Source organism: Anopheles darlingi, chromosome 2, assembly GCF_943734745.1.
Source record: "Anopheles darlingi chromosome 2, idAnoDarlMG_H_01, whole genome shotgun sequence".
In the NCBI taxonomy this organism is placed as follows: domain Eukaryota; kingdom Metazoa; phylum Arthropoda; class Insecta; order Diptera; family Culicidae; genus Anopheles; species Anopheles darlingi.
Window position 1 is genome coordinate 51,095,539 of NC_064874.1, and position 72,089 is coordinate 51,167,627.

At 42.0% G+C, this 72,089-nt stretch overlaps 3 protein-coding genes across 8 annotated transcripts in view; 2 read left to right on the forward strand and 1 right to left on the reverse strand.

Moving 5' to 3' along the window:
- Positions 1–1,191, forward strand: part of LOC125948336 (uncharacterized) — a 23,193-nt gene extending 22,002 nt beyond the window's left edge. Inside the window, exons 7-8 of the mRNA XM_049674279.1 lie at positions 1–371; positions 441–1,191. The exon at positions 1–371 is cut by the window's left edge and continues 352 nt beyond it. Coding sequence (XP_049530236.1) covers positions 1–371; positions 441–1,071 — 1,002 coding nt within the window. The 3' untranslated portion in view covers positions 1,072–1,191. The remainder of the gene's footprint in view (positions 372–440) is intronic.
- A 7,288-nt stretch (positions 1,192–8,479) lies between these two features.
- Positions 8,480–11,019, reverse strand: LOC125948344 (peroxisomal membrane protein 11C-like). The gene is made up of 4 exons (XM_049674302.1): positions 10,390–11,019; positions 9,759–10,123; positions 9,414–9,482; positions 8,480–9,339 (listed from the first exon to the last, which is right to left on the reverse strand). The coding sequence occupies exons 1-4, from the start codon at positions 10,438–10,440 to the stop codon at positions 9,120–9,122; spliced, it is 705 nt and encodes a 234-aa protein (XP_049530259.1). The 5' UTR covers positions 10,441–11,019; the 3' UTR covers positions 8,480–9,119.
- Positions 11,020–31,884: 20,865 nt separating this feature from the next.
- On the forward strand, positions 31,885–54,098 carry LOC125949686 (uncharacterized). 6 transcript variants are annotated; one of them, XR_007468673.1, is made up of 2 exons: positions 31,885–31,940; positions 34,517–35,177. XR_007468673.1 is itself a non-coding variant. In XM_049676958.1 (2 exons), the coding sequence occupies exon 1, from the start codon at positions 32,279–32,281 to the stop codon at positions 33,533–33,535; it is 1,257 nt and encodes a 418-aa protein (XP_049532915.1). In that variant the 3' UTR covers positions 33,536–33,546; positions 53,439–54,098. The 6 variants fall into 6 exon arrangements, 3 of the variants coding, with proteins under 3 accessions (XP_049532915.1, XP_049532914.1, XP_049532913.1); XM_049676958.1 differs by lacking the exons at positions 31,885–31,940; positions 34,517–35,177 and adding exons at positions 32,279–33,546; positions 53,439–54,098; XM_049676957.1 differs by lacking the exons at positions 31,885–31,940; positions 34,517–35,177 and adding exons at positions 32,279–33,546; positions 43,979–44,638.
- Positions 54,099–72,089: the final 17,991 nt, after the last annotated feature.

A 72,089-nucleotide genomic window follows, 5' to 3' on the forward strand; every position in this document is an offset into this window, starting at 1 on the left:
TGGAACATTGCGGACTCGAACTATGTTAAGTCGGCCTCACAAAAACTCGATCCTGCCAAGACGGTGTTCGTTGGGGCACTGCATGGTCAGCTTACGGCGGAAGGATTGGCGAAGATTATGAACGATCTGTTTGATGGTGTTGTGTACGTGGGAATCGATACGGATAAGTACAAGTATCCGCTAGGGTCGGCTCGCGTCACGTTCAACAATTCTCGCTCCTATATGAAGGCGGTTGTGGCAGCCTTTATAGAAATTCGGACCGCCAAGTTCACCAAGAAGCTGCAAGTGGATCCCTACCTCGAAGACTCCCTGTGCTCAGTGTGCTCGGTACAACACGGACCATACTTTTGTCGTGAAATCATGTGCTTCAGGTTAGAGTTTTGTAGAGTTCGATTTGATCGCAATAAGCATAACACACGAAACCGTTTCCCCTTGTACAGATATTTCTGCCGTTCGTGTTGGCAGTTTCAACATAATCGAGAAGCGCAGCTACAGAACCATAAGCCACTGACGAGAAATTCCAAATCGACTACGATCATCGGTGTTGGACCACAGTCATCACAGACAGCAAACAACCATTCGCATCACCAGCAGAGCAACTCTTTCGATCATGCCACCTACCATAACGGTGGCCATCAGCATCATCATTTCAATAACAGCGGCGGAGGCACGGTAGGTCATCATCAGCCAAATTCGACACTCGCATCCCACAACCAATATCATCACGCGAACAACCATCATCCTCATCACGGTTCTGGTTTCTGTGGAAATACGGGAAATGGTAGTAGTGGGGGGTACTTTGGTCATCATCAACCGTATCAATCGCAACAGCAACAGCAACAACAAGCTAGCCGTTTGAGTTTGCTGCAGCAGCGATACCGTGATTCATTGAAATCACCTTCCCCTTCATGCAATGGACTCGGCAACAGTACAGGAAACAACAATGGCAACAGCAGCAGCCCGGTTACCATCAACAGCCTAAGCTCGGCCAGCATTCACAACAACGGTAATGCTACTAATCTAAAGACATGTGCCAGTAGTGCCGGGGGTGATGCCAATGATGTATGCTAAATCTGCTGCATCCGTTTGTTGGCGAGAATAGAATCATCGTGCCTAGTTCGGGATGTTGACGGTAGTGATGATGTTGGAGATAGCAGTTGATCGATTGCGGAAGGACATCTTTAACTGGTTGGATACGTTTTTTTTTGTCGTATAGTCTACTGATTATGTATGCAGTCCATACATATTGTGGGGTAGTATTGGAAGATATCCATTTTCTCTTGTTTTCAATTATCTTTTCAAATATTTATTTTGTTTGTTTTCGATTGGTATTTTTGTGACATTGGAGATTGTCTTTAATTGTTGAAAAACATATTTTAGTCGTAATTTGGAATGGTTCTTCACAACGCTACGTTCACTTGTCAACTTTGATGGCTAGCGGTGCCCTTCTCTTGGTTGCTCCCTAGTCCAAATCCAAAATTACCAGGCTCTCCACCCCAGTGGAATAATGGATGTTGGAAACAAATTTCCTCGATCGAAATTCATAGTTTGCCAAACGTCACTATATTCCAAATGTGTCCCGGTGGATAGCTACGTAGAAGGTACTGAACTATCAATGACTAGGTTGAGGGGTGTTTTTTCATCCTCTTTTATGATTACTTCGGCATAATTAGTATCGAAGATTGTTGTAATAATGTAAAAAGCGCATATTTTACCCAATAGCATAATGATTTTTTCAAGTTTTGCATAACATTTCGCTCTATTGAAGCGTTAAAATTGCGTTAAACAATGATGTACTATATTGCAGCCTAATTAGTGCCCAAGGGACATAGCACTACGCACGCCACGACACAATGATCTTTGAACTATTTTAGGACCTGTCGATAAGTGGGATGCATCCGAGAGAAGGGATAGAGCAGCGAACCGCACCAAGCGGGCATAATTGGTTTTTGTTTATCCTAAATATTTGGATATTTTTGTTTTTTCATGAACAAAATGCGATTTAAATTCAACTCCACCGCAAGAATTGCAAGCAGTAATGCTTGAAGAACGAAGCAGACAAAAATAGGACAAATATTAGGCACAAGCTCACAGAAGAGACGAATATCCTATGCGCTAGAAGTCTCTTCCACGATCCTTAAATCCTCTACCACCTTACTAAAGCAGGCAGTACTCTCAATCAACATGGGTCTCAACAAGGCCTTTTACAAGAATATTTTTAATGCCCACAAGTGGACTGCTGCTGATCACACGCCGCTTGTTTATGGGATATTTTTTTATGAGAGAATTGCTCAAAAGGGGTCACTTTAGTTTTATAATAATCAATACCATAATATTTCGTCGCCCGAGTTGCAACAGTACATCATCGATAGAAAGCATTCGTAACATGATAAGCAGCATCAAGAAGCGACACTAGACACAGGATACGTTAGTTAAGCAACGAGTTCGCAAGGTAACAGAAGCTATGTACTTGTTTGGTAAAGTTTAGCTTTGGTGGTGGTACTTAATACCACACAATTGGATCGATCAGTGGAAGGCAAAATTACGATCTTCGTTCTAAAATGAGCCAGGATATTTTTTGGGGTTTCTTTCGATTATTTATTTATTTATTCGTCATTCATCTCAACTATCAATGTTTATTTATTAGTATTTATTAGCCAATCAAAATTATGTTCTGTCGCGTTCCGTAGTTCGATATTATGTGAAGGTATAGCATAATGAACTTTTTCTTGCCGATTACTAATGGAAAGCACACGATAAATTGCATTGATGTTTAATGTAACATTCTTTTTATTTCTTCATCGACATAATTTTTCCCATGACAGCAGAAAAAACGCAGAACGAGGAGGGTATAGATGCGAAGTACACGATATGCTTACAAAAAGCAATATTTTGGGATAATGAAGTTCATTTGGATTTGAAAAGATTAAATGCCTTTTTGAGGATTTTGTATTTTTAACGACGAAGCATTTGAAAAAGCTTTATTCTAGCTTCAGATGCACAATTTTATAAGCCATAATTATCTAGATAATTGCATATTTCAATAAAAAAAAATGAAAAAAAACTGATGAATTATGCAGGGGCACCATCTCGTCATCGACAACTATCTCTAGCTGCAGGCTATGCGCGTCGCTGTGCCGACAATTTCATATCCATAGCTATGAGTTAAAATTTTGAACGTGACTGAGAGCCAGCCAAAAGCCAAATAAGAAATTAGTAGGAATTGTTTTAAAATTATTTATGTTTTAAAACATTGCGACAGTCGTCTTCCAGAACACGAATGATTTATATTTTATGTTTTATGCTAATTCACTTGTGTCGTTACGAGTTCTTTCCAGGATTACCACTCACGGAAGCTATACTAAAGTTACAGCTAATTTTCGAACAGTTATCTTGTTCGATCGAAATTGTTGTAATAATTTTCGAGGGATTCGAAGATGATAGAATATTAATAGCAGTAGATGTAGGATTTTGTTGACAATATTTTTTTTAGTTTTATACATAACGCTACACTTTGCAGGCTTTTTGAGTCAAACTTCTTGAGACTGCTAGAAGAAAAAAACCGTTTACGTCATGTGCTATCATATTAAATGATTCATAACAAACATTAAAGGGACCGAGTAAACACAATTAAAGAAAAAATGACTTACATATATCTGAAAAAGCGATTGGAAGTTATTTGCCAAATTAAATTAGCAAACGTAATTTTGAATTAACCATTTATAAAATACAATTTCATCTGATGCATAAACAAGAACAAACGTCTATATATTTTTTATAAAACAGCTAAGAGCAAAAACAATAATTTGATTCAAATATAGCAATGAACAATGGTCTCACACAACAGAACAGGGTTAACACAAAGCCAGTGTTAAAAAAAATCTGCAGAAGAAAAAACACGATTGACGAACGGTTCTGCAAATGGCAGTAGGACAAAGGTTCATGAGACAATAACATAAATTTGCAGATCTTTTGATCTTGAGAAAACACATTTTTATACTGGAATTTGTCGTTGTGTCTAGTTTAGAAATTCTTCCTGTGAACTTTTGCTTCGCCAAACTGATGTAGAACATTTTCTTTTATTTTTTTGTGCAGTTTTTATTGACTACTATACTCTATACATTTGTTTTTTCTTTATTCTCGCACACATCAGTTGGGGGTCTATGAGAAGTTACTTTTCCAGGTTTAGAAATAAGAGTAATTGTAATTGCACGATTTCTAAAAATAATTCAAAAAAATATCGAGCTTCACTAATTTATTATCTAAAGCGTATTGCAGGGATTGCATGCATTCCTAGCAAACGGGCAATGGAAAATAGAACAGACAAAGTAAGAATGACTATTACCGTATGGGTGAATTAGAACTGTGTAACACTTGTTAAGATGCATCAAAATCAACTTGAATGCGAAATACATTTAAGCAGAACACACCACACAGCAATTGTAAAAAAACGATTACAACAAAACATTTGATACGGCTGGCGAATGTGGATCAAAATATTAATGAAACCTGTGCCTAGCAATATTTGCAAGCTATTTCTTCAACATCAATCCCAAGACATGTTTAAATCTTTGTGCGTTGAATAATTTGATGAGAATATAAAATTGAAATGCCGAACGAACGTATATTGAAGAATGTAATTATCTTTAGGTACATCCAACGTAATGTAGCCCAGTTTTACGCTTCTTTTTTTTTTTTTGTAAAAAAAGGGCATTGTTCTGATCTGTTGTTCGACTAATTGTTATGGAAAATGTTCAGTGGATGCAGAACAAACAACCGTTGACATGAAAAGAGCTAATCGGTGAAGAGTAATTGATATAATATTATAATATGTTTGTGCTGATAAAAATGAACGATCAATGGTGGATTAATTTCTTATTCATTTAGTATCATCGCGTAAGATAATGCATTAATTAAAATATTATTTTTATAGTTGGACATTTTCAAAAACAGTATCCGACTGGAATGATGCTTTGATATCGAAAACAGTTATTGAACTTCAACGAAACTCGAAACATAGTTTGGAAAAAAATTGAAGAGGGTCTGATTTTTTGAAAGTTGGTTTTAGTAACGAGGCAATATGATACAAGAGCGCATCGATATAAATCTGAATTTTGTGAATCTTGCATCGAAAATCAAGATTAGTAAAGTTTTAACTTCACATTGAGAATTTATTTGCTTTATATGATCAAGAAGAGTGTCCAGCGATTTCTTGTGAAAAAAGAATAATTTTCGTACTGTTAGTTAATGTTTCAGTAGAATAAAAAAAGAATTGAAATTGTTGCATACATTTATAGCTAATCCAAATTAAGAGCCTTAAGAAAATGTGCTGTCTCCAAATCGATCGGAGTATAAAATAATGAAAAACCCCAATCGAATTAGCTTTTTCGAGAATCATGTTTTACTAGACATTTGTACGGAGTATTACTTTTGTTCTAAATGAGCAAGTTGCAAAACGGTGAGATATATGGAAAAAAAAATTAAAAAAACTAAAAACTTTCGTACATCAAATGAACACCATGAATGTCGATAGTAATGCGTTATTAGTGATAAGAAGAAAACAAAAAAAAAACGCAGATCCTTAGCCTTTGTGGAAAGAACTATTGTGAGGGAGACGAATTAAGGAGCAGCACGGAAAGTATAAGCATTTTATTGGACATATATTACGAGCCGATGAACTGAACCTGATGCATTGCTCGAATCGAACGATGTGCAAGAATTTACGGCCAAGCATTTGTGCGCAGTTTTTGAACTGAATTTTAAACGTGCACCATCACCCTTGTGCATAAGTGCATTTTAAATGGTTTGGTTCGACCTATTGTTACAGCTTCACGAGTTTAATTTTAACTTCAGTAAAAGGCTATGTTTAATTTAAAAACATTTGTTCATTTTATACTTTTCAATCAATTTCGCAACGTTTTTGAAGAAATATTTTGGTTAGTAAACTTACTTATTACATGAAATATATAATCATTTTGAGTGATTTAAAGATAGGAAAATACATCCTGGGAGTTTTTTTTATCAACCTGCTGCCTTATACCTGTTCACACCCGGAATAATACGTTACGGTTTGCATGAAACGTTTTTACCTGTTACAATACACAAGCAGGAGCAACCCGACGAAGATCACAGCTGGTTACGAGAATTATTAATTACGAGTATACTGTTTCTTCTTTTTATGAATGCTGAGTTTTTCGGGAAAGTAGTTTTAAAAACTGAGACCAAGCACTTAATCCTCCCATTTATTATCATTAATCAATTGTAATAAAACTTTTTGTGATTGTTTTTTATTTCTACCCATCCTCAATATTTTGTTTTTTTCCGTGTGATCGGTGATCGAGAACATCATCAATAAGCATCAATCGTTTGACTTGAGCGAAAGGGTGTTGATTTTATGAAATATGAACTCTTACTGAATTTTAATTACTCGACCTTTTCCATTTGCTGCAGTTAAACCAGCACAAATGAATACTATCTAGAAAATTCAAGAAGAACAGAGTCTGACGTCGTCGCCTCAGTAATGTGGGGTAGAATGTGGATAGCAAAGCAATAAGCAAAGGCAATGATAAAAGGAGGCTAACCAATGCAGCAGCAAAAAAGCATCTAATAAAGCATGGCATCGTAATATGCTCTCTTCAATCATTGTCCACAATCATAGATTCACAATCAAAAGAGTAGGGAAAAGATGCTGAACATATTGTTTTACATGCACCAAGATGAAATTAACTCAATCATACTCATCCTTTTGTGGGGAAAAAGTTGTTAGGACCAAACTATAATAGCAAAAAAAAAACGCAATTCTATTTGAAACAGCTCAGATAGCTGCTGCTTAATGAACCATTAAAACAACAATCATTAAATATTATGGAGGCTCCTGCAAAATGGAGCTGGAAGTAAAAAGAAAGACAAAAACATGAAACAGTGTTGCGCTACATATACAATCCGCCACTCAGAACGCGCTGCATGATACTATTTATGGTGTCACGAGTTGACGACGCTTGGATAACCAGTTGTAGGATGCAGGCATACGAGTAGAACGAAGTGTCAAATCATACGCGGGGAAGTCAGGCAAAAACTATTTAAAATGAACTTAATGATCAAGAAGCGAAAGTTGATATATAATGCTTATCCAAACCCCCTGGATCAGTCTATATATTTACATATGCTCTGGCGTTTCATTCTTATTGCTATTCTGATTCAAATAATGGAAAATTACTATAGTCAGCATCACAAGAGGCAAGCCAACGTATAAAGACAATGGCGATGCGAAACAGAACGAATTGAAACTACATTTTATCAGCCAGTTAGTTATAGTAAAGCATTCTACACACAGTACGGAAAATACATCAATCAATAAGCAGATCGATCAACACAGGTGCTGATCGTTCTCCACTCATCAGGCATCAAACGACACTCCAAATCAGCGAACGGCTTTTCTTCCAAATTGTTGTTCACATTTGTTATTCACCGCACTTGAGTAAGGGAAGGGGTGGAGGACAGGGGGATGAAAGGAATTTTCAAACAGGTACTTCAGTAACATTAACTACAAGGAATCGAACAAAAACAGAAACTACTTACCACTTGCATACTCTATAGATTCGTCAGACAATACAGCCGAAAGGGGGAGGTGGGAAGGAGTAGATACAAATTATTAGCAAGGGAAAGTAAAAGTGGGAAAGTCATATATACATTTTTGTATACTTTTAACAACTGAAACATTTTCTTTTCCATATATTGCCCAATCAAACATTTCATGCGTTTCATTGATTGATAAACGTATGAGTGACGGAGAAGCTCATGGCACCAACGGAACACAGGATAGAAGACATACGAAAACCCAACCTCTTGCAATAAACAATCCGGCAACCTAACTTCCTTGATGAATCGAAATGGGCCCGAAAAAGTAGCGTTCTCTTTGGATTCTCCGCGTTCCATTATTGTGTCAAGCTTGCTCCGCGATCATAACCCGTAGAAACAGAACTGGGCGCAGTAGAATGGGAAGCAGAGTTACGTAACGATGGACTTTCTATTAACGCGAAACAATAACTTAAACAATAATGAAGGAGAAAGCAGAAATCTATTTATTCCTCGATCAGCAAAAAACTCTTAAATGTTTCCGTACTGATCCAAACACGCAAAGAGAAGCAGCAAACAGTATAATAAAAACAGTTTAATCAAAAGCCGCTATTACCTAGTCAAACTATTGATATGTTGCATCCGAAATGGGACATGTTGTGCTAAGTAACAGCCATTAGCACGAATAATATGAATATTACAAATATGTTATTTATTCGTGTGAGGAAACCTCTACCTACCTTCTCCATGTTTGTTGTGTGTCCTTCGATCCTGCCTGTAATCCTACTTAAATCCGGAGGTCATTGAGGGGTAGAAGAAAGATGGCTTATCACGGGGATAGCTAGTGAGCCATTGAACAACATGGAACAGTAAAGAAATGGTCACATTAACAATGTAATTGTGTGTTCAACCGTTTTATTAATACGATTTGCAACAATCACCGCCGCGCTAAGCTGTTTAGCGAGTTCCCTAGCTCACTCATAAAGTTTATTGAGTTTCTACTAAAATATAAAAAAATGATAAAAATTAAAAAAAAAATTACTAAGCCCTTACACACTGACTAGACTTCGGTATTGGTATATACTATACAAAGTCTTAGCAGCATCTCCCGTATTCCTTATCTAGTTGGTTTCTGAGTTTAACACTATTGGAAAACAACAATACATGCAAATAACAATAGCTTAGCTAAAATGAACTTCAAGAGGGTAAGTTATCAATTTCAGTTGTTCCTGGGTTTTTCTGTTTGCTGGTCAATGAGCATATGAGCTGTTCATGCGATATTGCGAAGAGCCAAGTATTCGGAATTACAAACTGTTTCTCAACTTATCACACGCGATCCGCTGTCCGAATGCTTCGTTCACATTTATTCGGCACTTTCGGCTGATGATCTGCCAGTTACTACTCTGTTCTGCTGACTCTGTTCCCTACACTTGGATAGGATAACGGTTCCCCAACACCGGTTGTTGGACATTGGGTTTGTATGTCTTCGTCGTAATTGCATTGCGGCAAATAAATGTTATATTTCACGAACCATACGTCGAGTGCTAGGCACTTTCTCTAACGATTCGTTTCTTAGCCACATACTGGTAGAGTCCCATCAATGATGATATACTTCCGATCAGTCCAACGTGCCACGTTTGAAAACAGCCACCCCATAGCATTCCCTTCGGTAGTGTACTGCCGGCATGGATCAGGTCCAATGTTAACCGCAGAATAGAAAGGGCTTCCATCCGTTGCTTTACCAGTAACATCCGAAATGCTTGGCTGTGAACGGTGTGGAGAGAGAATCATAAATAAGAGTGGCTCTTTTTCACAGTTAGCAGCGTACCTGAACATACCTTGCTTTATTTTCCGCCCTATCGATACAAGATTTGTGCTGCTCCATGACGGCAAAGCTGCGGACAGTTCTGTAAAGTTTGTCATAAACAGGTAATAAAATTTAATTAGTACACGCCCAAACTAAGTCCATTTCATGGCTTCAATAAGAGGCTAGATAAAATGTGGGAAGCGTTGTGTCTCTAGGAACCAAGGATCGTGGTGCAATGGACAAGATAAATTCCCTTGGGTGAGGCAGGTAGAGGAATGTTTTGGGTTGAAAAGCCAGTTAATCCGACGCTTAGCTACAGTTTGATAAACCTTCGGTGTGTACGATAACGGCTTCAAAGCGACTCCGATAAACTTACTTCATCAGGTTGAGGTATATCGAAGCCACCCAAAGTACCGAATTGATCGTGTCCCATTTGGTGGGGTTTTGCACGTTCAGTAGATTGTGCTCTAGCAGCCAACAGATCTTATCCACCGGGTAGTATGCGTGATCGATGAGGTTCGTTACGAATCCAATCAGTCCCATCCATCGATCCGGTTCCTTGCTGCCGGTGCCATAACTTAAACTGTAGGCCAACATCGGTAGATCGTCGAAGAGTCGAAGCGTGGCGCGGGTTTGGGACATTTTCGAACTGAAGATGGCAAGCTTTTTCGCCCATTCTGGGTCCTTCTGTGCGTAAAGGCCGGACGCGAGTTTCGTGGTGTAACAGAGAGTTCGAATTATCTGTAAGTTGAACAAATTATCGTTAGAAAGAACCCGATACAAATGTGAAATTGATACAAAGGTTTGCAAACGGGAACCGGTCTACGAAGGCCAGCTGAACAAATAATGCCACGAAAACGCCCAAAGCATGCCACATATTTGTGGAGCACGCGGGGCGCAAAAGTGAAAGTTGTCTTTAAAAGACCCTTTGTCGAATCTAGCCTTCCTTGATCACCAGCCACACCACACGGTGCATTCCGCAGATCCCTTTTCCTATTATTACGTACCTTGTCCCGCCCCGTGTAGCCATCCAGCATATCACAGACTTCGTTTAACATTTTGCACAGGTACGAGGCAGGTTCGTCTCACAATCACACCGATTCAGCTGGTCGATCTCCAGTGACTGCAACGCTCGCTCTTTCGCGAGTTACGCCGAGCCGATAATGGGATAGTAGCGCGTATCATCCGAAATGACTGTAATCTTATCAACGCAGCGTCTTGATACCGCACGATACTCAATCAGCTGTTAACGTAAACTGGTTGATAACTGAATTTTTCAGCAAATTACTGGCACTGTGCCCAACACGATCAACATTTAAGAGCGACTTTCCGAGGGTTTCCGTTCGAGACACGCCGGTTCTAGGGCGCAGATTTCTGTACTCTCTGAGGTTGATTGTGCCTTGGTCCCGGTGGTGTTGCAAAAGAATCCTTTTCCGTAAATTGAGCCCGGTCTTTTTGGGGATCTTTCGCGCTGCGGTTTTTTCTGCTTCTAACACTTTTCCAGCTCACTTTTCCAACGGGAACGACGGCGGTAGTTGCAAATGATATTAATTTGCTGTTCTCATATTTAACTTTATCACAAAATTATCAACATGCACGAAAAAAGGTCAAAAAGTTAAAATTTATCCCTTTTTGTTCAACAGCTGTTCGAAGAAAAAGAACATCAATAACAGAGAGGAGGAAGAAGACAGAGAACAGTGCCACGCAGGCCATTTTTAGCTCTGTATTTTGATTTTTTATAAAATGTTTGCCTTTTTTGAAAAAAAATGTGCATAGTTTATCGACCCTCACTGTAAGCCGAAGCGTTGAAACTGAATTCAATGTGAAGCGCGCTTTATCATTTTTGAAATGTTTATTCAGCGTTTCAGCAGATTTTTGGATTGGTTCTGCCGCTTACTTTTTTGGTTCCTTCCTTCCTAGAGAGAGCGTTTTCTTTCTCTTGGTTTCTTATCCTTTCTCTAACCGCATGGTGGTCCGCATGGGGAGCACCGCAACTACCCCAACTCGTTTCCTGAACGGGATATGGATTAATTTGTGGTCTCATGGGGTATCTGGAGAAAGGGTTTTTGCGCTTGTTGCTGCTCTCGAACCGACTAGCACCGAACAGATCGACCACAACCCAGCGGGGACCTTTCGTTGGGACGAAAATCGGGGAGTTGTATCCCTCTTAGTCGCAGTAGCTTAAAGATAAGCACATTCAGGAGCTGAAAAGAAATAACATACGTGCCGTCGAGTGTTGATTTGAATATTGACGCGCATCTGGAGCCTCATCCTCAGTCGGTGTACCATAAGGTTGCTTGGACTATTATACCATACCATAGTATACAGTAGCTCTGTCGGTTGCCCAATATTTTCTACGTTTTATCCTTTCTTCGTATTGCTAATCGTGCTGCTAACACGATCAGGGTTCTATAGCTGATTTTTGTTGGTTCTTACACGTTTTCGTCGACCTCTAGCAGGTAACTTTGATTGGGGAGGAAGGAATCATAAGTGCGCTGCAGTGATCCAAATACTAGCGCTCGCCCGGAATGACGCTGGACTTATTTTAGATAAAAAATACAGAATAAAACAAGATTGTTAATCGCTTTGGTCACAGCTATTTTAATTTGTCTACCTGATATGCACTTACGCCGTACCCGGTTTCAATGGCATCACACTGATTTCCGCGCCAACATCAACTACCGATATTGCGGGTTGCACAAAATCCTTCCAAGTAACTGGAATTGTACTAAATCCCTTGCATCTCCCCTCGGATAAGCGTGCTGCGGCGACTCCGAATGGTCTATAGCGGTCGAGCGGTGGCGATAATCGGGTCGATTTCTTTCAAGAGAGCCCACGTGGTCCCAACCGCGCGGAATAACAGGTGAGACTAAGCAGCGTCGTTCCGTGTAGTCTTATTACCCGACTAGTTTATTAATCTAGAAACTCTCTCCCACCTTCCTATTTACAACCCCTAAACCTAAGCTACTAACACGAGAGGATGAATCTTCCCCGTCACCTTTCGTTACCTCTCCGTTCATCGTAAGGTCGCCCCGTAGTTCTTAGCGTGTCCACCGAGTCAACAGGCGGTGTTAATGTTCCGTTGCGGCTCCAACAAGCCGTCCATGCTGGCCATGCGGGTTTGCTGCTGCGCTTGGCCATTCTATGCGGTTCCGGGTCGATGATGCGTTCGTTATTCGATGGCTGCGTTCGTTCGATATTCGCGTTGTTGCGCCCATCCTTGTTGCTAAGTTCGACGGTGCCTCGGCGTGTTTTGTTTTACCGAGATGCGACCGGGCTGCTCCATGCTATACTCTCATGGCCGAGTATGTCGTATGTTCGGAGTTCGGGGTTCGGTTCGGAACCTTCTCTTCAGGCGGCTTCATGGCTTCCTAGGTCCATATTCCAACTGCTTTGGTCTGTGTCTTGTTTCTCTTTCTTCTTGCTCTCATATTTCAAGTTCTTGGGCTGTGGACAGGGCTTTCCGATTGCTTAGCCCGTCTTCCAGCATGGTCTCTATTATGTGCTACCCCGCTACCGCGGTCCTCCAATTCCAAAGTATCGGTCTTCTGCGTGCAGTTTGTAAAATTTGTTGACGCACTCGGCGGACTGACTAAACCCACTGGAGCGACACGAACGAAAACGGGTCGGTGGTGAAAGGTAGATGGGGTCGTTACATACCCCCCGCATTTGAAGTGATTGGTTACTCCCCAATTATCAGATAGTAACCCGTTGGATTAAGACTGGTTTGTAGATCCATTCAAATCAATTAATAACCCTACAGATTTTTTCCTAACATGCTGAATCGTTACGCTTGAATGTCTTTTCGGTGCGGACCTTAACCGTCTGTTCTGCTCTCAGTATCCCCCCTGCTGGCTTGCCACCACGGTTCCCTATTTCGTCCCTCCTGCTTCCCCACCTAGGCGGTATCCTTCGCGTCGCATTATTTTTACTACACTCCTGGCAGCAGAAGCTCTTCTCGGTGTTTGGAGTTTTTCTAATCTTTCCCCTCATGCGTTTCGTTCCGGTCCACTGTCCCTTGCAAGCTCTCTATCTATGCTAGCTACCCTGTGGTCCTTGGCTGGTTCATCTTTGATCCCTGTCCCCTCGGCCGCGCGACCGTTACATTTACTTTGGTCCATCCGACCCTTCAGCTCTTTCGGCTGGAATGCAGCGGCCACTGTGGCTCACCTGTGGCGATAAGCGCCCATCCTGCCCAGCGGTGTTGGGAATCGAACCCGACCCGAATCCCAAAGGTGTACTGTAGCTAGCACTCACAGCCAGCAGCTAGGCCACTCCGCTCCTAATGTCCCTATTCTGGCACTATACTATCAACGTCGTCACAGCAACCGCTCCGGCCACATCTGCTTTTTACTTTACCTGTGCTATTCTATGACTTTCAATAAAGCAGCGACCGACCGTATTATCGTGACTACTCCATCACCAATCGCTATTGTCTCTTATAGCCGCGCCAATCTTTGCCACCACCAATATCTGCCATCAGTCTGTCAGGGATATAATACTCGACTCGTCCACCGATTCATTCTGCTTTGTACCATTCCACAGGATACTGTGGACACAGGATACTCACGCATACACTTCATGTGCGACTCACTATGCGAGCTTGTGAGATGCGTCGATCTAGTTGTGTATACTCTTCTTAATTGTTCGCTGCAAAACGTACATCAAACATCTGCATCTGTTTGTTGGGGCTTTAGCAAAACATTTGACAAAAATATTTCGGCAGTTTTGGCATCGCCTCAAAGCGCTGCCGTGCAGGCGCCAATGCAACCTGCACAAGCACTGCTCCCAATTGCGAGATCGGTTTCATGCAACGCAAAACTGCGTAGTTATCGTATCGTCTGTACATTACCACAAAATTCACAACGGAGAACAGAAAATGGATGAAAAGGTAATTGTCTCGATCGAGATTTAGTGTAATGAGTTTCTATCTAATTGAAATGGATATAGATGGGTTTTAACGATTTTGCTCTCCTTTCACAGAATCACAAGGCCACTGAATGCAGCTCGTGTTCTGAAATGCGCGAGATAACTCTTTCCCTAAATGCGATTGTATTGTATTATGAGGCAATAGCCACCAAAGCTGTAAACTATGCGAAACAAGATCGCAAAACTCGGATTTATCCTAATCCAAAGGAAGAACTTGATACCTCGATCGCTTTTCCAATACCGCCAGAGACGCCTTCGTCGTATAATCTGGATAAAGAGGATCCGACACGGCCGGAAGATCCCCAATCGTTGGATGATCTCGTCGCCCCCCACCAACATAGGAGCAGGGTTGAAAATTCCAATTGGAACAAAAGAATAATTGGAGCAATTCGAGGATAACATTTCAGCAGCAGACTTTAGGAAACAAGTCAAGGATCAGTTGTAAGAAGATTCTTGGTTTCAGCTAAAAGGAATAATTGCTCCAGAGCTAGCGATTCACTGTACTTTGGCTGGCAGAGGAGATCAGAAAATTTCGTTGCGGAAACATGACAATATGATGCATTTGATACATGAAATTATGCTAAAATATTTCCCTGGTATAACACGTCCTGCGGCGGAAACTAAAATACACCAGGCTTTGCACGCTATGAAAAGACAGGCTAAATAAAGTTATAAAAAGATTTGAATTTTTTAAATCGTTTCATTAATGAACTGGATCTAGATCAGTACTAGATACAAGTATTAGTGCGGGTAACAATTATGGTGGTCATTTTTAGTTTGGGAAAAGATAGTGGGAATGAAAGGGAAAGAGTACTTTTCTTTGACGACACACGAGTAAGTGAGATGTAGAGATTTTTTTTAGTGTGCCATAAACGATGGTATCGTAGTAGTAGATTATTTCTTTGCAAAATCTCTACTGAGTGCAACGTGCTTGAGCAGATTATCGAAAATCGAACAAAAAGGAATTCCCATTACAATGAGTTCGATAATAGAGAATGGAATTGTGGTGAGTATTACACATATTTCGTGGGTATTAAACATATTTCGTATTAATTCAAAGAGGTGCTTATTACTCTTTTTGATAATACGTATGACGATGATGACGCCAAAAAAAAATGATGGAAGCTAGTATCGATCGAATAGCGATCGAGCGCTTGTGATCTTGTGCTTGCTTGTGATTAATGAAAGTGCACCGATTCAATCGTTATCATTTTAGTTTGCGTACAATAATGATAGATAATTCCTAGATATATTGTTTCGTAAGTTGTGAATTTGTTCGCGGCCAAAATGATAAAGTGATGGAAGCCAATTTATCTATATATATATAAAATAAACTTGCCATTCCGTTGTGCTCAGTTCAAGAACGGCTGAAGCAATTGAAATGGAATGCGTTTACATTATTGGCAAAAATTTTTTCGGAACATTGTGATGCAAATGTGGTGTAAAATATCAAATTTACAATAATAAATTTAAATATCAAAAAATACTCGCTCGAAATAAGGATAGAAAGAGTGCTGTAAACAAAGTGAGTTGGCTGCAAATCAGCATGAAAAGTGTTGATCTAGTTGAAGTCGCTTCACTCATTGCCTAATACTAATTTGGTTTTTCCATTCTGATAGATCAGCGGTATGGTCCTTAACTGGATTGAAGGGCGTGTACCTTGCATCTGCGAACCCATAAAGCTTCTGGGGGGCCCAGCGGGATTTCTGTCACTCCTTTCGCTCGTGCGCCGTCGAATGTTGCAACGGACGAAGCAAAGTGGATGGAGTCGGATGTAATAGTGGCCGTTCCAATGCTACCAGTCCCAGGGGCAGTGTCTGTAGTGATACCGATTTTCCCGTCATTATACAGTCCCATGTGCTGGGAGATTACTGGCACTTTGGTTTAATAATAGCAATAGGTAATAGCATTTTCTCGTGGCTTTGCGTGAATTACTCCATTTTTTTACGTTTCATGTTTGCTTTTCTGATTACCAGAAAAGGCATTGAAAAGGATGGCGGCGGGATTGGTTGGGATGACGCACATCGAGCTGTGGCCTTTTCGTTTGAAGTGGTCGGCCTCGAGGAAGTTGGAGTGCAAACCGTGTCCCCTTTTGGCACGCTGGGCGATCAGAAGCCTCCCGTTAGTTATATTGAAGACTTTGCCATGGATGCGAACGAGATCGAACGAACTGGTGTGATGTTGCACGGGATTCATGTGCAGGTGAAAATAAAATTTTTCGCGGTTGACTTGGAAGCTCGAGCAATGATAACAGGTATTTCTCCCCATTCTCTCCACCTTGAGGGCGATCTAACCGATAAAATGTATTGTATCTTTCTATTTCCAGGGACAATACATGCTAAAGGGCACTATGCATGTCCTAGATGCCAGTGCCGTGGCGTACCCGACCCAATCCACAATTGCATACAAATTCCCGATAGTATCCAAGATCCACCCCGTAATAATGCGAGGACCGCAGTGCAGTATGCAAGCGCTGCAGTACAGCAGGCCATTCGACGGCAGCATGCACCGCTAAGCCAAGCTGCTTCATGTGCCCCTCTGGCAGAAACAGCCACGCGCCCGGAAGTTATCGGTGCGGCGTCCGGCAGGCGGCATGCAGGTAGTGCAGCTCAACCTGAACCACTGCGAGGCGGCGCAGGTCCGGCTGCGGCAGTCGATGGGAGATGCGGCAACGGCGGCGGATGTCGCGATCCTGTCGGAACCGTACCGGGTTCCTGAGCTTGACGAGTGTTGGCGGGCCGACAAGGCGAAGATGGCTGGATGAAGGTGCTGGAGGACAGGCACGAAGGCTTCGTCGTCGTGCAGGTGGCCGGTGTCGTCGTGTGTTCCTGCTACGCTCCGCCCCGTTGGTCTCTCGAGCAGTTCGACGGCATGCTGAACGCGATGATCGATGTGCTGGACGGTCGACGACCGCTACTGGTGGCCGGCGACTTCAACGCGTGGTCTACCGCGTGGGGAAGCCGAAAGACGTGCGCCAGAGGACATCGACTGGAGGAAGCGATTGCTCGCCTCAGGCTGGTGACGGCTAACACCGGCAACACCAGAACGTTCAGCAAGAACGGGGGCGAGTCAATAATCGATGTCACCTTCTGCAGTCCGGAGCTGGCGGACGGAATGCAGTGGCAGGTAAGTGGGGAGCAGACGTTCAGCGATCACTTCGCTGTGCGCTACAGCCTGGGAAGGGCTGACCGGGTAGGTTCGCCTCTAAAACTCCCAAGATCGTGCCAGCCGAAGACTTGGCAAACCAAGTTCTTCAACGAGAATTTGTTCGCGTTAGCGCTTCGCCGCGAGGGCAGTGGGGAGTGCCTTAGTGCCGACACACTCACTGCCGCCATGGTGAAAGCGTGCGACGTAACAATGCCTCAGAAGGGCAAGTCTCCACCACGTAGGGAAGCGAAACCGTGGTGGAACGAACGGATTTTGGAGGCGTGGATCGCCAAAAGGCGTATGAGGCGTCGGCACCAGCGCGGCAGGACAGAGGAGGAGAGAGATGAGAGACTCCCTCCATCCCAAGCTGCGAAGAAGGCCTTGCAGCTGATGATTGAGGCTAGCAAGGACGGGTACTACCACCGACTCGTTAGGGAGGCTGAGGCAAACCCCTAGGGGGTTACAGGCTTGCGATGGGGAAGCTTCGGGGTCCAAACGTACCGTGTGAGACTTGTCCGCAACGGTTGCGATCAACCGTGGCGGAACTGTTCCCGCTCCATGAGCGGACGGTGTGGCTGGCCACACCATATGGTGCGGCTGAGGACGTGGAGGTAGCGGCGGTAACGGACGAGGAGCTGCAGCTTGTGGCTCAACGTCTGGACCCAGCCAAAGCGCCGGGTCCGGATGGACTTCCGAACGTCGCTTTGAGGGCCGCCTTGCCCTCTTGTCCCGGAATGTTCCGGAGTGCACTGCAAAGGTGCCTGGATGACGGCGTGTTCCCTGACCGCTGGAAACGGCAGAAGCTTATGCTATTGCCGAAACCTGGCAGGAACCCTGGGGACGCCCCATCCTACCGACCGATCTGTCTGCTGGATGCCATGGGCAAGCTTCTGGAGCGTCTGATTCTTAATAGGTTGACGGTGTTCACGGAGGGAGCCCGGGGCCTCTCTGGGAGGCAGTTTGGTTTTAGAAGGGGGAAGTCTACCGTCGATGCGATAAGGATGGTGGTCTAAACTGCTAGTGGTGTTCGCCAAAGGCGGAGCGCTGACTGTCTCTGCGCTATTGTCACGATTGACGTGAAGAACGTCTTCAACAACGCCAGCTGGATAGCGATCGCCCGGGCGCTGCATGGTATGAGGGTACCCGATTACCTTTGCCGTATCCTGGGAAGCTACTTCGATCAACGCGTTCTGCTGTACGACACCGACTCAGGACCACAGGAAATGCCGCTTATGGCTGGCGTTCCCCAAGGATCCGTTCTAGGGCCAACACTCTGGAACGTGATGTTTGATGGGGTTCTGCGGCTGAGACTTCCGGCCGGGACTTTGGTCGTTGGCTTTGCCGATGATATGGTCCTAGCGGTCCGTGGACAGAGCCTGAAAGAGGTGGAAGTTAACGCGGAGCGCTCGGTCGAAACCGTGCAAACGTGGATGTCTGAGGTGGGGCTTGAGGTAGCTCGTCACAAAACCGAGGTGGTGCTTGTTAGCGGCCTGCAGGCCGTCCAAGAGATATCGATTGACCTCGATGGTCTAGTGGTTCGGTCTCAGGAAGCGATCAGGTACCTCGGGGTGATGGTAGATCGCAGGCTTACCTTCGGCAGCCACGTCGATCATGCTACCACTAAGGCGCGTGGGGCCCTTAACGCTCTTTCTGCCATTATGCGTGGAGCGGGAGGCATCAGTTACTCGAGGAGGAGGTTACTAGCCAGCGTAGTCCCTTCGGTATTGCGTTACGCGGGTCCTGTTTGGGCAGAGGCTTTGTCGGCCCGCCGTCGGGTCGAGCTAAACCGTGTCCACCGGCTCACTTGGATTAGGGTTGCGGGTGCCTTCCGAACCGTATCCTCGGCGGCCATTAGTGTGATTACCGGCATGATCCCGGTTGGGATCCCTGGCGTGGCGTGGCTCTCACTCGAACGGAGGCTCGACGCAGGTCGCTGCAGCGCTGGCAGCGAGAGTGGGAAAACAACCGGTACGGCCGATGGACGTAACGGCTCATTCCCAATGTCGAGAGATGGCTGTCTCGTAGGTATGGTGAGATCAACCCCTGTCTTGTCCAGTTTCTATCGGGACATGGATATTTCAGGAAGTATCTCCACCGTATACAGCGTGCGCCGTCACCGGACTGCTCAACCTGCGTGGGCGTTGTTGAGTCCCCAGAGCATGTCTTGTTCGTCTGCCCTAGGTTTGAAGAGGCCAGGACAAAGATAGAGCTGCGTCCATCTTTGTCGCATCAGGAGGAGGGGTAAGGGTTGAAAACGTAGTACAGCGGATGTGGGAGAGCAAGGAGGCTTTCGACACCGCTAGCAGCTGCGTTGGCCGCATAATGGAGAGGCTACGCGTGGAATGGCGGGAATTCCAGCGCTCTCAGGCCGCTGGCGAGGACCAGCAACAAATGCAGAGGTAAAAGGGAAAACAAGCGGATGTTCCTCGGACATCCGCCTGGGCTTTTCGGCGACCCGCGCCGACCTTGAGACCCACTGTGGCTGGGGGAAAGCCTGTGCCTTGGCGCAACCTTTAGGTGCTTAGGCACGGTCCGTCTTAGATTTGGGAGGAACATTTTTGGGAGTGACGAGTATGTAAGGTGGTTTGAACAACGTCACTCCAAAAAATATAGTCGTTTCAGACCTGTGTTTTCGCGGTGCAAGTGCCTCGGCACTGCCACCCTCGCTGCGAGTCATCTCGAAAGAGGCACACAGCAGCAGGGTGGTAACGGGAAACCAAGCTAGTGGTTTAGTGGGTGAGAGTCCCACACTGTGGACTGTGGATGGAATACTAATGTACGAACCCGAGGACTTTCCTCAGGTTCGTACATTAGTATTCCATCTAGTTTGTCAAACGGAGAAAAAAAATGCATTAGGGAAGAGGGAAGGGGTGGAAAAGCTACATTTTACCAGTAAAACAGCGATTTTTTCGGTTGCGTTACCCGATCACCCGTTTCTTTAACGTTAGCTAATGATTCAACCCTGCCACCAAATGGATGAATTTTTGAGTGCTCCGTGAGAGGGGGTGCTAATAGTGGGTTCTTACCGGATTATTCTAAAATAACTAAACCTTTCACTCAATACCTAAAAAAGATGAAAAGGTCAATCTAAATGACCATGAATTGAAAGAAGCATTTAAAAAATTAAAGGAAATAATAGTATCGGATCAAATTCTAACATACCCCAACTTCGAATTGCCTTTCATTCTAACAACCGACGCAAGCAATTATGCTTTGGGAGCAGTCCTTTCACAAATTGCCGGAAAAATTGAAAAACCTATCGCGTTCGCTAGTCGCACTCTGAATAAAGCAGAAGTTAACTATTCTACAACAGAAAAAGAGGCTTTAGCCATAATATGGGCAGTGACGAAATTTAAACCATACCTTTATGGCAACAAATTTTCTCTCGTAACAGATCATAAGCCACTCATCTTTATAAAAAAATCAAACAAAAACGCAAAACTAATAAGATGGCGCTTAGAGTTAGAAAATTACGATTATGATGTCATCTACAAAACAGGAAAAACGAATGTCGTTGCTGATGCACTCAGCAGGAAAATAGACGATAATCAAAAAGAATTAGAAATCAATGAGAATTCTGATGAATCATCAGTGCAAAATAATGCTCCTTTATCATCAATCGACACTGTACATTCAAGTAACACATCTGATGACCATTACATGCACTTTACAGAAAGAGCTATAGATAGCTACAGAAACCAAATTATTTTCAAACAAATGGACGTTAATTCAACCACTAAGGAAATTATCTTTCCAAATTATAAAAGGACTACTATTTGTGCCACCGCGTTTGACAAAACGAATATTACGAACTTCTTAAAAGAACATTCCAATGGGAAGCAAAACGCTTTGTTAGCTCCAGAACCTATTATGAACTTAATTCAAGAAGCGTATAGATAAAACTTTTGTAATTCAAGTTGTCATTTTGTAATGACTCAAAATTTAGTCAAAGACATAGTTTCTGAATCCGAACAAGATGAAATCGTACGAAGAGAACACGAAAGAGCTCATCGAGGGATCACAGAAGTAGAAAATCAAATTAAAAGAGCTTATTTTTTCCCAAAAATGATCCCCAAAATCCGAAAACTAATTAATTCATGCACCATCTGTGCACAACATAAATACGCGAGAAAACCCTACAATATCAAAATATCCGCAAGACCTATTGAAACAGCACCATTCAATAGAGTACATATGGGCATTTTTGGAATAGACAAACATTACTACTATTACACTACATTGTCGTTGGTTTGTGCATTTTCAAAACATCTCTAGTTGATTGAAATCCCAACACGAAACACTACAGACATTCAAAAAGCCCTAACAGAATATTTCAAATGTTTTAGATCCCCGAAGACAATCATTTGCGATCACGAGGCAGCTTTTACAAGCATTCAATTACAAACGTTCTTGGCAAATGTTGGAACGAATATACAATTTTCATCTTCTTCAGAATCAAATGGACAAGTTGAAAAGACACACAGCACAGTAATTGAATTATTCAACACTAATAAGCATAAATTCAAAGACCTCTCTTCATCGGAAATAATTAAAGTAGTAACATGTCTGTACAATGAATCAATTCACTCAGCAACATCATTTACACCAAATGAAATAATCTTCGATCAACAAAATCTGACAAACCCCAACGATATTTTTACAAACCTCGGATAAAATTGTCTCGGAGGTGAAAAAGAATTTATGCAAGTCTAAATCTAGGATGGAAAAAAATAATAACGCAAAGGAAGAGCCACCTGCTATTAACGTAGGAAACGATATCTATATTAAGAAGGATGTTAGAAAAAAATTAGACCCACGGTTTACAAAAACAAAATGTAATAGTAACCGAAGAACTGTAACAATAGGTCTAAGAAATGTTAAGAGAAATAAGAATAAGCTGAAGCGATTAGGTAATTGTAATTAGGTTACTTAACTATTGTAATTTTTCCATTCCATTATATTAAGAACGAAAATAATGTTCATGAAATAATGCGATAATAATAAACATCATAGGGTCTGCTTGAAATGTGCGGTTCAATTGTACGTCGCTGACGCTCTCGCCATAGAATCAGCTTATAAGAAACAAATGTGTCGATCAAAGAAAAGAAGGGCAACATGCAGCAAAATATCAAAAAAAAAGGCAAAAGCAACGCAAAGAAACTCTTCTCTACTCCATCTCCTTCAAATGTACACTGCACAATGATAACTAGGAGACGGTACACGGTATGAGACGAACGGTACGGTGTTGTGAAATAATCAGCGAAAAAATGCATGCAAATACCGATCCTCTAGGCTGGAAGAAACATTTCCCGGCTGGAAAGTATTATTCTAATTCTAATATCATTCTAAAGCCTAAACGCTTGAGGATAAGCTTTTCTACCCCACGGAGAAGTTAGGGATCGCTGAGTTGATGATCATTACTATCATCAACTGATCGATCGCTGCTCGAAAGGCAGAGCGGCCCAGCGGGGTACAACTCGTTTATTCGAGCAGTTTAGAGATAAGTTTATAGCAGAACTGGATAGTATAAGTAGGAAGTAAGTAGAATAGTTAGTTGTAATCTAGACGTTAAGGTTAATAAACGTAATTAAATATCTATCCCCCTGGATGACGACATGGCCGAGGAACACCCCACGCTAAATGTTATGAAGGGTTTTATGATAAGAGACGACGACATAGTGTTTTAGGAAAAAAAGGCTCTGCAGGAAGAGATAAGACGGCTTAAAGAGTCGTTGTCCTGCCCAAAGGACTATTCCTCACAAGGAAGCAGCGACGAATTGGGAGGTTAAATACAAAGCCGCTATTCTGGACAAAGAAAAGGTAAAATACGAATACCGGCGGGAATTCGCGACATGCGTGAAAAGCTTACGCATTCCGAACCGCAACCATGTGCATTCGGACACGCTACCGGATTTCCCAATCAAATCGGTTATTGCACTAAAACAATTGGATAAAGCGGCGGCGGCGGTTGACTGCAAAGTTACGGTGCTTTAGGTGCTTGCACCTCAAATACCAGGAGCACCCAACAACCCGAAGACCGTACATAGAGTGGTGTTTAGGAACTTGTTCGCCCCAGATGTTGTAAAAAATGTAGTCTGGGAGCGAAGCATTAGAGGGAAGCTACAATTAGTTAAGCACCCTAATATTATAAGTTTGTATATATACATTAGTTTAGAGTTAAGTAGTAGTTTAAGTAAAAATGAACTACGTTGTTTTTTTATTGTTAAATTGTGTGTTGTTGTCGCATAGCAGTTCAATTAGTCAAAAATTAGCTGTTGGAAAATGATCAAATTAAACTTAAATATGGCTTTTTACCTGAATTCAGTGCATAAATGCATTTGGAAAATAATGAAAATCATATAAAACACCAGTTAACGATGCAATATGCAATGTGCGCATCGGCTAAATATGTTGCGAATATTTGGGGTTTTTGGGGTTTTGGGATAATTTAAAAAAAAAAAAACAAGTCCCCCGGTGGGGACGTCAAACTAATTAAAAAACCTTTTTTTTCGCGCCTTTGAATTTTCGTGCTTACGTTGGAAAACATTTGGAAATTTTTGGAAAAAATCGATTCAAAATGCTGTCTTCGGATAGAATTCGTACAAAAAAAGATAAGGTAAGTAACAAATACCTCAAAAAAGGCAAAATCCCTAATAAGTCCCGCTTTTCCACGCAGATGAAGGACCTCCAAATGAGGTTGGAGCATACTGTGCAAAAACTCAAGGATTCAAATAACGAGAAAAAGGCCTTACAGGAGGAGGTGAGGCGATTAAAGGAGGAGTTGACCTGCCCAAATTGTTGCGTCAACAAGCAGGCAGCAGATAATTGGGAGGCGAAACACAAAGAAGCGGTTGTAGCAAAAGAGAAGCTAAAGGACGAATACCGGCGGGAGTTCGCCGAATATGTGAAAAGCAGCATTCCGAACCGCACAATGCCCCTACCGGATTTCCCGATAAACGATTTACTAAAACTAAAACAGTTGGAGGAAGCGGCCGCGACAGTTGGCTTTAAAGTCAAGGTACTTCAGCTGCTCGCACCTAAACTATCAGGAACGCCTAACCATAAAACTGTACATAGAGCGGTGTTCCGGAGCTTGTTCGCTCCAGATGTTGTAAATAGTGTTGTCTGGGAGCGAAACATTAGAGGCAAGCTCCTGTTAGTTAAGAACCCTAATATTATAAGTTTGTATATATACATTAGTTTAGAGTTAAGTAGTAGTTTAAGTAAAAATGAAATACGTTGTTTTTTAATTGTTAAATTGTGTGTGTTGTGTAAGGAGCTCAAGGATTCCGTTAAGGAAAAAAAGGCCTTGCCGGAGGAGGTGAGGCGACTCAAAGAGTTGTCCTGCCCAAATTGTGCCACCCACAAGGAGGCAGCAGCTTATTGGGAGGCGAAATATAAAGAAGCTGTTCTCGCAAAAGAAAAGGTGAAAGACGACTACCGGCGGGAATTCGCCGACCCTAATATTGTATGTTTGTATATATACATTAATTTAGAATTAAGTAGTAGTTTAAGTAAAAATGAACTACGTTATTTTTTAATTGTTAAATTGTGTGTGTTGTGTTAAATTGACGTGTTGTTGTCGCATAGTAGTTCAATTAGTCAAAAATTAGATGTTGGAAAATGATAAAATTAAACTTAAATATGGCTTTTTACCTGAATTCAGTGCATAAATGCATTTGGAAAATAATGAATATCATATAAAACACCAGTTAACGATGCAATATGCAATGTGCGCATCGGCTAAAAATGTTGCGAATATTTGGGGTTTTTGGGGTTTTTTGGGGTTTTTTGTGGTTTTGGGGTAATTTCGAAAAAGACAAGTCCCCCCGGCGTGGACGTAATTAAAAAAACCGTTTTTTTTTGGCGCCATTTGATTTTCACGGATCTGCGTGTTTGTGTTTTCCCTTTTTTGCGTGCGGAAATTTTTGTGCCGAATTCTAAAATGCTGTCTTCCAGTCGTACGAAAAAGGATAAAGTAAGTAACAAATAACTCAAAAAAGGCAAAATTCCTAATTAGTCCCGCTTTTCCACGCAGATTAAGGACCTCCAAATAAGGCTGGAGCACACGGTTGCTAAACTGAAGGAAGAAAATGCTGAAAAAAAGGCCTTGCAGGAGGAAGTGAGGCGATTGAAGGCCCAAAGGACCTGCCCAAACTGTTGCGCCAATAAGGAGGCAGCGGAATATTGGAAGGCAGAACAAGCGGAAGCGGTTTTAGCAGCTTCAAAGCTAAAGGACGAATACCGGCGGGATTTTGCCGCTTACGTGAAGCGCTTCCGCCGCCAGCAGCAACAGATGACAGAGGAAAAAGAGCTACCTGATTTACCACTTATTGATGTAAGTTCACTAATTAAATTGGAGGAAACGGCGGCGGAGGCTCCAGGGGAATGTAGGATTGAGGTGTTAGAGGTGCTCCAACCAAGATTGAAAAAGGCAACCAACCCCAAGACCGTCCACAGAGCGGTGTTCCGGAGCTTGTTCGCTCCAGACATTATAAAAAATGTAGTCTGGGAGCAAAACATTAGTGGCAAGCTCCGGTTAGTTAAGAACCCCTATATTATAAGTTTGTACATAGATATTTGTCTAGATTTAAGTAGTAGTTTAAGTAGAATTGAACTCCGCTCCTTTTTAAAAAATAAGTTTAAGTATGAAAATACACAGTTAGGTTAGTTTAGTAGTTATTAAGTAAGTATAAGGTTAGGCTTAGGTTTTGTTTTAAGTAAGTGTTAAGCGTTTAGGTTAAGCTTTAAGTGTGTGACGAAATAAGGCTTCACGGCAGTGCGGATAGAACTCTACGCATAGGTTTGAGGATAGTTTCGATGTGTTGAAAGAATTAGCACTCACCAGTACAGGGAATACGACCCGTGTAATAGCGGAGTACACCGTAAATAGAACTTTTCATGCCCCTTCCCCATATCGTTGTTTTATAAACCAAGGGGAAGGCTTGCTTTGTATATGAAGAAGTATGTTATATCAAACAAGCCCAACGACAGTTGTATCTTAACTACTGATTTCGAGCTGGTGGGTATCGTTTCATTAAACCAACGAAAATTAGAATTATACGAAAAGTTAAACGTTTTAGGAGAAACTTTTTTAACAGAGAATAGGATTGATAGACAAAATGTCCTAAATTTTCATATTAATACGTCCCCTAATATTTTGCCAACTTCGTTACGGGTATATTCTATTACAGACATTTATTGTAAAATGGCACATCTAACATTTGAAAAGGTACATTATTTCATACCTGTTTTGGAGTCGCTACCGACCGAAGAAGAAGTGTAAATGAAGATTGAAAAATAAAAAAAGAGGGAAAAATAAAAAGGAATTTCTATAGCAAAGGCTTCTATAGCATAATGGAGTATGATTTTCATCATTTAGCAAGAGTGTGGGGCTTTCATTCAAATCATCGAACGCAACACCCACGTTTACCCTTTCAGGGAATATAAGTAAGTGGATTGAGTTGTTCAAGGACCACCGGGGAAGCAGGATGTTTCCCAGACCCTCGCTACTTCATCCAAAGAGGAATCATTGCTGCATCATATATGCATTTTGTTCATATCGTCTTCGATTACGAAAGGACTTTTGGCTTTGCTTGCTCGAGTCGAAGGAAGAAACTTACTAAACGAGCGCGGATGTGAGATGGACCTATGATCTGTTCGTTCCCGTTGTTGGTACTAGCCAAAAAGGCTATCCTTAATCTTTATTGCAGGAGAGCTTTCCTTGATGATGTCTGGAAGGAGTAATCTATCATTAAAAAATGCAACAACTTATCCTTGCTGTATCACGAACTCAGTTGACAGCTGACACCTACAGCACGCGGACGTGATTAAAGTGTTTTCTGAAGACGATAACGGAAGTAAAGGCGGTTCAGAAGGAGATGCGGATCGTAGACCACGGGGGAGGAATCCCCTTGAGGAACGAGTATGCGGTGCTGGCAGAAGCGCCAAAAAAAAAAAAACGCAAAAGACGGAATGCCCAAAACTCTATCCCCCTGGATGACGACATGGCCGAGGAGAAGAGCAGATCATGTTAATGGAAAGCACAACGGTAGGCAAAAGCCTGGGAAACGTCAACCCGTTTTAGTTATGCAAAGTAATAGAGAATGCTATCGACGACAAACCCCTAGAGGCCCGCAGGCTTAGGGACGGGAAAATATTAGTGCGAACTAAATCCCTGCTTTAGAAAAAGAGGCTTTAGCCATAATATGGGCAGTGACGAAATTTAAACCATACCTTTATGGCAACAAATTTTCTCTCGTAACAGATCATAAGCCCCTCATCTTTATAAAAAAATCAAACAAAAACGCAAAATTAATAAGATGGCGCGAGAGTTAGAAAATTACGATTATGATGTGAAGCGCCCCGCCTCGCGTTCTCGAGTCTTGACGCTTCTTCGTATGCCTAGAAGTATGCAATAGCATAGCCCTTGGAGAATTGGCCAGTTCACCATCGCAGCACAACACGACACCGGAGCTACCTGCGCAGCCGATGACCGATGCGACGCGACGACGATGTGACATGACAGGAAGACAACATGTGCAACACGTCGCCACCCAATGCGCCCTGACGACGATGTCACAACGATAATGAGGTCGCAGCAATGACCTCATTCTGGAAGTGCGGAACTTGCGGTCCAGCTGTTTGTATGAAAGTCATACAAACAGAGCCAAACCAAAGCATCAGCGAAGCGGCTCGGTCGGTCCCGGAAGCAGCGACTAAACATCGGTGTCTGTTTGGTTTGCGGAGTCAGCAGTTGAGACTCGGGAGCGAAGGGGGTGAGAGGGGTGGCTTCTCCACTTAGAACTTTAGAGTATAAATAGGCTAAGATAGACCGTAATAAAGGGGAGTTGGAAGTTTGTACTCAACACGAAACCATCCGCGTTTGTCTTGAGACCGCTACAGCTCATCCGAAAGCCTCAGCTACTCGATCTTGCTCTGGGCCCCACCCGTGGTAACCCTTGTGAGACACCGAGTCAGCATTTGACAGGCCTTTTCGTCCGGACCAGCGATCAGCGACCAGCGGAATCAGCGACAAGAGTCTCTTCCAGCTCCTCTGCAGCATCGCACGCTTTGCTTCGGCAACGTTTCGGACTGGCGCGGCGTAATCGGTCGCGACTAAACGCCAGTAGCGTTACAGATGTCATCAACAAAACAGGAAAAACGAATGTCGTTGCTGATGCACTCAGCAGGAAAATAGACGATAATCAAAAAGAATTAGAAATCAATGAGAATTCTGATGAATCATCAGTGCAAAATAATGCTCCTTTATCATCAACCGACACTGTACATTCAAGTAACGCATCTGATGACCATTACATGCACTTTACAGAAAGAGCTATAGATAGCTACAGAAACCAAATTATTTTCAAACAAATGGACGTTAATTCAACCACTAAGGAAATTATCTTTCCAAATTATAAAAGGACTACTATTTGTGCCACCGCGTTTGACAAAACGAATATTACGAACTTCTTAAAAGAACATTCCAATGGGAAGCAAAACGCTTTGTTAGCTCCAGAACCTATTATGAACTTAATTCAAGAAGCGTATAGATAAAACTTTTGTAATTCAAGTTGTCATTTTGTAATGACTCAAAATTTAGTCAAAGACATAGTTTCTGAATCCGAACAAGATGAAATCGTACGAAGAGAACACGAAAGAGCTCATCGAGGGATCACAGAAGTAGAAAATCAAATTAAAAGAGCTTATTTTTTCCCAAAAATGATCCCCAAAATCCGAAAACTAATTAATTCATGCACCATCTGTGCACAACATAAATACGCGAGAAAACCCTACAATATCAAAATATCCGCAAGACCTATTGAAACAGCACCATTCAATAGAGTACATATGGGCATTTTTGGAATAGACAAACATTACTACTATTACACTACATTGTCGTTGGTTTGTGCATTTTCAAAACATCTCCAGTTGATTGAAATCCCAACACGAAACACTACAGACATTCAAAAAGCCCTAACAGAATATTTCAAATGTTTTAGATTCCCGAAGACAATCATTTGCGATCACGAGGCAGCTTTTACAAGCATTCAATTACAAACGTTCTTGGCAAATGTTGGAACGAATATACAATTTTCATCTTCTTCAGAATCAAATGGACAAGTTGAAAAGACACACAGCACAGTAATTGAATTATTCAACACTAATAAGCATAAATTCAAAGACCTCTCTTCATCGGAAATAATTAAAGTAGTAACATGTCTGTACAATGAATCAATTCACTCAGCAACATCATTTACACCAAATGAAATAATCTTCGATCAACAAAATCTGACAAACCCCAACGATATTTTTACAAACCTCGGATAAAATTGTCTCGGAGGTGAAAAAGAATTTATGCAAGTCTAAATCTAGGATGGAAAAAAATAATAATGCAAAGGAAGAGCCACCTGCTATTAACGTAGGAAACGATATCTATATTAAGAAGGATGTTAGAAAAAAATTAGACCCACGGTTTACAAAAAAAAATGTAATAGTAACCGAAGAACTGTAACAATAGGTCTAAGAAATGTTAAGAGAAATAAGAATAAGCTGAAGCGATTAGGTAATTGTAATTAGGTTACTTAACTATTGTAATTTTTCCATTCCATTATATTAAGAACGAAAATAATGTTAATGAAATAATGCGATAATTATAAACATCATAGGGTCTGCTTGAAATGTGCGGTTCAATTGTACGTCGCTGACGCTCTCGCCATAGAATCAGCTTATAAGAAACAAATGTGTCGATCAAAGAAAAGAAGGGCAACATGCAGCAAAATATCAAAAAAAAGGCAAAAGCAACGCAAAGAAACTCTTCTCTACTCCATCTCCTTCAAATGTACACTGCACAATGATAACTAGGAGACGGTACACGGTATGAGACGAACGGTACGGTGTTGTGAAATAATCAGCGAAAAAATGCATGCAAATACCGATCCTCTAGGCTGGAAGAAACATTTCCCGGCTGGAAAGTATTATTCTAATTCTAATATCATTCTAAAGCCTAAACGCTTGAGGACAAGCTTTTCTACCCCACGGAGAAGTTATGGCTGCAGCGGGATCGCTGAGTTGATGATCATTACTATCATCAACTGATCGATCGCTGCTCGAAAGGCAGAGCGGCCCAGCGGGGTACAACTCGTTTATTCGAGCAGTTTAGAGATAAGTTTATAGCAGAATTGGATAGTATAAGTAGGAAGTAAGTAGAATAGTTAGTTGTAATCTAGACGTTAAGGTTAATAAACGTAATTAAATATCTATCCCCCTGGATGACGACATGGCCGAGGAACACCCCACGCTAAATGATATGAAGGGTATTATGATAAGAGACGACGACATAGTGTTATGGGAAAAAAAGGCTCTGCAGGAAGAGATAAGACGGCTTAAAGGGTCGTTGTCCTGCCCAAAGGACTATTCCTCACAAGGAAGCAGCGACGAATTGGGAGGTTAAATACAAAGCCGCTATTCTGGACAAAGAAAAGGTAAAATACGAATACCGGCGGGAATTCGCGACATACGTGAAAAGCTTACGCATTCCGAACCGCAACCGTGTGCATTCGGACACGCTACCGGATTTACCAATCAAATCGGTTATTGCACTAAAACAATTGGAGAAAGCGGCGGCGGCGGTTGACTGCAAAGTTACGGTGCTTTAGGTGCTCGCACCTCAAATACCAGGAGCACCCAACAACCCGAAGACCGTACATAGAGTGTTGTTCAGGAGCCTGTTCGCCCCAGATCTTGTAAATAGTGTTGTCTGGGAACGAAGCATTAGAGGGAAGTTACAATTAGTTAAGCACCCTAATATTATAAGTTTGTATATATACATTAGTTTAGAGTTAAGTAGTAGTTTAAGTGAAAATGAAATACGTTGTTTTTTAATTGTTAAATTGTGTGTGTTGTGTAAGGAGCTCAAGGATTCCGTTAAGGAAAAAAAGGCCTTGCCGGAGGAGGTGAGGCGACTCAAAGAGTTGTCCTGCCCAAATTGTGCCACCCACAAGGAGGCAGCAGCTTATTGGGAGGCGAAATATAAAGAAGCTGTTCTCGCAAAAGAAAAGGTGAAAGACGACTACCGGCGGGAATTCGCCGAATATGTAAAGAGCTTGCAACCGAACCGCACAATGCACACGCTACCGTATTTACCAATAACCATAGATGCACTAAAACAATTGGAGAAATCGGCGGCGGCGGTTGACTTTAAAGTCAAAGTGCTTGAGGTGCTCGCACCTCAAATACCAGGAACACCCAATCCGAAAACTGTACATAGAGCGGTGTTCCGGAGCTTGTTCGCTCCAGATGTTGTAAATAGTGTTGTCTGGGAGCGAAACATTAGAGGCAAGCTCCAGTTAGTTAAGAACCCCAATATTATAAGTTTGTATATATACATTAGTTTAGAGTTAAGTAGTAGTTTAAGAAAAAATGAACTACGTTGTTTTTTAATTGTTAAATTGTGTGTGTTGTGTTAAATTGACGTGTTGTTGTCGCATAGCAGTTCAATTAGTCAAAAATTAGCTGTTGGAAAATGATCAAATTAAACTTAAATATGGCTTTTTACCTGAATTCAGTGCATAAATGCATTTGGAAAATAATGAAAATCATATAAAACACCAGTTAACGATGCAATATGCAATGTGCGCATCGGCTAAATATGTTGCGAATATTTGGGGTTTTTGGGGTTTTGGGATAATTTAAAAAAAAAAACAAGTCCCCCGGTGGGGACGTCAAACTAATTAAAAAACCTTTTTTTTCGCGCCTTTGAATTTTCGTGCTTACGTTGGAAAACATTTGGAAATTTTTGGAAAAAATCGATTCAAAATGCTGTCTTCGGATAGAATTCGTACAAAAAAAGATAAGGTAAGTAACAAATACCTCAAAAAAGGCAAAATCCCTAATAAGTCCCGCTTTTCCACGCAGATGAAGGACCTCCAAATGAGGTTGGAGCATACTGTGCAAAAACTCAAGGATTCAAATAACGAGAAAAAGGCCTTACAGGAGGAGGTGAGGCGATTAAAGGAGGAGTTGACCTGCCCAAATTGTTGCGTCAACAAGCAGGCAGCAGATAATTGGGAGGCGAAACACAAAGAAGCGGTTGTAGCAAAAGAGAAGCTAAAGGACGAATACCGGCGGGAGTTCGCCGAATATGTGAAAAGCAGCATTCCGAACCGCACAATGCCCCTACCGGATTTCCCGATAAACGATTTACTAAAACTAAAACAGTTGGAGGAAGCGGCCGCGACAGTTGGCTTTAAAGTCAAGGTACTTCAGCTGCTCGCACCTAAACTATCAGGAACGCCTAACCATAAAACTGTACATAGAGCGGTGTTCCGGAGCTTGTTCGCTCCAGATGTTGTAAATAGTGTTGTCTGGGAGCGAAACATTAGAGGCAAGCTCCTGTTAGTTAAGAACCCCAATATTATAAGTTTGTATATATACATTAGTTTAGAGTTAAGTAGTAGTTTAAGTAAAAATGAAATACGTTGTTTTTTAATTGTTAAATTGTGTGTGTTGTGTAAGGAGCTCAAGGATTCCGTTAAGGAAAAAAAGGCCTTGCCGGAGGAGGTGAGGCGACTCAAAGAGTTGTCCTGCCCAAATTGTGCCACCCACAAGGAGGCAGCAGCTTATTGGGAGGCGAAATATAAAGAAGCTGTTCTCGCAAAAGAAAAGGTGAAAGACGACTACCGGCGGGAATTCGCCGAATATGTAAAGAGCTTGCAACCGAACCGCACAATGCACACGCTACCGTATTTACCAATAACCATAGATGCACTAAAACAATTGGAGAAATCGGCGGCGGCGGTTGACTTTAAAGTCAAGGTGCTTGAGGTGCTCGCACCTCAAATAGCAGGAACACCCAATCCGAAAACTGTTCATAGAGTGGTGTTCAGGAGCCTGTTCGCCCCAGATCTTGTAAATAGTGTTGTCTGGGAACGAAGCATTAGAGGGAAGCTACAATTAGTTAAGCACCCTAATATTGTATGTTTGTATATATACATTAATTTAGAATTAAGTAGTAGTTTAAGTAAAAATGAACTACGTTGTTTTTTAATTGTTAAATTGTGTGTGTTGTGTTAAATTGACGTGTTGTTGTCGCATAGTAGTTCAATTAGTCAAAAATTAGATGTTGGAAAATGATAAAATTAAACTTAAATATGGCTTTTTACCTGAATTCAGTGCATAAATGCATTTGGAAAATAATGAATATCATATAAAACACCAGTTAACGATGCAATATGATAACGATGCGGCTAAATATGTTGCGAATATTTCGGGTTTTTGGGGTTTTTTGGGGTTTTGGGGTAATTTCGAAAAAAACAAGTCCCCCCGGCGGGGACGTCAAACTAATTAAAAAACCTTTTTTTTCGCGCCTTTTGATTTTCGCTGATTTGCAACGCATTTGGGATTTTTTTTTGGAAAAAATCGCTTAAAAATGCTGTCTTCGAATAGAATTCGCACTAAAAAGGATAAAGTAAGCAACAAATATCTCATAAAAAGCAAAATCCCTAATTAGTCCCGCTTTTCCACGCAGATTAAGGACCTCCAAATAAGGCTGGAGCACACGGTTGATAAGCTCAAGGATTCCGTTAAGGAAAAAAAGGCCTTGCAGGAGGAGGTGAGGCGACTCAAAGAGTTGTCCTGCCCAAATTATGCCACCCACAAGGAGGCAGCAGCTTATTGGGAGGCGAAATATAAAGAAGCTGTTCTCGCAAAAGAAAAGGTAAAAGACGACTACCGGCGGGAATTCGCCGAATATGTAAAGAGCTTGCAACCGAACCGCACAATGCACACGCTACCGGATTTACCAATAACCATAGATGCAATAAAACAATTGGAGAAATCGGCGGCGGCGGTTGACTTTAAAGTCAAGGTGCTTGAGGTGCTCGCACCACAAATAGCAGGAACACCCAATCCGAAAACTGTACAAAGAGTGGTGTGCAGGAGCCTGTTCGCCCCAGATCTTGTAAATAGTATTGTCTGGGAACGAAGCATTAGAGGGAAGCTACAATTAGTTAAGCACACTAATATTGTAAGTTTGTATATATACATTAGTTAGAGGTTGTCGCATAGTAGTTCAATTAGTCAAAAATTAGATTTGGAAAATGATAAAATTAAACTTAAATATGGCTTTTTACCTGAATTCAGTGCATAAATGCATTTGGAAAATAATGAATATCATATAAAACACCAGTTAACGATGCAATATGCAATGTGCGCATCGGCTAAAAATGTTGCGAATATTTGGGGTTTTTGGGGTTTTTTGGGGTTTTGGGGTAATTTCGAAAAAGACAAGTCCCCCCGGCGTGGACGTAATTAAAAAAACCGTTTTTTTTTGGCGCCATTTGATTTTCACGGATCTGCATTTGGAAATTTTTGTGTTTTTGTCGAAAAAATCAATTGAAAATGCTGTCTTCCAGTCGAATCCGTACGAAAAAGGATAAGGTAAGTAACAAATAACTCAAAAAAGGCAAAATCCCTAATTAGTCCCGCTTTTCCACGCCGATTAAGGACCTCCAAATAAGGCTGGACCACACGGTTGCTAAACTCAAGGAAGCAAATGCCGAGAAAAAGGCCTTACAGGAGGAGGTGAGGCGATTAAAGGAGCTGACCTGCCCAAACTGTTGCGCCAACAAGGAGGCAGCAGATAATTGGAAGGCGGAACACAAGGAAGCGGTTTTAGCAGCTTCAAAGCTAAAGGACGAATACCGGCGGGATTTTGCCGCTTACGTGAAGCGCTTCCACCGCCAGCAGCAACAGATGACAGAGGAAAAAGAGCTACCTGATTTACCACTTATTGATGTAAGTTCACTAATTAAATTGGAGGAAACGGCGGCGGAGGCTCCAGGGGAATGTAGGATTGAGGTGTTAGAGGTGCTCCAACCAAGATTGAAAAAGGCAACCAACCCCAAGACCGTCCACAGAGCGGTGTTCCGGAGCTTGTTCGCTCCAGACATTATAAAAAATGTAGTCTGGGAGCAAAACATTAGTGGCAAGCTCCGGTTAGTTAAGAACCCCTATATTATAAGTTTGTACATAGATATTTGTCTAGATTTAAGTAGTAGTTTAAGTAGAATTGAACTCCGCTCCTTTTTAAAAAATAAGTTTAAGTATGAAAATACACAGTTAGGTTAGTTTAGTAGTTATTAAGTAAGTATAAGGTTAGGCTTAGGTTTTGTTTTAAGTAAGTGTTAAGCGTTTAGGTTAAGCTTTAAGTGTGTGACGAAATAAGGCTTCACGGCAGTGCGGATAGAACTCTACGCATAGGTTTGAGGATAGTTTCGATGTGTTGAAAGAATTAGCACTCACCAGTACAGGGAATACGACCCGTGTAATAGCGGAGTACACCGTAAATAGAACTTTTCATGCCCCTTCCCCATATCGTTGTTTTATAAACCAAGGGGAAGGCTTGCTTTGTATATGAAGAAGTATGTTATATCAAACAAGCCCAACGACAGTTGTATCTTAACTACTGATTTCGAGCTGGTGGGTATCGTTTCATTAAACCAACGAAAATTAGAATTATACGAAAAGTTAAACGTTTTAGGAGAAACTTTTTTAACAGAGAATAGGATTGATAGACAAAATGTCCTAAATTTTCATATTAATACGTCCCCTAATATTTTGCCAACTTCGTTACGGGTATATTCTATTACAGACATTTATTGTAAAATGGCACATCTAACATTTGAAAAGGTACATTATTTCATACCTGTTTTGGAGTCGCTACCGACCGAAGAAGAAGTGTAAATGAAGATTGAAAAATAAAAAAAGAGGGAAAAATAAAAAGGAATTTCTATAGCAAAGGCTTCTATAGCATAATGGAGTATGATTTTCATCATTTAGCAAGAGTGTGGGGCTTTCATTCAAATCATCGAACGCAACACCCACGTTTACCCTTTCAGGGAATATAAGTAAGTGGATTGAGTTGTTCAAGGACCACCGGGGAAGCAGGATGTTTCCCAGACCCTCGCTACTTCATCCAAAGAGGAATCATTGCTGCATCATATATGCATTTTGTTCATATCGTCTTCGATTACGAAAGGACTTTTGGCTTTGCTTGCTCGAGTCGAAGGAAGAAACTTACTAAACGAGCGCGGATGTGAGATGGACCTATGATCTGTTCGTTCCCGTTGTTGGTACTAGCCAAAAAGGCTATCCTTAATATTTATTGCAGGAGAGCTTTCCTTGATGATGTCTGGAAGGAGTAATCTATCATTAAAAAATGCAACAACTTATCCTTGCTGTATCACGAACTCAGTTGACAGCTGACACCTACAGCACGCGGACGTGATTAAAGTGTTTTCTGAAGACGATAACGGAAGTAAAGGCGGTTCAGAAGGAGATGCGGATCGTAGACCACGGGGGAGGAATCCCCTTGAGGAACGAGTATGCGGTGCTGGCAGAAGCGCCAAAAAAAAAAAAAACGCAAAAGACGGAATGCCCAAAACTCTATCCCCCTGGATGACGACATGGCCGAGGAGAAGAGCAGATCATGTTAATGGAAAGCACAACGGTAGGCAAAAGCCTGGGAAACGTCAACCCGTTTTAGTTATGCAAAGTAATAGAGAATGCTATCGACGACAAACCCCTAGAGGCCCGCAGGCTTAGGGACGGGAAAATATTAGTGCGAACTAAATCCCTGCTTTAGAAAAAGAGGCTTTAGCCATAATATGGGCAGTGACGAAATTTAAACCATACCTTTATGGCAACAAATTTTCTCTCGTAACAGATCATAAGCCCCTCATCTTTATAAAAAAATCAAACAAAAACGCAAAATTAATAAGATGGCGCGAGAGTTAGAAAATTACGATTATGATGTGAAGCGCCCCGCCTCGCGTTCTCGAGTCTTGACGCTTCTTCGTATGCCTAGAAGTATGCAATAGCATAGCCCTTGGAGAATTGGCCAGTTCACCATCGCAGCACAACACGACACCGGAGCTACCTGCGCAGCCGATGACCGATGCGACGCGACGACGATGTGACATGACAGGAAGACAACATGTGCAACACGTCGCCACCCAATGCGCCCTGACGACGATGTCACAACGATAATGAGGTCGCAGCAATGACCTCATTCTGGAAGTGCGGAACTTGCGGTCCAGCTGTTTGTATGAAAGTCATACAAACAGAGCCAAACCAAAGCATCAGCGAAGCGGCTCGGTCGGTCCCGGAAGCAGCGACTAAACATCGGTGTCTGTTTGGTTTGCGGAGTCAGCAGTTGAGACTCGGGAGCGAAGGGGGTGAGAGGGGTGGCTTCTCCACTTAGAACTTTAGAGTATAAATAGGCTAAGATAGACCGTAATAAAGGGGAGTTGGAAGTTTGTACTCAACACGAAACCATCCGCGTTTGTCTTGAGACCGCTACAGCTCATCCGAAAGCCTCAGCTACTCGATCTTGCTCTGGGCCCCACCCGTGGTAACCCTTGTGAGACACCGAGTCAGCATTTGACAGGCCTTTTCGTCCGGACCAGCGATCAGCGACCAGCGGAATCAGCGACAAGAGTCTCTTCCAGCTCCTCTGCAGCATCGCACGCTTTGCTTCGGCAACGTTTCGGACTGGCGCGGCGTAATCGGTCGCGACTAAACGCCAGTAGCGTTACAGATGTCATCAACAAAACAGGAAAAACGAATGTCGTTGCTGATGCACTCAGCAGGAAAATAGACGATAATCAAAAAGAATTAGAAATCAATGAGAATTCTGATGAATCATCAGTGCAAAATAATGCTCCTTTATCATCAACCGACACTGTACATTCAAGTAACGCATCTGATGACCATTACATGCACTTTACAGAAAGAGCTATAGATAGCTACAGAAACCAAATTATTTTCAAACAAATGGACGTTAATTCAACCACTAAGGAAATTATCTTTCCAAATTATAAAAGGACTACTATTTGTGCCACCGCGTTTGACAAAACGAATATTACGAACTTCTTAAAAGAACATTCCAATGGGAAGCAAAACGCTTTGTTAGCTCCAGAACCTATTATGAACTTAATTCAAGAAGCGTATAGATAAAACTTTTGTAATTCAAGTTGTCATTTTGTAATGACTCAAAATTTAGTCAAAGACATAGTTTCTGAATCCGAACAAGATGAAATCGTACGAAGAGAACACGAAAGAGCTCATCGAGGGATCACAGAAGTAGAAAATCAAATTAAAAGAGCTTATTTTTTCCCAAAAATGATCCCCAAAATCCGAAAACTAATTAATTCATGCACCATCTGTGCACAACATAAATACGCGAGAAAACCCTACAATATCAAAATATCCGCAAGACCTATTGAAACAGCACCATTCAATAGAGTACATATGGGCATTTTTGGAATAGACAAACATTACTACTATTACACTACATTGTCGTTGGTTTGTGCATTTTCAAAACATCTCCAGTTGATTGAAATCCCAACACGAAACACTACAGACATTCAAAAAGCCCTAACAGAATATTTCAAATGTTTTAGATTCCCGAAGACAATCATTTGCGATCACGAGGCAGCTTTTACAAGCATTCAATTACAAACGTTCTTGGCAAATGTTGGAACGAATATACAATTTTCATCTTCTTCAGAATCAAATGGACAAGTTGAAAAGACACACAGCACAGTAATTGAATTATTCAACACTAATAAGCATAAATTCAAAGACCTCTCTTCATCGGAAATAATTAAAGTAGTAACATGTCTGTACAATGAATCAATTCACTCAGCAACTTCATTTACACCAAATGAAATAATCTTCGATCAACAAAATCTGACAAACCCCAACGATATTTTTACAAACCTCGGATAAAATTGTCTCGGAGGTGAAAAAGAATTTATGCAAGTCTAAATCTAGGATGGAAAAAAATAATAATGCAAAGGAAGAGCCACCTGCTATTAACGTAGGAAACGATATCTATATTAAGAAGGATGTTAGAAAAAAATTAGACCCACGGTTTACAAAAAAAAATGTAATAGTAACCGAAGAACTGTAACAATAGGTCTAAGAAATGTTAAGAGAAATAAGAATAAGCTGAAGCGATTAGGTAATTGTAATTAGGTTACTTAACTATTGTAATTTTTCCATTCCATTATATTAAGAACGAAAATAATGTTAATGAAATAATGCGATAATTATAAACATCATAGGGTCTGCTTGAAATGTGCGGTTCAATTGTACGTCGCTGACGCTCTCGCCATAGAATCAGCTTATAAGAAACAAATGTGTCGATCAAAGAAAAGAAGGGCAACATGCAGCAAAATATCAAAAAAAAGGCAAAAGCAACGCAAAGAAACTCTTCTCTACTCCATCTCCTTCAAATGTACACTGCACAATGATAACTAGGAGACGGTACACGGTATGAGACGAACGGTACGGTGTTGTGAAATAATCAGCGAAAAAATGCATGCAAATACCGATCCTCTAGGCTGGAAGAAACATTTCCCGGCTGGAAAGTATTATTCTAATTCTAATATCATTCTAAAGCCTAAACGCTTGAGGACAAGCTTTTCTACCCCACGGAGAAGTTATGGCTGCAGCGGGATCGCTGAGTTGATGATCATTACTATCATCAACTGATCGATCGCTGCTCGAAAGGCAGAGCGGCCCAGCGGGGTACAACTCGTTTATTCGAGCAGTTTAGAGATAAGTTTATAGCAGAATTGGATAGTATAAGTAGGAAGTAAGTAGAATAGTTAGTTGTAATCTAGACGTTAAGGTTAATAAACGTAATTAAATATCTATCCCCCTGGATGACGACATGGCCGAGGAACACCCCACGCTAAATGATATGAAGGGTATTATGATAAGAGACGACGACATAGTGTTATGGGAAAAAAAGGCTCTGCAGGAAGAGATAAGACGGCTTAAAGGGTCGTTGTCCTGCCCAAAGGACTATTCCTCACAAGGAAGCAGCGACGAATTGGGAGGTTAAATACAAAGCCGCTATTCTGGACAAAGAAAAGGTAAAATACGAATACCGGCGGGAATTCGCGACATACGTGAAAAGCTTACGCATTCCGAACCGCAACCGTGTGCATTCGGACACGCTACCGGATTTACCAATCAAATCGGTTATTGCACTAAAACAATTGGAGAAAGCGGCGGCGGCGGTTGACTGCAAAGTTACGGTGCTTTAGGTGCTCGCACCTCAAATACCAGGAGCACCCAACAACCCGAAGACCGTACATAGAGTGTTGTTCAGGAGCCTGTTCGCCCCAGATCTTGTAAATAGTGTTGTCTGGGAACGAAGCATTAGAGGGAAGTTACAATTAGTTAAGCACCCTAATATTATAAGTTTGTATATATACATTAGTTTAGAGTTAAGTAGTAGTTTAAGTAAAAATGAAATACGTTGTTTTTTAATTGTTAAATTGTGTGTGTTGTGTAAGGAGCTCAAGGATTCCGTTAAGGAAAAAAAGGCCTTGCCGGAGGAGGTGAGGCGACTCAAAGAGTTGTCCTGCCCAAATTGTGCCACCCACAAGGAGGCAGCAGCTTATTGGGAGGCGAAATATAAAGAAGCTGTTCTCGCAAAAGAAAAGGTGAAAGACGACTACCGGCGGGAATTCGCCGAATATGTAAAGAGCTTGCAACCGAACCGCACAATGCACACGCTACCGTATTTACCAATAACCATAGATGCACTAAAACAATTGGAGAAATCGGCGGCGGCGGTTGACTTTAAAGTCAAAGTGCTTGAGGTGCTCGCACCTCAAATACCAGGAACACCCAATCCGAAAACTGTACATAGAGCGGTGTTCCGGAGCTTGTTCGCTCCAGATGTTGTAAATAGTGTTGTCTGGGAGCGAAACATTAGAGGCAAGCTCCAGTTAGTTAAGAACCCCAATATTATAAGTTTGTATATATACATTAGTTTAGAGTTAAGTAGTAGTTTAAGAAAAAATGAACTACGTTGTTTTTTAATTGTTAAATTGTGTGTGTTGTGTTAAATTGACGTGTTGTTGTCGCATAGCAGTTCAATTAGTCAAAAATTAGCTGTTGGAAAATGATCAAATTAAACTTAAATATGGCTTTTTACCTGAATTCAGTGCATAAATGCATTTGGAAAATAATGAAAATCATATAAAACACCAGTTAACGATGCAATATGCAATGTGCGCATCGGCTAAATATGTTGCGAATATTTGGGGTTTTTGGGGTTTTGGGATAATTTAAAAAAAAAAACAAGTCCCCCGGTGGGGACGTCAAACTAATTAAAAAACCTTTTTTTTCGCGCCTTTGAATTTTCGTGCTTACGTTGGAAAACATTTGGAAATTTTTGGAAAAAATCGATTCAAAATGCTGTCTTCGGATAGAATTCGTACAAAAAAAGATAAGGTAAGTAACAAATACCTCAAAAAAGGCAAAATCCCTAATAAGTCCCGCTTTTCCACGCAGATGAAGGACCTCCAAATGAGGTTGGAGCATACTGTGCAAAAACTCAAGGATTCAAATAACGAGAAAAAGGCCTTACAGGAGGAGGTGAGGCGATTAAAGGAGGAGTTGACCTGCCCAAATTGTTGCGTCAACAAGCAGGCAGCAGATAATTGGGAGGCGAAACACAAAGAAGCGGTTGTAGCAAAAGAGAAGCTAAAGGACGAATACCGGCGGGAGTTCGCCGAATATGTGAAAAGCAGCATTCCGAACCGCACAATGCCCCTACCGGATTTCCCGATAAAGGATTTACTAAAACTAAAACAGTTGGAGGAAGCGGCCGCGACAGTTGGCTTTAAAGTCAAGGTACTTCAGCTGCTCGCACCTAAACTATCAGGAACGCCTAACCATAAAACTGTACATAGAGCGGTGTTCCGGAGCTTGTTCGCTCCAGATGTTGTAAATAGTGTTGTCTGGGAGCGAAACATTAGAGGCAAGCTCCTGTTAGTTAAGAACCCCAATATTATAAGTTTGTATATATACATTAGTTTAGAGTTAAGTAGTAGTTTAAGTAAAAATGAAATACGTTGTTTTTTAATTGTTAAATTGTGTGTGTTGTGTAAGGAGCTCAAGGATTCCGTTAAGGAAAAAAAGGCCTTGCCGGAGGAGGTGAGGCGACTCAAAGAGTTGTCCTGCCCAAATTGTGCCACCCACAAGGAGGCAGCAGCTTATTGGGAGGCGAAATATAAAGAAGCTGTTCTCGCAAAAGAAAAGGTGAAAGACGACTACCGGCGGGAATTCGCCGAATATGTAAAGAGCTTGCAACCGAACCGCACAATGCACACGCTACCGTATTTACCAATAACCATAGATGCACTAAAACAATTGGAGAAATCGGCGGCGGCGGTTGACTTTAAAGTCAAGGTGCTTGAGGTGCTCGCACCTCAAATAGCAGGAACACCCAATCCGAAAACTGTTCATAGAGTGGTGTTCAGGAGCCTGTTCGCCCCAGATCTTGTAAATAGTGTTGTCTGGGAACGAAGCATTAGAGGGAAGCTACAATTAGTTAAGCACCCTAATATTGTATGTTTGTATATATACATTAATTTAGAATTAAGTAGTAGTTTAAGTAAAAATGAACTACGTTGTTTTTTAATTGTTAAATTGTGTGTGTTGTGTTAAATTGACGTGTTGTTGTCGCATAGTAGTTCAATTAGTCAAAAATTAGATGTTGGAAAATGATAAAATTAAACTTAAATATGGCTTTTTACCTGAATTCAGTGCATAAATGCATTTGGAAAATAATGAATATCATATAAAACACCAGTTAACGATGCAATATGATAACGATGCGGCTAAATATGTTGCGAATATTTGGGGTTTTTGGGGTTTTTTGGGGTTTTGGGGTAATTTCGAAAAAAACAAGTCCCCCCGGCGGGGACGTCAAACTAATTAAAAAACCTTTTTTTTCGCGCCTTTTGATTTTCGCTGATTTGCAACGCATTTGGGATTTTTTTTTGGAAAAAATCGCTTAAAAATGCTGTCTTCGAATAGAATTCGCACTAAAAAGGATAAAGTAAGCAACAAATATCTCATAAAAAGCAAAATCCCTAATTAGTCCCGCTTTTCCACGCAGATTAAGGACCTCCAAATAAGGCTGGAGCACACGGTTGATAAGCTCAAGGATTCCGTTAAGGAAAAAAAGGCCTTGCAGGAGGAGGTGAGGCGACTCAAAGAGTTGTCCTGCCCAAATTATGCCACCCACAAGGAGGCAGCAGCTTATTGGGAGGCGAAATATAAAGAAGCTGTTCTCGCAAAAGAAAAGGTAAAAGACGACTACCGGCGGGAATTCGCCGAATATGTAAAGAGCTTGCAACCGAACCGCACAATGCACACGCTACCGGATTTACCAATAACCATAGATGCAATAAAACAATTGGAGAAATCGGCGGCGGCGGTTGACTTTAAAGTCAAGGTGCTTGAGGTGCTCGCACCACAAATAGCAGGAACACCCAATCCGAAAACTGTACAAAGAGTGGTGTGCAGGAGCCTGTTCGCCCCAGATCTTGTAAATAGTATTGTCTGGGAACGAAGCATTAGAGGGAAGCTACAATTAGTTAAGCACACTAATATTGTAAGTTTGTATATATACATTAGTTAGAGGTTGTCGCATAGTAGTTCAATTAGTCAAAAATTAGATTTGGAAAATGATAAAATTAAACTTAAATATGGCTTTTTACCTGAATTCAGTGCATAAATGCATTTGGAAAATAATGAATATCATATAAAACACCAGTTAACGATGCAATATGCAATGTGCGCATCGGCTAAAAATGTTGCGAATATTTGGGGTTTTTGGGGTTTTTTGGGGTTTTGGGGTAATTTCGAAAAAGACAAGTCCCCCCGGCGTGGACGTAATTAAAAAAACCGTTTTTTTTGGCGCCATTTGATTTTCACGGATCTGCATTTGGAAATTTTTGTGTTTTTGTCGAAAAAATCAATTGAAAATGCTGTCTTCCAGTCGAATCCGTACGAAAAAGGATAAGGTAAGTAACAAATAACTCAAAAAAGGCAAAATCCCTAATTAGTCCCGCTTTTCCACGCCGATTAAGGACCTCCAAATAAGGCTGGACCACACGGTTGCTAAACTCAAGGAAGCAAATGCCGAGAAAAAGGCCTTACAGGAGGAGGTGAGGCGATTAAAGGAGCTGACCTGCCCAAACTGTTGCGCCAACAAGGAGGCAGCAGATAATTGGAAGGCGGAACACAAGGAAGCGGTTTTAGCAGCTTCAAAGCTAAAGGACGAATACCGGCGGGATTTTGCCGCTTACGTGAAGCGCTTCCACCGCCAGCAGCAACAGATGACAGAGGAAAAAGAGCTACCTGATTTACCACTTATTGATGTAAGTTCACTAATTAAATTGGAGGAAACGGCGGCGGAGGCTCCAGGGGAATGTAGGATTGAGGTGTTAGAGGTGCTCCAACCAAGATTGAAAAAGGCAACCAACCCCAAGACCGTCCACAGAGCGGTGTTCCGGAGCTTGTTCGCTCCAGACATTATAAAAAATGTAGTCTGGGAGCAAAACATTAGTGGCAAGCTCCGGTTAGTTAAGAACCCCTATATTATAAGTTTGTACATAGATATTTGTCTAGATTTAAGTAGTAGTTTAAGTAGAATTGAACTCCGCTCCTTTTTAAAAAATAAGTTTAAGTATGAAAATACACAGTTAGGTTAGTTTAGTAGTTATTAAGTAAGTATAAGGTTAGGCTTAGGTTTTGTTTTAAGTAAGTGTTAAGCGTTTAGGTTAAGCTTTAAGTGTGTGACGAAATAAGGCTTCACGGCAGTGCGGATAGAACTCTACGCATAGGTTTGAGGATAGTTTCGATGTGTTGAAAGAATTAGCACTCACCAGTACAGGGAATACGACCCGTGTAATAGCGGAGTACACCGTAAATAGAACTTTTCATGCCCCTTCCCCATATCGTTGTTTTATAAACCAAGGGGAAGGCTTGCTTTGTATATGAAGAAGTATGTTATATCAAACAAGCCCAACGACAGTTGTATCTTAACTACTGATTTCGAGCTGGTGGGTATCGTTTCATTAAACCAACGAAAATTAGAATTATACGAAAAGTTAAACGTTTTAGGAGAAACTTTTTTAACAGAGAATAGGATTGATAGACAAAATGTCCTAAATTTTCATATTAATACGTCCCCTAATATTTTGCCAACTTCGTTACGGGTATATTCTATTACAGACATTTATTGTAAAATGGCACATCTAACATTTGAAAAGGTACATTATTTCATACCTGTTTTGGAGTCGCTACCGACCGAAGAAGAAGTGTAAATGAAGATTGAAAAATAAAAAAAGAGGGAAAAATAAAAAGGAATTTCTATAGCAAAGGCTTCTATAGCATAATGGAGTATGATTTTCATCATTTAGCAAGAGTGTGGGGCTTTCATTCAAATCATCGAACGCAACACCCACGTTTACCCTTTCAGGGAATATAAGTAAGTGGATTGAGTTGTTCAAGGACCACCGGGGAAGCAGGATGTTTCCCAGACCCTCGCTACTTCATCCAAAGAGGAATCATTGCTGCATCATATATGCATTTTGTTCATATCGTCTTCGATTACGAAAGGACTTTTGGCTTTGCTTGCTCGAGTCGAAGGAAGAAACTTACTAAACGAGCGCGGATGTGAGATGGACCTATGATCTGTTCGTTCCCGTTGTTGGTACTAGCCAAAAAGGCTATCCTTAATCTTTATTGCAGGAGAGCTTTCCTTGATGATGTCTGGAAGGAGTAATCTATCATTAAAAAATGCAACAACTTATCCTTGCTGTATCACGAACTCAGTTGACAGCTGACACCTACAGCACGCGGACGTGATTAAAGTGTTTTCTGAAGACGATAACGGAAGTAAAGGCGGTTCAGAAGGAGATGCGGATCGTAGACCACGGGGGAGGAATCCCCTTGAGGAACGAGTATGCGGTGCTGGCAGAAGCGCCAAAAAAAAAAAAACGCAAAAGACGGAATGCCCAAAACTCTATCCCCCTGGATGACGACATGGCCGAGGAGAAGAGCAGATCATGTTAATGGAAAGCACAACGGTAGGCAAAAGCCTGGGAAACGTCAACCCGTTTTAGTTATGCAAAGTAATAGAGAATGCTATCGACGACAAACCCCTAGAGGCCCGCAGGCTTAGGGACGGGAAAATATTAGTGCGAACTAAATCCCTGCTTTAGAAAAAGAGGCTTTAGCCATAATATGGGCAGTGACGAAATTTAAACCATACCTTTATGGCAACAAATTTTCTCTCGTAACAGATCATAAGCCCCTCATCTTTATAAAAAAATCAAACAAAAACGCAAAATTAATAAGATGGCGCGAGAGTTAGAAAATTACGATTATGATGTGAAGCGCCCCGCCTCGCGTTCTCGAGTCTTGACGCTTCTTCGTATGCCTAGAAGTATGCAATAGCATAGCCCTTGGAGAATTGGCCAGTTCACCATCGCAGCACAACACGACACCGGAGCTACCTGCGCAGCCGATGACCGATGCGACGCGACGACGATGTGACATGACAGGAAGACAACATGTGCAACACGTCGCCACCCAATGCGCCCTGACGACGATGTCACAACGATAATGAGGTCGCAGCAATGACCTCATTCTGGAAGTGCGGAACTTGCGGTCCAGCTGTTTGTATGAAAGTCATACAAACAGAGCCAAACCAAAGCATCAGCGAAGCGGCTCGGTCGGTCCCGGAAGCAGCGACTAAACATCGGTGTCTGTTTGGTTTGCGGAGTCAGCAGTTGAGACTCGGGAGCGAAGGGGGTGAGAGGGGTGGCTTCTCCACTTAGAACTTTAGAGTATAAATAGGCTAAGATAGACCGTAATAAAGGGGAGTTGGAAGTTTGTACTCAACACGAAACCATCCGCGTTTGTCTTGAGACCGCTACAGCTCATCCGAAAGCCTCAGCTACTCGATCTTGCTCTGGGCCCCACCCGTGGTAACCCTTGTGAGACACCGAGTCAGCATTTGACAGGCCTTTTCGTCCGGACCAGCGATCAGCGACCAGCGGAATCAGCGACAAGAGTCTCTTCCAGCTCCTCTGCAGCATCGCACGCTTTGCTTCGGCAACGTTTCGGACTGGCGCGGCGTAATCGGTCGCGACTAAACGCCAGTAGCGTTACAGATGTCATCAACAAAACAGGAAAAACGAATGTCGTTGCTGATGCACTCAGCAGGAAAATAGACGATAATCAAAAAGAATTAGAAATCAATGAGAATTCTGATGAATCATCAGTGCAAAATAATGCTCCTTTATCATCAACCGACACTGTACATTCAAGTAACGCATCTGATGACCATTACATGCACTTTACAGAAAGAGCTATAGATAGCTACAGAAACCAAATTATTTTCAAACAAATGGACGTTAATTCAACCACTAAGGAAATTATCTTTCCAAATTATAAAAGGACTACTATTTGTGCCACCGCGTTTGACAAAACGAATATTACGAACTTCTTAAAAGAACATTCCAATGGGAAGCAAAACGCTTTGTTAGCTCCAGAACCTATTATGAACTTAATTCAAGAAGCGTATAGATAAAACTTTTGTAATTCAAGTTGTCATTTTGTAATGACTCAAAATTTAGTCAAAGACATAGTTTCTGAATCCGAACAAGATGAAATCGTACGAAGAGAACACGAAAGAGCTCATCGAGGGATCACAGAAGTAGAAAATCAAATTAAAAGAGCTTATTTTTTCCCAAAAATGATCCCCAAAATCCGAAAACTAATTAATTCATGCACCATCTGTGCACAACATAAATACGCGAGAAAACCCTACAATATCAAAATATCCGCAAGACCTATTGAAACAGCACCATTCAATAGAGTACATATGGGCATTTTTGGAATAGACAAACATTACTACTATTACACTACATTGTCGTTGGTTTGTGCATTTTCAAAACATCTCCAGTTGATTGAAATCCCAACACGAAACACTACAGACATTCAAAAAGCCCTAACAGAATATTTCAAATGTTTTAGATTCCCGAAGACAATCATTTGCGATCACGAGGCAGCTTTTACAAGCATTCAATTACAAACGTTCTTGGCAAATGTTGGAACGAATATACAATTTTCATCTTCTTCAGAATCAAATGGACAAGTTGAAAAGACACACAGCACAGTAATTGAATTATTCAACACTAATAAGCATAAATTCAAAGACCTCTCTTCATCGGAAATAATTAAAGTAGTAACATGTCTGTACAATGAATCAATTCACTCAGCAACTTCATTTACACCAAATGAAATAATCTTCGATCAACAAAATCTGACAAACCCCAACGATATTTTTACAAACCTCGGATAAAATTGTCTCGGAGGTGAAAAAGAATTTATGCAAGTCTAAATCTAGGATGGAAAAAAATAATAATGCAAAGGAAGAGCCACCTGCTATTAACGTAGGAAACGATATCTATATTAAGAAGGATGTTAGAAAAAAATTAGACCCACGGTTTACAAAAAAAAATGTAATAGTAACCGAAGAACTGTAACAATAGGTCTAAGAAATGTTAAGAGAAATAAGAATAAGCTGAAGCGATTAGGTAATTGTAATTAGGTTACTTAACTATTGTAATTTTTCCATTCCATTATATTAAGAACGAAAATAATGTTAATGAAATAATGCGATAATTATAAACATCATAGGGTCTGCTTGAAATGTGCGGTTCAATTGTACGTCGCTGACGCTCTCGCCATAGAATCAGCTTATAAGAAACAAATGTGTCGATCAAAGAAAAGAAGGGCAACATGCAGCAAAATATCAAAAAAAAGGCAAAAGCAACGCAAAGAAACTCTTCTCTACTCCATCTCCTTCAAATGTACACTGCACAATGATAACTAGGAGACGGTACACGGTATGAGACGAACGGTACGGTGTTGTGAAATAATCAGCGAAAAAATGCATGCAAATACCGATCCTCTAGGCTGGAAGAAACATTTCCCGGCTGGAAAGTATTATTCTAATTCTAATATCATTCTAAAGCCTAAACGCTTGAGGACAAGCTTTTCTACCCCACGGAGAAGTTATGGCTGCAGCGGGATCGCTGAGTTGATGATCATTACTATCATCAACTGATCGATCGCTGCTCGAAAGGCAGAGCGGCCCAGCGGGGTACAACTCGTTTATTCGAGCAGTTTAGAGATAAGTTTATAGCAGAATTGGATAGTATAAGTAGGAAGTAAGTAGAATAGTTAGTTGTAATCTAGACGTTAAGGTTAATAAACGTAATTAAATATCTATCCCCCTGGATGACGACATGGCCGAGGAACACCCCACGCTAAATGATATGAAGGGTATTATGATAAGAGACGACGACATAGTGTTATGGGAAAAAAAGGCTCTGCAGGAAGAGATAAGACGGCTTAAAGGGTCGTTGTCCTGCCCAAAGGACTATTCCTCACAAGGAAGCAGCGACGAATTGGGAGGTTAAATACAAAGCCGCTATTCTGGACAAAGAAAAGGTAAAATACGAATACCGGCGGGAATTCGCGACATACGTGAAAAGCTTACGCATTCCGAACCGCAACCGTGTGCATTCGGACACGCTACCGGATTTACCAATCAAATCGGTTATTGCACTAAAACAATTGGAGAAAGCGGCGGCGGCGGTTGACTGCAAAGTTACGGTGCTTTAGGTGCTCGCACCTCAAATACCAGGAGCACCCAACAACCCGAAGACCGTACATAGAGTGTTGTTCAGGAGCCTGTTCGCCCCAGATCTTGTAAATAGTGTTGTCTGGGAACGAAGCATTAGAGGGAAGTTACAATTAGTTAAGCACCCTAATATTATAAGTTTGTATATATACATTAGTTTAGAGTTAAGTAGTAGTTTAAGTAAAAATGAAATACGTTGTTTTTTAATTGTTAAATTGTGTGTGTTGTGTAAGGAGCTCAAGGATTCCGTTAAGGAAAAAAAGGCCTTGCCGGAGGAGGTGAGGCGACTCAAAGAGTTGTCCTGCCCAAATTGTGCCACCCACAAGGAGGCAGCAGCTTATTGGGAGGCGAAATATAAAGAAGCTGTTCTCGCAAAAGAAAAGGTGAAAGACGACTACCGGCGGGAATTCGCCGAATATGTAAAGAGCTTGCAACCGAACCGCACAATGCACACGCTACCGTATTTACCAATAACCATAGATGCACTAAAACAATTGGAGAAATCGGCGGCGGCGGTTGACTTTAAAGTCAAAGTGCTTGAGGTGCTCGCACCTCAAATACCAGGAACACCCAATCCGAAAACTGTACATAGAGCGGTGTTCCGGAGCTTGTTCGCTCCAGATGTTGTAAATAGTGTTGTCTGGGAGCGAAACATTAGAGGCAAGCTCCAGTTAGTTAAGAACCCCAATATTATAAGTTTGTATATATACATTAGTTTAGAGTTAAGTAGTAGTTTAAGAAAAAATGAACTACGTTGTTTTTTAATTGTTAAATTGTGTGTGTTGTGTTAAATTGACGTGTTGTTGTCGCATAGCAGTTCAATTAGTCAAAAATTAGCTGTTGGAAAATGATCAAATTAAACTTAAATATGGCTTTTTACCTGAATTCAGTGCATAAATGCATTTGGAAAATAATGAAAATCATATAAAACACCAGTTAACGATGCAATATGCAATGTGCGCATCGGCTAAATATGTTGCGAATATTTGGGGTTTTTGGGGTTTTGGGATAATTTAAAAAAAAAAACAAGTCCCCCGGTGGGGACGTCAAACTAATTAAAAAACCTTTTTTTTCGCGCCTTTGAATTTTCGTGCTTACGTTGGAAAACATTTGGAAATTTTTGGAAAAAATCGATTCAAAATGCTGTCTTCGGATAGAATTCGTACAAAAAAAGATAAGGTAAGTAACAAATACCTCAAAAAAGGCAAAATCCCTAATAAGTCCCGCTTTTCCACGCAGATGAAGGACCTCCAAATGAGGTTGGAGCATACTGTGCAAAAACTCAAGGATTCAAATAACGAGAAAAAGGCCTTACAGGAGGAGGTGAGGCGATTAAAGGAGGAGTTGACCTGCCCAAATTGTTGCGTCAACAAGCAGGCAGCAGATAATTGGGAGGCGAAACACAAAGAAGCGGTTGTAGCAAAAGAGAAGCTAAAGGACGAATACCGGCGGGAGTTCGCCGAATATGTGAAAAGCAGCATTCCGAACCGCACAATGCCCCTACCGGATTTCCCGATAAAGGATTTACTAAAACTAAAACAGTTGGAGGAAGCGGCCGCGACAGTTGGCTTTAAAGTCAAGGTACTTCAGCTGCTCGCACCTAAACTATCAGGAACGCCTAACCATAAAACTGTACATAGAGCGGTGTTCCGGAGCTTGTTCGCTCCAGATGTTGTAAATAGTGTTGTCTGGGAGCGAAACATTAGAGGCAAGCTCCTGTTAGTTAAGAACCCCAATATTATAAGTTTGTATATATACATTAGTTTAGAGTTAAGTAGTAGTTTAAGTAAAAATGAAATACGTTGTTTTTTAATTGTTAAATTGTGTGTGTTGTGTAAGGAGCTCAAGGATTCCGTTAAGGAAAAAAAGGCCTTGCCGGAGGAGGTGAGGCGACTCAAAGAGTTGTCCTGCCCAAATTGTGCCACCCACAAGGAGGCAGCAGCTTATTGGGAGGCGAAATATAAAGAAGCTGTTCTCGCAAAAGAAAAGGTGAAAGACGACTACCGGCGGGAATTCGCCGAATATGTAAAGAGCTTGCAACCGAACCGCACAATGCACACGCTACCGTATTTACCAATAACCATAGATGCACTAAAACAATTGGAGAAATCGGCGGCGGCGGTTGACTTTAAAGTCAAGGTGCTTGAGGTGCTCGCACCTCAAATAGCAGGAACACCCAATCCGAAAACTGTTCATAGAGTGGTGTTCAGGAGCCTGTTCGCCCCAGATCTTGTAAATAGTGTTGTCTGGGAACGAAGCATTAGAGGGAAGCTACAATTAGTTAAGCACCCTAATATTGTATGTTTGTATATATACATTAATTTAGAATTAAGTAGTAGTTTAAGTAAAAATGAACTACGTTGTTTTTTAATTGTTAAATTGTGTGTGTTGTGTTAAATTGACGTGTTGTTGTCGCATAGTAGTTCAATTAGTCAAAAATTAGATGTTGGAAAATGATAAAATTAAACTTAAATATGGCTTTTTACCTGAATTCAGTGCATAAATGCATTTGGAAAATAATGAATATCATATAAAACACCAGTTAACGATGCAATATGATAACGATGCGGCTAAATATGTTGCGAATATTTGGGGTTTTTGGGGTTTTTTGGGGTTTTGGGGTAATTTCGAAAAAAACAAGTCCCCCCGGCGGGGACGTCAAACTAATTAAAAAACCTTTTTTTTCGCGCCTTTTGATTTTCGCTGATTTGCAACGCATTTGGGATTTTTTTTTGGAAAAAATCGCTTAAAAATGCTGTCTTCGAATAGAATTCGCACTAAAAAGGATAAAGTAAGCAACAAATATCTCATAAAAAGCAAAATCCCTAATTAGTCCCGCTTTTCCACGCAGATTAAGGACCTCCAAATAAGGCTGGAGCACACGGTTGATAAGCTCAAGGATTCCGTTAAGGAAAAAAAGGCCTTGCAGGAGGAGGTGAGGCGACTCAAAGAGTTGTCCTGCCCAAATTATGCCACCCACAAGGAGGCAGCAGCTTATTGGGAGGCGAAATATAAAGAAGCTGTTCTCGCAAAAGAAAAGGTAAAAGACGACTACCGGCGGGAATTCGCCGAATATGTAAAGAGCTTGCAACCGAACCGCACAATGCACACGCTACCGGATTTACCAATAACCATAGATGCAATAAAACAATTGGAGAAATCGGCGGCGGCGGTTGACTTTAAAGTCAAGGTGCTTGAGGTGCTCGCACCACAAATAGCAGGAACACCCAATCCGAAAACTGTACAAAGAGTGGTGTGCAGGAGCCTGTTCGCCCCAGATCTTGTAAATAGTATTGTCTGGGAACGAAGCATTAGAGGGAAGCTACAATTAGTTAAGCACACTAATATTGTAAGTTTGTATATATACATTAGTTAGAGGTTGTCGCATAGTAGTTCAATTAGTCAAAAATTAGATTTGGAAAATGATAAAATTAAACTTAAATATGGCTTTTTACCTGAATTCAGTGCATAAATGCATTTGGAAAATAATGAATATCATATAAAACACCAGTTAACGATGCAATATGCAATGTGCGCATCGGCTAAAAATGTTGCGAATATTTGGGGTTTTTGGGGTTTTTTGGGGTTTTGGGGTAATTTCGAAAAAGACAAGTCCCCCCGGCGTGGACGTAATTAAAAAAACCGTTTTTTTTGGCGCCATTTGATTTTCACGGATCTGCATTTGGAAATTTTTGTGTTTTTGTCGAAAAAATCAATTGAAAATGCTGTCTTCCAGTCGAATCCGTACGAAAAAGGATAAGGTAAGTAACAAATAACTCAAAAAAGGCAAAATCCCTAATTAGTCCCGCTTTTCCACGCCGATTAAGGACCTCCAAATAAGGCTGGACCACACGGTTGCTAAACTCAAGGAAGCAAATGCCGAGAAAAAGGCCTTACAGGAGGAGGTGAGGCGATTAAAGGAGCTGACCTGCCCAAACTGTTGCGCCAACAAGGAGGCAGCAGATAATTGGAAGGCGGAACACAAGGAAGCGGTTTTAGCAGCTTCAAAGCTAAAGGACGAATACCGGCGGGATTTTGCCGCTTACGTGAAGCGCTTCCACCGCCAGCAGCAACAGATGACAGAGGAAAAAGAGCTACCTGATTTACCACTTATTGATGTAAGTTCACTAATTAAATTGGAGGAAACGGCGGCGGAGGCTCCAGGGGAATGTAGGATTGAGGTGTTAGAGGTGCTCCAACCAAGATTGAAAAAGGCAACCAACCCCAAGACCGTCCACAGAGCGGTGTTCCGGAGCTTGTTCGCTCCAGACATTATAAAAAATGTAGTCTGGGAGCAAAACATTAGTGGCAAGCTCCGGTTAGTTAAGAACCCCTATATTATAAGTTTGTACATAGATATTTGTCTAGATTTAAGTAGTAGTTTAAGTAGAATTGAACTCCGCTCCTTTTTAAAAAATAAGTTTAAGTATGAAAATACACAGTTAGGTTAGTTTAGTAGTTATTAAGTAAGTATAAGGTTAGGCTTAGGTTTTGTTTTAAGTAAGTGTTAAGCGTTTAGGTTAAGCTTTAAGTGTGTGACGAAATAAGGCTTCACGGCAGTGCGGATAGAACTCTACGCATAGGTTTGAGGATAGTTTCGATGTGTTGAAAGAATTAGCACTCACCAGTACAGGGAATACGACCCGTGTAATAGCGGAGTACACCGTAAATAGAACTTTTCATGCCCCTTCCCCATATCGTTGTTTTATAAACCAAGGGGAAGGCTTGCTTTGTATATGAAGAAGTATGTTATATCAAACAAGCCCAACGACAGTTGTATCTTAACTACTGATTTCGAGCTGGTGGGTATCGTTTCATTAAACCAACGAAAATTAGAATTATACGAAAAGTTAAACGTTTTAGGAGAAACTTTTTTAACAGAGAATAGGATTGATAGACAAAATATCCCAAATTTTCATATTAATACGTCCCCTAATATTTTGCCAACTTCGTTACGGGTATATTCTATTACAGACATTTATTGTAAAATGGCACATCTAACATTTGAAAAGGTACATTATTTCATACCTGTTTTGGAGTCGCTACCGACCGAAGAAGAAGTGTAAATGAAGATTGAAAAATAAAAAAAGAGGGAAAAATAAAAAGGAATTTCTATAGCAAAGGCTTCTATAGCATAATGGAGTATGATTTTCATCATTTAGCAAGAGTGTGGGGCTTTCATTCAAATCATCGAACGCAACACCCACGTTTACCCTTTCAGGGAATATAAGTAAGTGGATTGAGTTGTTCAAGGACCACCGGGGAAGCAGGATGTTTCCCAGACCCTCGCTACTTCATCCAAAGAGGAATCATTGCTGCATCATATATGCATTTTGTTCATATCGTCTTCGATTACGAAAGGACTTTTGGCTTTGCTTGCTCGAGTCGAAGGAAGAAACTTACTAAACGAGCGCGGATGTGAGATGGACCTATGATCTGTTCGTTCCCGTTGTTGGTACTAGCCAAAAAGGCTATCCTTAATCTTTATTGCAGGAGAGCTTTCCTTGATGATGTCTGGAAGGAGTAATCTATCATTAAAAAATGCAACAACTTATCCTTGCTGTATCACGAACTCAGTTGACAGCTGACACCTACAGCACGCGGACGTGATTAAAGTGTTTTCTGAAGACGATAACGGAAGTAAAGGCGGTTCAGAAGGAGATGCGGATCGTAGACCACGGGGGAGGAATCCCCTTGAGGAACGAGTATGCGGTGCTGGCAGAAGCGCCAAAAAAAAAAAACGCAAAAGACGGAATGCCCAAAACTCTATCCCCCTGGATGACGACATGGCCGAGGAGAAGAGCAGATCATGTTAATGGAAAGCACAACGGTAGGCAAAAGCCTGGGAAACGTCAACCCGTTTTAGTTATGCAAAGTAATAGAGAATGCTATCGACGACAAACCCCTAGAGGCCCGCAGGCTTAGGGACGGGAAAATATTAGTGCGAACTAAATCCCTTACACAGGCGCAAAAGCTGGAGAAAATAAAAACATGCGTGTGTGGGGAAAGGGTACATGATAAGAGGCGACGACATAGTGTTATGGGGAAAAAAGGCTCTGCAGGAAGAGATAAGACGGCTTAAAGCGTCGTTGTCCTGCCCAAATTGCGAGGATCACAAGGAAGCAGCGACGAATTGGGAGGTTAAATACAAAGCCGCTGTTCTGGACAAAGAAAAGGTAAAAGACGAATACCGGCGGGAATTCGCGACATACGTGAAAAGCTTACGCATTCCGAACCGCAACCGTGTGCATTCGGACACGCTACCGGATTTCCCAATCAAATCGGTTATTGCACTAAAACAATTGGAGAAAGCGGCGGCGGCGGTTGACTGCAAAGTTACGGTGCTTTAGGTGCTCGCACCTCAAATACCAGGAGCACCCAACAACCCGAAGACCGTACATAGAGTGTTGTTCAGGAGCCTGTTCGCCCCAGATCTTGTAAATAGTGTTGTCTGGGAACGAAGCATTAGAGGGAAGTTACAATTAGTTAAGCACCCTAATATTGTATGTTTGTATATATACATTAATTTAGAATTAAGTAGTAGTTTAAGTAAAAATGAACTACGTTGTTTTTTAATTGTTAAATTGTGTGTGTTGTGTTAAATTGACGTGTTGTTGTCGCATAGTAGTTCAATTAGTCAAAAATTAGATGTTGGAAAATGATCAAATTAAACTTAAATATGGCTTTTTACCTGAATTCAGTGCATAAATGCATTTGGAAAATAATGAATATCATATAAAACACCAGTTAACGATGCAATATGCAATGTGCGCATCGGCTAAAAATGTTGCGAATATTTGGGGTTTTTGGGGTTTTTTGGGGTTTTGGGGTAATTTCGAAAAAGACAAGTCCCTCCGGCGTGGACGTAATTAAAAAAACCGTTTTTTTTTGGCGCCATTTGATTTTCACGGATCTGCATTTGGAAATTTTTGTGTTTTTGCCGAAAAAATCAATTGAAAATGCTGTCTTCCAGTCGAATCCGTACGAAAAAGGATAAGGTAAGTAACAAATAACTCAAAAAAGGCAAAATCCCCAATTAGTCCCGCTTTTCCACGCAGATTAAGGACCTGAATATTAGGATGCAACACACGGTTGATAAACTTAAGGAAGCAAATGCCGATAGGATGGCTTTGCAGGAAGAAATAAAACGCCTAAAAGAGTCGTTAACCTGCCCCAATTGCGAGGAATACAAGGAAGCAGCGACGAATTGGGAGCAAAAATACCACGCCGTGGTTCTAGAGAAGGAAAAACTGAAGGACCACTTCCGCCGGGATTTTGCCGCTTACGTGAAGCGCTTCCGCCGCCAGCAGCAACAGACAGAGGAAAAAGAGCTACCTGAGCTACCTCTTATTGATGTAAATCAATTAACTAAATTGGAGGAAACGGCGGCGGAGGCTCCAGGGGAATGTAGGATTGAGGTGTTAGAGGTGCTCCAACCAAAATTGAAAAAGGCAACCAACCCCAAGACCGTCCACAGAGCGGTGTTCCGGAGCTTGTTCGCTCCAGACATTATAAAAAATGTAGTCTGGGAGCGAAACATTAGTGGCAAGCTCCGGTTAGTTAAGAACCCCTATATTATAAGTTTGTACATAGATATTTGTCTAGATTTAAGTAGTAGTTTAAGTAGAATTGAACTCCGCTCCTTTTTAAAAAATAAGTTTAAGTATAAAAATACATAGTTAGGTTAGTTTAGTAGTTATTAAGTAAGTATAAGGTTAGGCTTAGGTTTTGTTTTAAGTAAGTGTTAAGCGTTTAGGTTAAGCTTTAAGTGTGTGACGAAATAAGGCTTCACGGCAGTGCGGATAGAACTCTACGCATAGGTTTGAGGATAGTTTCGATGTGTTGAAAGAATTAGCACTCACCAGTACAGGGAATACGACCCGTGTAATAGCGGAGTACACCGTAAATAGAACTTTTCATGCCCCTTCCCCATATCGTTGTTTTATAAACCAAGGGGAAGGCTTGCTTTGTATATGAAGAAGTATGTTATATCAAACAAGCCCAACGACAGTTGTATCTTAACTACTGATTTCGAGCTGGTGGGTATCGTTTCATTAAACCAACGAAAATTAGAATTATACGAAAAGTTAAACGTTTTAGGAGAAACTTTTTTAACAGAGAATAGGATTGATAGACAAAATATCCCAAATTTTCATATTAATACGTCCCCTAATATTTTGCCAACTTCGTTACGGGTATATTCTATTACAGACATTTATTGTAAAATGGCACATCTAACATTTGAAAAGGTACATTATTTCATACCTGTTTTGGAGTCGCTACCGACCGAAGAAGAAGTGTAAATGAAGATTGAAAAATAAAAAAAGAGGAAAAAATAAAAAAGGAATTTCTATAGCAAAGGCCTCTATAGCATAATGGAGTATGATTTTCATCATTTAGCAAGAGTGTGGGGCTTTCATTCAAATCATCGAACGCAACACCCACGTTTACCCTTTCAGGGAATATAAGTAAGTGGATTGAGTTGTTCAAGGACCACCGGGGAAGCAGGATGTTTCCCAGACCCTCGCTACTTCATCCAAAGAGGAATCATTGCTGCATCATATATGCATTTTGTTCATATCGTCTTCGATTACGAAAGGACTTTTGGCTTTGCTTGCTCGAGTCGAAGGAAGAAACTTACTAAACGAGCGCGGATGTGAGATGGACCTATGATCTGTTCGTTCCCGTTGTTGGTACTAGCCAAAAAGGCTATCCTTAATCTTTATTGCAGGAGAGCTTTCCTTGATGATGTCTGGAAGGAGTAATCTATCATTAAAAAATGCAACAACTTATCCTTGCTGTATCACGAACTCAGTTGACAGCTGACACCTACAGCACGCGGACGTGATTAAAGTGTTTTCTGAAGACGATAACGGAAGTAAAGGCGGTTCAGAAGGAGATGCGGATCGTAGACCACGGGGGAGGAATCCCCTTGAGGAACGAGTATGCGGTGCTGGCAGAAGCGCCAAAAAAAAAAAAACGCAAAAGACGGAATGCCCAAAACTCTATCCCCCTGGATGACGACATGGCCGAGGAGAAGAGCAGATCATGTTAATGGAAAGCACAACGGTAGGCAAAAGCCTGGGAAACGTCAACCCGTTTTAGTTATGCAAAGTAATAGAGAATGCTATCGACGACAAACCCCTAGAGGCCCGCAGGCTTAGGGACGGGAAAATATTAGTGCGAACTAAATCCCTTACACAGGCGCAAAAGCTGGAGAAAATAAAAACATGCGCGTGTGGGGAAAGGAGAAGAGAGAGATGAAAGTCACAGAATACCGCACGCTAAATGTTATGAAGGGGGCGATAAGAGACGACGACATAGTGTTCATGTCAGAGGAGGAGGGTTTGAGGGTCTAAGTACCCAGAAAGTCACTGAGTTCCAGATCCTTAAAAGAAAAGACAGCGTCGGAGGCCTGGTCAATACAAAAACGGCTATCATCAGATTTAAATTCCCGCGAGTACCGAGGAATGTAGATTTCGGGCTTTACCCGGTAAAAGTCGAAGTTTACATCCCAAGGCCAATGAGGTGCACAAAGTGCATGAATCTGGGACAAAAAAGAAAAACATTGCAAGAACGAAGAAACATGCGCAAAATGTAGCAAGAGAATGCATCCCGAAGAATGCACGGTGCGTGTCTTGCGGAGAAGCATACAGCACAGCACACCCTCGACAAAAGCTTCCCGGCCTTCCTGGACGAATGCGAAATTCAAAGGATAATAACTGAGAAGAAAGTGCCGTACCGCGTTGCCAGAGGGCTGAGGAGGGAGGTATGCCCAGCAATTCCAAGAAATTACACTAACAGGGCCACTTTCACCAGTGCTATTAAGAACACCCAACAGAACCGACCGACAGAAAACAGTAAACTAACAGTAAAACGAGATCACCAACAACAATAACTGCTACAGGTAGAAAAATTGCGCAATTGGCCGACATCTTTGTACGAAAAATGAACTAAAAAATCATGAAGCAGGAGATCATGTAGAAAAATTAAAAAAAATACGTTTTATGCGTTTTAACTAAAAATAAATTTGCTAAAAAGAAAGTCTCGCTTATATTTGATTTGAATAAAGACGAGATCATAAGAGTAGCCACACAAGAGGATGCCGACATCCTGTGTCTGCAGGAAACGTGGCAGAAACCAGTAGAAAGCATACAAATAAAAGGCTACAAGATAGTAAAGAGCTGTAGAGCAGACGGCTATGGTGGCAGTATAATAATCATCAAGGGCTGCTACAAGATAGGAAAGACAAACGTTACAGAAGCAAATAAGCAAATACAAGTGGCCACGGCCGATATCATAGACCTGGGCATGATCGTAATGTCTGTATACGTCAGTCAGAGAACGCCAATAGCCACATACAAGAACACAACACAATGAATCATAACAGATCTCAGAGTCGCGCCATTGTAAGAAAGTACTCGTGGAGGAGTTCAACGCCCACCACCAAAACATGGGGAAATACACAAGCAGACAGTAGGGGAGAACTGCTGCTAAAGGAGTTAAACGACACGGACTTCATGCTAATACATAATAAGGAGCCAACATTTATAAGCCCAGACCCGAACAATTCGACAATAGACCTAATGATAATAACCGCGACAATGTACCTGAAGTTCAAACCACAGGACAGTAAGCGCTATACAAATAGGAGGTAATGGCCACTGAGTAATTGTAACAGAGATCGAAGGATGTGGCAAAAAAACAAAAGACTGTGACATTAAATTCTAAGAGAATGGCCTGTGATATTTATAAAATGAATGTTTCGGAATGCTTTGAGCTGAACCGTTTTACCAAAGAAATTATGTCCGTAAGGAAAGCGAACACCAATACGATAACCGTCACCCCCAAAGCCTGCTGGGACGCAGAGGTTGAAAAGGCATATGAGAAAACGAGAATCCCTGATAAAACTACTCTGCCAGCAGGACCCTCGAAAACGAAGTCAACGCAAAAAGAAATCACGAGAGATTCAGATACCTAAAGAAGGTGAATAAAACAAGGAACTGAGAGAAGTGGTTGGAAAGAGTGGACGAGCAAAAGTCCAACAACGACTATGGCACCTCATTGCTAAATGCAAGGGCAGTAAGTTGAGAAACGGCAATACTAATGCAGTACACAGTAAATTGAAGAAAGCCAAAAAGTTCATGAAAATAGATTTCCCGGATGTTAGAAAGGCAAATCCAACCATGATCAGGCCACAAATCACCACGGAAGAGGAACCCGTAAACAAAAAAATGAAAAAGAATATTAGAGTCTATGGAGAATACGGCCCCAGGCATAGATGGGATAAACTACGACATGCTTAAGATGCTGCCCCAGAAAAGCAACTGCAGCTGCATCAGGGAGTAGAAGACCGGCCCGCCGGAGTGGCTCTACGCGTCGGAAACCAACATCGTCTCTGGCCCACAAGGCATACATTAATGCACTGCTCTCCCCACAGGGTGAACAAACCGCAAGGCCGACGATGAGTGAGCCGGAATGAGCACTGTTGCCTCCTAGCGATGCCGCAAGAACGATGAATCGCCCGCCACCGAAGCGTCTCCACCCGCTCTGCACTGCCCATTATCCTCCACCAGGCCAGCTAGTCTGGCAATTTTTCGAACTAGGCCTAAGATTAGGTTTAAGCACCGAGTCCCCCCGGTATAAGGGTTCCAGGGCAGGAGGAAATGCCTGTCAACTTTATTCTCCCTATATTCTCCTAATAAATACGGCTCCGCCCGTAAGGTACCAAAAAAAAAAAAGGCTTAAGATGTTGAATGGGGGCTACAGTGAGAGTGTAATCAAAGAACCGAATGAAAGCTGGAAGAGAGGGAAGCTAGGGAGAGTACTAAAAACCATAAAAATTGCGGCAATACCAAAGCGAGACAAAGATCCCCAAAATGCCAAAAATTACCGACTGATTTCACTTCTACCGACGCTAACGAAAATGATCAGTTCCGCAGTGCTAGAAATATTACAAGAATTCACAGAAAAACGTCATGTGATCCCAAGTTCCTCTTTCGGCGTCAGAAATAAAAAGTCAATACACACAGCCACAAACTTTTTGACCAATGAAGTCTATAAGAATAACCGAGGAGGCATAATTATAAGGATAATATTTGTTGACATAAAGAGTATTTACAATTATGTAAATGTAGAGAAATTAACGAGGATACTGCAGGCTATTATGGTGCCGGAAGCGGTAGTAAACTGGATCCACAGTCTCCTAACAAACAGGGTAATGGAAATCCAGATCGGAAAACAGAAAGTAACAAGGGTAGTAGCACACGGCCTCCCTCAAGGGGATGTGCTGTCCCCATCGGTTTTCAACATATATACCAATGAACTACACAAAGCTAATTAGCGCGGAAGAACAAGAATTATCCAATACGCAGATGATTTCACTATAATGGCCGCAGGCACAACCGAGTACATACAGGCAGAGTTGCTGGATTCTTTCACAAACACATCAAAGGGACTGGACATCGATGTGTACAGGGATAAAACAAAAGCTTAAGATATTTCCAAGAGAGGCAAAAGTTGACATCAGTTTCAATGGACAATCCATAGAAAGGGTATAAGATTATACGTTTCAGGACACAACAAATGGACCAGAAGCTCAAATTTCAAAAGCACGCCAACGTAGGCATTCAAAAAGCACAAAGGAAACTGGACCTAATGAAAATGATATGTAACCGCAAAAACAACATCAGGCCCGAAACTCAAATTCCCTTTTCCCCAGTGCTGTGCTTTAGTTATTGCGCGATTGAACTTTGCTCGGAATTCCGATTGCCATTGGTTTATACAATATGGCCTCTGCTATTTGCCATTCCTGTGCCTTCGGCATCGCCGAAGACGCTTCTGCCGTGATTTGTGGCGCGTACTGCGGATCGTCTTTCCACGAGAAATGCACTGGTCAGTCCCCATCCCACTGTCACGAGCTTTCAAAAAACGCACAATCGCTTTGGGCATGTGTGCTTTGCACCGATTTGTCGGAGAGGGTAAAATGCGAATGCAATCTGAGGTCTTCGTTGCTGGCCAATTGAACAGTGCTTCCAAGGTGATGGACCAGCTGAAAGCCGATATCATCGAGGAGATTAAGGGACTGACCTGTTGCTGCTGACGCTAGTGCCCGCCCGTTCCCGTTACATTGCCGCCCAATATCGCTCACCTGACCCATCGTCAATTCTGGTCACCAAGAACACTTCTACATTGGCTTGCGGTACTAACGATAATAAATAAAAAATATATCTCATTCAAAGTGGCTATACCCTTCTTACTTCGTGAGCGGGCACTTAACCCGAATACGTGGCCACGAGGTATTCTTTTTCGCGAATTTGTTCAATACAACGGATCCAATATGCGCCGCAGTGCAGTTTGGTCTGTACTCACCGGATGTGCACGTGCTTCCTTACGTGATGTATCCAACGCGGCGGTGTCTCCGGATTCTCCTGTACCGCCATCTAGCTGCTCTTCACGTTGCACTCTGACGTGCTACCACCAAAATGTTTCCTTCCAGCATAGTGGTGGCCTACCTGTCGTCCACACCAAGTCACATGGTTTTAACGTTCGACGATCCTCTTTGATGTGCTACTATAAATGAGCGCGGCCTTCGTTCCAAACGGAGTGCCTTTGCGTTGGCTATGGCTGTGTGACTGGGATTGTAGTCGTACTTACCTGAACGTAGCTTGACGAGTCTATCCCGTCTGCTTCGCTTGGCGACTATTACACGGAGTTCCGTTGTGACCGTCGTCCTTTACTAAGTGGGCGCTCGCGTGCTGGTGGTGTGGCCATCGCTGTTCGAAGCATGATACCCCAGTTTCCTGGTCTTCGCCGTCTACTGCTGCTGCCTACTTATGTGAAATGGTTCATTATCATGGATTGCATCAACGTAATACCATGCGGAATGCTCTTGATCAATTACTTGATTTGCTCCTCGTCGTCGATCACCGTGCATGCTGAAAGCCACTAACCTCAGAGGATCCGCACCACTCACCGTTGGACATCGATTGGATCTTTTGCGCTGCGGGTTTTCTAGGTTCTTACACTTTTCTGGCCCACTTTTCCAACAAGAACGACGGCTGGAGTTGCAATTGATGTTAATTTGCTGTTCTCACCTTTAAATTTATCACACAATTCTCAAAATTCACGAAAAAAGGTTAAAACGTAAAAATTTAGCCCTTTTTCAACAGCCGTGCGAGCCCTAACCTCAAAGCCGGTTTCCAGGAAATCACGAAAGCCATGAAACTACCGGGAAACCTTTCTTTTCAAAACGGACTTTCTATCCCGCTAACTCTTAGCGGAACTCAGGCTTGTGCGAACGAGAGGGCTTCGTCGTTTATATCTCTGCGGTTTCAGGAGTCAAAAGTACCGTCGATTCGCGCCGCGGAATTTTCGACTCCTGGATCTTGTTTACAGTCACAGAAGCAGTCGAGCAGAAGCGCAGTTCAAGCAGTTGAAGAGCGAAAGTCGAGCAACTAAAGCCCATCACAGACCGCAAGCGGCGCTTGCGGAGCGGACGGAACGGTTCACCGCGGATGAAGCGGCTAACACATACCGCCCTACAAACCAAATTTGAAATTTTGCAAGGCTGCATAGCGAACAAACCTGAATGGGGTGGTTTGTGGGCTATGCAGCCTTCGTGCCCCTATCATATACAGCAATGCTAGGTGGGTTATACAGCCTTCTGAAATTTCATGTAAAAATTTCAAATTGCATACTTTCAGGGGTTGTTTCGAGTAGTTGAAAAAATCGAAAAAAAACTTTCGACCGCCCATCCACCATTTTGGATCGCCGATCTTCTGCTTGTCTCACTCCCCCGTTCTAGGTCTGCTCTTTCGTCATCGTCGTAGGTCATGGTCATGGTTTGTCGCGGTATGTCTGTCGGTGATGTATGTGGATGAATGAATGTGTATGAAGTGGAATGATGTTAGGGAGATGATAGGATTTGGGACGGGAATTTCGAACATGCAACGCACCCTACAAACCACGATTCCTATGCTGAGTGTAGGAGTGAGTGCGACTTCCGATGAAACAGCGCTATACGAGCTCCAGATCGAGCAGTTTTGTGTATGAGCGCGAACGAGACGGCTGATGAGACGGCAATACTTTACCCTACAAACCACGATTCCTATGCTGAGTGTAGGAGTGAGTGCGACTTCCGATGAAACAGCGCTATACGAGCTCCAGATCGAGCAGTTTTGTGTATGAGCGCGAACGAGACGGCTGATGAGACGGCAATACTTTAAGTCGTTTTCGTCGTTTGAGTTTGAAATCTTCCCGAATTTTGTTCGATTGATCGAAATGTGAATCGAAACACACCGCGACACCGCGATTTGATTTGCCTTTTTTCGCATAAATCCGGCGATTTTCAATTAGAAAAATGCGTCAGATTGTCGTACGATAATGGTAGACCTTGTCGCGAACTAATTTGATCCGCTTTTCGGTCAACTTTAGCCGTTTAATCTATTGCACCGCGCCTGTTCGCATTCAAAGAAACAGCCGGCAGAACATGTATTTCGATGTTTCTAGCCCCAATTCTTCGCCAAAAAAGTTTGCATGATGTACATGTACAAATGATAAACATTTTGCCTCATTATCCAAGTGCATTTACTTGCATTTATACCACAAAACGGTGAGGAACAGAGCTGTTTTTCTTAACATAAAAAGGATGGGAATGGTGATCCGTTTCTTCGCACCGTTTTTCACGGCTGTACCGTGGCAGATGATGCCATGAAGTGCACAGATTACGTTACGAAAACGGCGATAGAAAAGATTCCCCACGGAAGCGCTACGCAGTGCTAAAAACGAAGCGCGATCTCAACCCACGGCAGCAAGGAAGGGCGATCGCGTCCCTTGCGTGGGCGAGAGATGGGAAAGGGGCGAAGATCTCTTCGCAACATTTGAACGGGTTAAAGTGATGCGGGAAAATGTCTTGCTTGTGCAGTTGTCCAATCAGAAGGGAACAACAAAACAGCAGCAGAACAATCGGCAACAGCATCCGGTGCCAAGCACGAAACGCAGAATGCACAACAAAGGACAACAATCTGCGCAGGATGTACGAACAATGGTGGAAGAGGGGTTTGCAGCGAGGAGGGCGTGTGCGCCAAGGTGTTTACTACGCGTTGGTGATAGTCACCGAAAAGGGCGCTGTCGATGCAGCCAACAACAGAAGAAAACGATCGCGAATTGGTGTTGTTTTGACGCAATTTGATAGGCGGAAAACATGCTCAAGAATGTCGGAGTTTTGCGCTCAAAACGGCATGTTTTGATGTCGCATATTCCTGGGAAAATTCACGATAGTTTGGGCTATATTCTTCGCTAGCTCTTCTATCTTTTCTGCGCAAGAAAGTGCACACAAAGTACACCAATCCAGATGCACTTTGCGCATAGCGATTGGTCAAAAGTTGTGTTGATTTGGTATCAAGGTATGATGCGTTTTAGGGTGCAATCGATTGTTCGTGTTGTGCGTGATGATCGTGTGCACGGTTGTGAATACGCACGTGAAGCGTGACACGCATTTTTTGATGAGCAAAATATTTGTTTTCCATTTCAATCAATGTGAATCATGATGATCATTCGAAGGCATGTTTGTGACATTGTGAACAATTCAAAATGTGTGAACTTTTTGTCGCAGCGCACGGTCTCGATTTCACGTATTGATGTATCGTTTGTGAACAGGTGATCATCAACAAAGAATTGATTCAGTGCGTTGCATGTTCGAAATTCCCGTCCCAAATCCTATCATCTCCTTAACATCATTCCACTTCATACACATTCATTCATCCACATACATCACCGACAGACATACCGCGACAAACCACGACCTACGACTACGACGATGACGAAAGAGCAGACCTAGAACGGGGGAGTGAGACAAGCAGAAGATGATCGGCGATCCCAAATGGTGTGGTTGGGGGGCGGTCGAAAGTTTTTTTTCGATTTTTTCAACTACTCGAAAAAACCCCTGAAAGTATGCAATTTGAAATTTTTACATGAAATTTCAGAAGGTGGCATAACCCAAAAACCAAGGTGGCATATGATAGGGGCACGAAGGTGCCATAAGAAACAAACCTCCCCAAAGAGGTTTGCTCCTTGTGCCACCTTGCAAAATTTCAAATTTGGCTTGTAGGGCACCGACAGACATACCGCGACAAACCACCCTACAAGCCAAATTTGAAATTTTGCAAGGTGGCATAAGAAGCAAACCTTTTTGGGGAGGTTTGTTTCTTATGGCACCTTCGTGCCCCTATCATATGCCACCTTGGTTTTTGGGTTATGCCACCTTCTGAAATTTCATGTAAAAATTTCAAATTGCATACTTTCAGAGGTTTTTTCGAGTAGTTGAAAAAATCGAAAAAAAATTTTCGACCGCCCATCCACCATTTTGGATCGCCGATCTTCTGCTTGTCTCACTCCCACCGTTCTAGGTCTGCTCTTTCGTCATCGTCGTAGTCGTAGGTCGTGGTTTGTCGCGGTATGTCTGTCGGTGATGTATGTGGGTGAATGAATCTGTATGAAGTGGAATGATGTTAGGGAGATGATAGGATTTGGGACGGGAATTTCGAACATGCAACGTTTTGAACCAATGCTTTGTTGATAATCACCTGTTCACAAACGCTACATCAATACGTGAAATCGAGACCGTGCGTTGTGACAAAAAGTTCACACATTTTGAATTGTTCACAATGTCACAAACATGCCTTCGAATGATCATCATGATTCACATTGATTGAAATGGAAAACAAACATTTTGCTCAACAAAAAATGCGTGTCACGCTTCACGTGCGTATTGGCAACCGCGCACACGATCATCAGGCTCAACACGAACAATAGATTGCACCCTGAAACGCATCATACCTTGATACCAAATCAACACAACTTTTGACCAATCGCTATGCGCAAAGTGCATCTGGGTTGTTGTACTTTGTGTGCACTTTCTTGTGCAGAAAAGATAGAAGAGCTAGCGAAGAATATAGCTCAAACTATCGTGAATTTTCCCAGGAATATGCGACATCAAAACATGCCGTTTTGAACGCAAAACTCCGACATTCTTGAACATGTTTTCCGCCTATCAAAATGCGGCAACACACGACCAATTCGCGATCGTTTTCTTCTGCTGTTGGCTGCATCGACAACGCCCTTTTCGGTGGCTATCACCAACGCGTAGTAAACACCTTGGTGCACACGCTCTCCTCGCTACAAACCCCTCATCCCCCCCATTGTTCGTACATCCTGCGCTGATTGTTGTCCTTTGTTCTGCATTCTGCGTTTCGTGCTTGGCACCGGATGCTGTTGCCGATTGTTCTGCTGCTGTTTTGTTGTTCTCTTCTGATTGGGCAACTGCACAAGCAAGCAAAAACATCCATTGGTTTTAGCCATTTTCCCCCTCCACTCTTAACCCTTTCAAATGTTGTGAAGATGGACATCTTCGCCCCTTTCCCAACTCTCGTCCACGCAAGAAACGCGCGCGTCTTTTCTTGCTGTCGTGGGCGGAGATCGCGCTGCGTTTTCAGCACTGCCTAGCTCTTCCAGGGCAGATCTTTTCTAACGCCGTTTTCATATCCTGGCCGGTGCATCGATGATGATCTGCTTCGTTACAGCCGTGGCAAACAGTGCGAAGAAACGGATCATCATACCCGTCTCTTTTATGTTAAGAAAAACAGCTCTGTTCCTCGCCGTTTTGTGCCAAATTGTGGCAGGTAATGCACTCGGATAATCAGGAAAAATGTTGTTGATTTGTAAATGTACATCATGCAATCCTTTTTGACGAAGAAATGGGGCTAGAAACATCGAAAAATGCATGTTCTTGCGGCTGTTTCATTGAATGCGAACAGCCGCAGTGCAATAGATTAAACGGCTAAAGTTGACCGAAAAGCAGATCAAATTAGTTCGCGACAAGGTCTACCATTATCGTACGACAATCAGACGCATTTTTCTAATTGAAAATCGCCGGATTTATGCGAAAAAAGGCAAATCAAATCGCGGTGTCGCGGTGTGTTTCGATTCACATTTCGATCAATCGAACAAAATTCGGGAAGATTTCAAACTCAAACGACGAAAACGACCTAAAGTATTGCCGTCTCATCAGCCGTCTCGTTCGCGCTCATACACAAAACTGCTCGATCTGGAGCTCGTATAGCGCTGTTTCATCGGAAGTCGCACTCACTCCTACACTCAGCATAGGAATCGTGGTTTGTAGGGCACGACCTACGACGATGACGAAAGAGCAGACTAGAACGGGGGGAGTGAGACAAGCAGAAGATCGGCGATCCAAAATGGTGGATGGGGGCGGTCGAAAGTTTTTTTTCGATAATTTCAACTACTCGAAACAACCCCTGAAAGTATGCAATTTGAAATTTTTACATGAAATTTCAGAAGGCTGTATAACCCACCTAGCATTGCTGTATATGATAGGGGCACGAAGGCTGCATAGCCCACAAACCACCCATTCAGGTTTGTTCGCTATGCAGCCTTGCAAAATTTCAAATTTGGTTTGTAGGGTAGGGATGTAGCACACCCTACAAACCAAATTTGAAATTTTGCAAGGCTGCATAGCGAACAAACCTGAATGGGGTGGTTTGTGGGCTATGCAGCCTTCGTGCCCCTATCATATACAGCAATGCTAGGTGGGTTATACAGCCTTCTGAAATTTCATGTAAAAATTTCAAGTTGCATACTTTCAGGGGTTGTTTCGAGTAGTTGAAAAAATCGAAAAAAAACTTTCGACCGCCCATCCACCATTTTGGATCGCCGATCTTCTGCTTGTCTCACTCCCCCCGTTCTAGGTCTGCTCTTTCGTCATCGTCGTAGTCGTAGGTCGTGGTTTGTCGCGGTATGTCTGTCGGTGATGTATGTGGGTGAATGAATCTGTATGAAGTGGAATGATGTTAGAGAGATGATAGGATTTGGGACGGGAATTTCGAACATGCAACGTTTTGAACCAATGCTTTGTTGATAATCACCTGTTCACAAACGCTACATCAATACGTGAAATCGAGACCGTGCGCTGTGACAAAAAGTTCATACATTTTGAATTGTTCACAATGTCACAAATGTATCTTCGAATGATCATCATGATTCACATTGATTGAAATGGAAAACAAACATTTGCTCAACAAAAAATGCGTGTCACGCTTCACGTGCGTATTGGCAACCGCGCACACGATCATCAGGCTCAACACGAACAATCGATGGCACCCTAAAACGCATCATACCTTGATACCAAATCAACACAACTTTTGACCAATCGCTATGCGCAAAGTGCATCTGGAGTGGTGTACTTTGTGTGCACTTTTTCGCGCAGCAATGATAGAAGAGCTGGCGAAGAATATAGCACAAACTATCGTGGGTTTTCCCAGGAATATGCGACGTTAAAACATGCCGTTTTGAGCACAAAACTCAACCATTCTTGAGCATGTTTTCCGCTTATCAAATTGCGCCAAAACAACACCAATTCGCGATCGTTTTCTTCTGCTGTTGGCTGCATCGACAGCGCCCTTTTCGGTTGCTATTATAAACGCGTAGTAAACACCTTGGCGCACACGCCCTCCTCGCTGCAAACCCCTCCTCCACAATTGTTCGTACATCCAGATTGTTGTCCTTTGTTGTGCATTCTGCGTTTCGTGCTTGGCAGCGGATGCTGTTGCCGATTGTTCTGCTGCTGTTTTGTTGTTCTCTTCTGATTGGACAACTGCACAAGCAAGACATTTTCCCGCATCACTTTAACCCGTTCAAATGTTGCGAAGAGATCTTCGCCCCTTTCCCATCTCTCGCCCACGCAAGGGACGCGATCGCCCTTTCTTGCTGGCGTGGGCCAACATCGCGCTTCGTTTTTAGCACTGCGTAGCGCTTCCGTGGGGAATCTTTTCTATCGCCGTTTTCGTAACCTAATCTGTGCACTTCATGGCATCATCTTCCTCGGTACAGCCGTGAAAAACGGTGCGAAGAAACGGATCACCATTCCTATCCTTTTTATGTTAAGAAAAACAGCTCTGTTCCTCGCTGTTTTGTAGTATAAATGCAAGTAAATGCACTTGGGTAATGAGGCAAAATGTTTATGATTTGTGCATGTACATCATGCAAACTTTTTTGGCGAAGAATTGGGGCTAGAAACATCGAAAAATACATGTTCTGCCGGCTGTTTCTTTGATTGCGAACAGCCGCGGTGCAATAGATTAAACGGCTAAAATTGACCGAAAAGCAGATCAAATTAGCTCGCGACAAGGTCTACCATTATCGTACGACAATCAGACGCATTTTTCTAATTGAAAATCGCCGGATTTATGCGAAAAAAAGCAAATCAAATCGCGGAGTCGCGGTGTGTTTCGAATCCCATTTCGATCAATCGAACAAAATTCGGCAAGATTTCAAACTCAAACGACGAAAATGACCAAAAGTATTGCCATCTCATCAGCCGCCTCGTTCGCGCTCATGTATAAAACTGCTCGATCTGGAGCTCGTATAGCGCTGTTTCATCGGAAGTCGCACTCACTCCTACACTCAGCATAGGAATCGTGGTTTGTAGGGCATCATGTCGTGGTGTCGGTATTGCGAGTGTCTTGCTTGACTCCGATTTCTGTCTTGGAAACGAGACTCAGCTGTCTTGTACTCAAAGCTACCAGACTGGGAGTCTGCCAAACAAGACTTCGATTTAAGATTACCGTAACAGTTTTTTATTTAGCAGACTGGCGGTTGATTGGAGGAATTTAATGGAATTAATCAATAACCTATTACCAGTAATCGATTATGTTCAATTGTACGAAATGGCACATTTTCTGAGAACCATGTAATGGGCTTAAACCTCAGCATTTGCTTTCGTGACGATCGATTTCCTGAATAAAAATGCATCAGAGATTGAGAATAATTGAACAAATATTGTACGATTGAAAACATTTTTTTGATGAATTAAAACACGTTAACGGTAAGGAAACTCAAGCTGCGCGCAATTGTTTACATACAAAGTTGGGATTTTGACGGCTTTTGACAGCCAAATGAACACTTGTTCATTCAAATATTCATGCGACTCTCGCAATACCGATTTTAGACAAC

Coding starts and splice junctions, on each gene's coding strand:
- LOC125948344 (XM_049674302.1), bottom strand. CDS start 10,440: ATGTTAAACGAAGTCTGTGATATGCTGGATGGCTACACGGGGCGGGAC. Junction 10,124..10,389: donor GCTACACGGGGCGGGACAAG/GTACGTAATAAT, acceptor TTCAACTTACAG/ATAATTCGAACTCTCTGTTA. Junction 9,340..9,413: donor AGGGCGGAAAATAAAGCAAG/GTATGTTCAGGT, acceptor CACCGTTCACAG/CCAAGCATTTCGGATGTTAC.
- LOC125949686 (XM_049676958.1), top strand. CDS start 32,279: ATGCTGTCTTCGGATAGAATTCGTACAAAAAAAGATAAGGTAAGTAAC.